The sequence below is a fragment of the Oryctolagus cuniculus genome, chromosome 2 (assembly GCF_964237555.1).
Source record: "Oryctolagus cuniculus chromosome 2, mOryCun1.1, whole genome shotgun sequence".
Taxonomy (NCBI): domain Eukaryota; kingdom Metazoa; phylum Chordata; class Mammalia; order Lagomorpha; family Leporidae; genus Oryctolagus; species Oryctolagus cuniculus.
In genome coordinates, this window is record NC_091433.1 from 22,012,565 (window position 1) to 22,084,653 (window position 72,089).

The following is a 72,089-nucleotide window of genomic DNA, read 5'->3' on the forward strand; positions in this document are numbered from 1 at the left end:
ATTTCTCTGCCTTTTAAATAAAAATAAACACATAAAAACTCTTGACAAAGGGTAGACTGTCGCTTAAAAAAAGTGGAGCTTAATTCCTCTGTCTTTAAGTGTGGGCCAACAAGTAGAACATGGCAGAAGTGATAGGGTGCCTTCATCTTGGGAGCCTCTCCCACTCTCTCTCGGATTGCTTGCTTTGGGGAAGTCAGCCACCATGTCTAAGGCGGCCCTGTGAAGAGCTGTATGGGAATGAACTTGGAAGCAGATCTTTCGAGACCTTCCAATAGATGTCAAAGCAGATTCTTCCACCCATTGGGCTGTCAGATGACTGCAGCCAGGCCAACAACAGATTGGCTGTAACCTGGTGAGAGACATGGAGCCAGAGACACCCACCAAATCATGCAGGCTTCCCAACCCAGAGACCCTGCGAGAAAACAAATGGCTGTTAAATGAGATGCTAAGTTTTGAGTAAGTTGTTATACACCAGTAGATAACTAATACAATTCATCAATACACAATGATGTTGGGTAAGTTTTCCTACTCTAAGTGGCAAATGATCTGATGGCTTATTGGTGGGAAGAGATAGGCAGAGATTATGCCACAAGCGTCAAGACAATGGCATCTCTGTCTTGGGATGGGGTTGATGGCAACTCCCAGTAAGTTTAGGGGATTGTCCTAAGTAGAGCAGACTTACACTCTGCTTCCAAGGTGCAGAAAAGTTCCTGAAGAAGAAAAGAGTATCTACTGTACTGAAGTAACATCAGGCATTGGGAATAGCTGGGCAGAGGTTGACAAACATTTTCTAAAGGCACAGTTAGTGGGTCATTCAGAACTTCTAATTACCCCACTGTGGACTGAAAGCAGCCATGGGGATAACATAAATGAGTGGTCAGTTTCAGTAAAACTTTATTTCTAAAAGGAAACAGTGAGCCGGATTGGGCCCCTGACCTTCTTTTGCCAACCTGTTCCATGATAGGAAGATGTAAGTCAAACCTCTGAGTCTCCAACATACCTACGTGAAATGTGAAGAGGTGAAGGCAGGCTACTGGGCTGTGATGGTGGGGTGCTGTTGGAAGGGAGGGCTTCTTGGGGGGCTTGAAAGGAATCTAAAAGGGTGGGGTGTATCCCTGTGCAGCGTGGAGCTTGGACATTCCATCTGCCTTCAAAAAGGAGGAGGATGGGGCCGGCGCCGTGGCTCACTAGGCTAATCCTCTGTCTTGGGGCGCCGGCACACCAGGTTCTAGTCCCGGTCGGGTCGCTGGATTCTGTCCCGGTTGCCCCTCTTCCAGGCCAGCTCTCTGCTATGGCCCGGGAGTGCAGTGGAGGATGGCCCAAGTCCTTGGGCCCTGCACCTGCATGGGAGACCAGGAAAAGCACCTGGCTCCTGGCTTTGGATCAGCGTGGTGCGCCGGCCGTGGCGGCCATTGGAGGGTGAACCAATGGCAAAAGGAAGACCTTTCTCTCTGTCTCTCTCTCTCACTGTCCACTCTGCCTGTCAAAAAATAAATAAATAAATAAATAAATAAATCAAGAATGTATTATACAAAAAAAAAAAAAAAAAAGGAGGAGGATGGATGACCAAAGTCTCACTGGGACCCTGCGTATCAGTGGATAATTGTAGCAGGCCAGGAATGAGTTCCAGATTTAAATCCCTCTCTGGGGAGTTGGCAGGGGGTTGAGGGGTGGGACAGTCTCCCAAATTGATTGAGTTCAGATCCCAAAGTCACTGATTTTCTTTGAACTGGCAGATATGTTTCCTTCACTGTCAGGGGTAGATAGAGTCTCAAGAACTATCAGTTATGGGGAAAGGAAGAAAGTGACATTTCTGCAGATCTGAGCAGTGTATGCAGTTCTGTGTTTTCTTTATGCACACAAAGAGCTATAAGGGGTTATATGAGGGAGATCCAGATTTTAGAGTTGGGGAAAAGCAAAAGTTTGAAGCATCTGAGTAAAAATAGCATGTCGTACAGCTCTGGGATGCAGAATTCACAGTAGCCAAGGCAAAGTGAAAATTCAGGTCTCCTTCTTCAAAAAGCAGGGGAAAAGGAGCTATTAAAGGTGGTCAGATGCACAACTTTTTCCTTTCTTCCATGGTCTTCTTTTCTATTTTTCATGGTTTTTTATATTCAGCTTTTTAATGCTCTAAAGAAATAATAAAATTTTCATTATTAATATGAATTTCACCATCATCTTTATGTTGTGCATTGCCACATTTCAATGCAAACAGAAGGCAGAATTACTGACGTTACACAACTTGTATTTCCTAGGTATATACATGTTTATTTTGTTCTTCCAGAACAAATAAACATGTTCCCAGAACAGTGGAAATGCTGCACAAAATTAACCCACCTGCTTTTATTTCACTTCTTGATGTTCACACATTCGCCCCACACTCTCTGCCTTTGACTTGCTGGTGAGGGAGGAAGGAAGGAGAGAAAGGATCCTCTGCCTTCATTTTCAGCATCAGGGGTTGACTGACACAGGGAAGTAACATGAGAAAGGAGGCTAAGACGGGTTTCAGGATTCACTTGGAAGGACTGCCATAGAGAAGTGTCCCAGACGTGGGGCTTAAGCAACCAAATGCAGCATCTCTCAATTCTGGAGGCTGCAAGTCCACAGTCAAGGTGTTGGCAGGTCTTGAAGTGTCTGAAGGGGTAGGGAAGGGTCTTCCTGTCCTGACCGTTGACTTTTGGGAGTTCCCTGGCTTGTGACAGCCTAATCCAATCTTCACATGGTGTTCTCTCTGTCTGTGTGAGGTGCCCCAATTTCCCCCATTCTATGAGGAGACCAGTAATAACTTTACCCTAATTTAACTTCTCCCAACTAATATCTGCAAAAATATTTCCAAACAGGGTCACATTCAGAGGGAGGACTTTGGCATGTGAATTTTGGTGGAGGGGGCATCATTGAAACCCTAACACGCTCCTTGGCTGCTCACAGTTCTGAGGATGCCACGCCTTCTTTCTGGCTTGTACAGAAAGTGTCACCTGTCAGGGCTGTCAGTGCCACATCACTCAGTCATGGATCTGAGCCTTGCTGAGGTCCCGCACACCTTGGGTCCGCTGGAATTTTGTGCTCACAGGGAGTCATGGATACAATGTGGTGGCAAGGAACAGAAGCAGGCTGCATATTGCATGCTTCACTGTACTCTTGGACTTCATTTACAAAACCAAGTTCAAAGACTACATTATTAATAATGTCAAAATGGCAACAGTTGAGCATAAAACCAAGCATGTGGTTTCTGAGCCTACACCCTCGTGTGTACAACTACACGGCTTGCACATTCACAAAGCCAGCTCTGTCCAGTACTCTGGCCCAAATCTCTCACCTGGACATCATGCTCTTTCCTATAGGTCCTTAGAAACTTGGTGATCAGTTCCAACCATCGAAGACCTCAGTTCAAGAAAAATTAAGTGCCTATCCTGAAATCCCAAAAAGAAAAGGCAGGCCTGGAGCCCAGAATCCCTGGCCCATTGTCACTCTCCCACATCCTCTTGCTCCTGCTTGGGTGGCTTCTCCATCTTCTAAGAGTTAGCTCAGTGCACATGCCCTGCTGGGCTGAGAATTCTCAGGATTTAATTATGCATTAGACATCCCAACACTCTTGGATGTGTGCATCGAGGGGACAGTCTTGCTTTGTTTTCTTAGCTGGAAACTGAAGCAAGTGGTGAGCGATATGACTGAGTTCAAGGCAATGGGACAATGAGAAAAACTACATGTTAGCACAATCCAAATTTTCTTACTTGCTACTCTTAGAAGAGCTTTCCACTTTTGGGGGAATTGGGGGTGGGAGAGCCAGAGGGTAGCCTTATCACACAGCAGGGGCTCAGTATTCAGATATGGCCCAAGGTGAAATGCTTCAATGATGGAATTGCGCTCAGACTTGCCCACATGTGGTTTTCATGTTTTTTTTTTTTTTGGTTGACAGGCAGAGTGGACAGTGAGAGAGAGAGAGAGAGAGAGAGAGAGAGAGAGAGAGAGAGAGAGAAAGGTCTTCCTTTTCCATTGATTCACCCCCAATGACTGCTGCGGCCGGTGCATTGCGCTGATCCAAAGCCAGGAGCCAGGTGCTTCCTCCTGGTCTCCCATGCGAGTGCAAGTGCAGGGCCCAAGCACTTGGGCCATTCATCCACTGAACTCCCAGGCCACAGCAGAGAGCTGGGCTGGAAGAGGAGCAACTGGGACAGAACTGGCACCCCAACCAGGACTAGAATTCAGGGTGCCGGCGCCGCAGGCGGAGGATTAGCCTATTGAGTCACGGCGCCGGCCAAGTTTCTTGGTCTCTTTCTTGATTAAGGGATCTTGCTGCAAGCCACTGCAAAATGTGATAGCTTAAAACAACAGCCACCCATTTAGCTAATGATTCTGCAGTAATTTTGATTGGGCTCAGCTGGTCTTGTCTATCTTGCTAAAGCATCTGTGGCCTCTGCTAGTGCTTACTGGCTTATGAAGGATTAAAGTGGTTTGGCCTTGGTGTCCCCGTGTAGTCTTACTTTTCCACAGGCTAGCCTGGGCTTGTTCCAAGGGTGAAAGCAGGGTTCAGGGACAGCAAACAGCGCAGCTGTCAGAACTGCTGAGGCGGGGGATAGACTCTTGCCTGATGCCCCTTCTGTTACCTTCTGTTGATAAAAGCAGGTCACAAGGACAGCTCAGCTTCAAGGGGTGAGCAAATAAATTCTACCTCTTTGTGGGAGGAGCTACAAAGTGAGGTGGTCATTTTGCAATCTCCCAGGTTGTCTTCAGACACCTCTCTTAGCACCTCATGCCTTTCACTCAGGCTCACTAATATTTGCCTGTCCTTGGTCCCACTTCATTCTCCTCTTTCCTTGTGATTCCAGGGCTCTTTGTTCAGGATGCATTATGGGAACGAACCAGCTTGCTTTGGAAATAATTTGTGGCAGGTGCCAGGTATTTGATTACTTTGTGCTGTCCTTATAGAAGAAATTCTGGCCTTTTTTCATGGCTGTCTTAAATCTCACAATCACAGGACTTACCTGGGGAGTTTGTTGAGAGCAGAGATGCCTGGATCCCATCACAGGTGTACTGATTCTGTATTTTCTGGAAGGAACCTTGGCGGCTGTAGATTTTCAAGTTTTCCCTATAGTTCTTTGGAATCACTAGGCTTTGTACACACACCATTATCGCCAGTGGGCAGAGGAAGTGTTTGACACTTACCACCCCTGGAGGGATACACTGTTTCCCTGCCCCTACAGTGCCTGGTGCCTACTGTGGTATGTGACAGGTGAATTTCTGATCCTGTTTAACTGACTTGATTAGGGCCATGGTTCTCATTGTGTGGCTGATGCACCTGACACACCAACTTTCCTGGGAGGCCAAAGGATGGAAACGCATCTTCTCAGGCCCACCCGAGTGAGAGATGTGGGCACAGGCTGCAGTAGGGGCCCTGGGCTGTGTGGCCTGAATCCAAGTGCACACGTAGCCCAGGCACCGCTGGCATGAGTGTGTTCCCTGCAGGCTAGCCCTACCTGCACTACCTGCTCTGTGGCAGCGTCTTTCCGGCTGCAGAGTTCTTAGAGGAAGCTCATCCCTCCGCCCTCCTCACCTGTGCTGACACACGCACAATGTGTGGCCATTCTTCCTTCTGAACTTGGACAGGGCATCTGCCCGCACTCATCAGGCGAGGCCTCGGCTCTCAGAGCGAAATGACGGCTCCTGCTGCGAGCATAGAGCTTTTAAGTCGGAATCAAGATTTCCTCGCCTTTCCCGAGGAGCTTTGAAAACTCCTTGCTTCAGGTAGAGGGCTGAGGGCTTCAGAATGAAAAGGGGAATTGGCCAGAGGGGTCACCACGCCCGCAGCGTTTCAGATGCACGCTGAATCAATCACGCGCGCACAAGCGTGTCCCGCCCCCCTCAGGCGGCGGATCGCTTTCCTGTTCCTTGAAGCCAAGTTCTGTCTCACGGTCCTGGAAAGCGCTTCGGCGCGGTGAGTCCTTGTCAGCCAAATTGGCCGCTGGAGTTTCAGTTCACGGGGCCAGGAGGTCAGTGAGGGAGGAGGGAGGCGTAGAAAGGGCTTTGGCCTGGGCGGGACGAGTCTCCCGCTCCAGCCCTGGGGAGGCCACAGATACTTGAGCATGTTGCTTCGTCTCCCTGCCGCTCAACCCCGTGTCTGGGAAATGGGACGTAGATTTGGATTAGCTCCTAAAGCATGTTTGAACAGGCTCATAATATGACTGTGCCCGACACAAGTTAGGGGCTGGCATGTACAGCCGTGGTGGGTTAAGCCTCTGCTTGAGGTGCCAGCATTCCATATGGGCCCTGGCTCCTGTCCTGGCTGCTCCTCCTCTGACCCGGCTCCCTGATAATGGCCTGGGAGAGCAGTGAAGTTGGCCGGAGCGCTTGAGCCCCTGCACTGGCGTGGGAGACCCGGGAGAAGCTCCTGGCTTCCGACTGGCCCAGTTGCAGCCATCTGGGGAGTGAACCAGCGAATGGAACACCTCTCTCTCTGCCTCTCTCTCTCTGTAACTCTACCTCTCAAATAACTAAATAAACGTTAAAACAAAATATGTGGCTGGCGCCGCGGCTCACTAGGCTAATCCTCGGCCTGCGGCGCCTGCACCCCGAATTCTGGTCCCGGTCGGGGCGCCGGATTCTGTCCCGGTTGCTCCTCTTCAAGTCTAGCTCTCTGCTGTGGCCCGGGAGTGCAGTGGAGGATGGCCCAAGTGCTTGGGCCCTGCACCCACACGGGAGACCAGGGGGAAGCACCTGGCTCCTGCCTTCGGATCGGCGCAGCGTGCTGGCCGTAGCAGCTACTTGAAGGGTGAACCAACAGAAAAAGACCTTTCTCTCTCTCTCTCACTGTCTAACTCTGCCTGTCAAAAAAAAAAAAAAAAAAAAAAAAAAAAAAAAAAAAAAAAAAAAGTGAGAAATTGGGAATTCCTGAGGACATGTGAACAGAGTGGCTGAAACCTAGAATGGAAAAATCTAGATATTAAATTAGATGCTGAGAGTTTGGACAGCTAGAGGAAGCCTGAGTGAGGTAGACTCAAATGTTCTTTCTTGCTGTGTTAGGCAGAAGGAGGAAGCGGTAGGAGTGAAAAATGAGGTGTAGGGAGGGTTTGGGGCAGCTCACGGGGATGGGGAAGCATAACGCCGTTACACTCCACCACTGCACCCTCGGCCCCTGTGGCTGTGCCCCTGATGCTGAGGTTTCCTAAGTCCCTGCACACTGTGGCCTCCCCCGCCTCGACTTGCAGGAGATGTGCTGCAGTCAAGTGGACCCCCCCCTCCCCAACCCACTTCCCCCTACTTAACTGACATGGTCAGGACACGTGTAATGGCTACACTGGCATTCAATCAGTGCATGCAATTGAAAAATCTGACTTAAAATCAAAAAAATTCTGTTCCACAGAAGATACCTTTAAGTGAATGAAAAGATAATTCCCAATAAGAAAGACAAAAAGAAATAATATTCAGAATACATAAAGAATTGTTTTAATTCAAAAAGAAGAAGACAATAAGGTTAGTCAAATGGGCAAAATGTTCAGGAGACAGTTTGCTGAAGTAGACACATCTACTGCTAATAAATGCATAAAACTAAGATTAGATGCTGTTTCACACCATCAGCTTGGCAAAAATCTAACAATCTGACAGTACCAATTTTTGGCTAAAATGTGGAGTAATGGCATGTCTTTATCCATTGCTGTTGTGATGAAAATTGGAGAAATACATTGGAGAAAAAATTTGGCAACTTCTGTCATGTTGAAGATATGTACACGCTGTTACTTAGAAGTATGCTTCTAGATATAGATCCTAGATGAATTCACATTTATGCACATACATATATATGTACATATACATGCATGTGTATCCACATATACACCTCCGCAGAGATACACACACATACATGTCAGCAGCCATGAAAAGTAGCAATCAGAGCAATTGTCTGTAATAGTAAAATATTGAAAACTTCCCAAAGTTCATCCAGAGGAAACATCAATTGTGCTGTCTATAATGGAATTTCATGTGGCAGAGAAAAGGAATGAACTCGACTACATGGATCAATGTGGATTAATTCCACAAACAAAATATTGATCAAAGAAAGCAATTTGCAAATGAATATTTGCAGTAAATCTATATGCAAAAATCCTAGGAACATTTCTCTCTCTCTGTCTCATAGTGAGAGAGGAGAGGAAAGAGGAAGTGAAGTAAATGATAAACCCCTGGAATAGGGACAGAGCTTCTCCTGGGAGACAGCAGTGGAGGAGGAATGCAGAGGGCCCTGTAGAGGAATTTAACTGTGTTGGCGACAGGTCAGTTTCTAGACTGGGTGGTAAGTACTGGAGTGTTTGCACTGTTATCCTTTATCCCGCTTTGTGTGTCTTAAGCATTAGAAAATCAATTCAACAGTTGCAGCACTACTGGCTGCCAACCCAGTCATGTGCCCTTCCTCAGAGACTAACCAGGACTGAACGAATCCTACTGTGCTAATACCACCTCCCTTTGCCAGAAACTCATTTCTCCTACTTCCCTTCTACATAAAGGGAGAAAAATGACCCAATTTCAGGCCTAAGGGGAAGTGTGTTGGGGTGAAGGGCATGGTTCTGGCAAGCTTTTATTTTCTGATAAAAAGAATTTCATTGGCTCCTGTCTCTTCCTTTCTTTTAGGGATGTTGCCAAGAACATGTGATACTTGCAACCGTGGCAGCCATTTTGCAATCATGATTGCAGGGGCAGAGCCAGTGCTTTGAGGATGGTGGAAGAAAAGGATGGTCAAAGCTTCCGTAGCTCATGACATAGTGGAGCCTGGAATGAGCCTTGGAACCAATTAGAGCCCCCAGATTGCTTGTAAGTAAGCAGTCATTGTCTTATTGGTTCCAGCTATTGGTGATGTGGCTTTTTGTTACTTGGGGTCAACAACCTTCCTGACACAAAATTCATTCTTTTTGATTTATTGTTGGGTTTGCAGGGCTATGAAAACACATATACCAGGCGCTTTCTTTCCTTCAATCTCCACCCTTCCCTCCCCATACAGGGCCCCTTCTCTCCCTGGTGAGAGAGAGGCTTTTTCCTTAAAATCTTTTTTGGAATGGGTTCTCTGATGCCTTCTTAGAGTTCCTAAGGTAACGCCTTCCTTCTGGCCCCCAAATGTCCTCTCCCTGGTTCCATCACAATGCTTCCTTGCTTATCATGTCCAGTACCGTGTTCCACTGTAAGTCCCTGTAAACCTGGTGCCATCTGTTTTCATTTCTGGGTTTCTAATGGTTGGTAAGGTGCGGGGCATGTCATGGGTACCTAATAGCAGCTTGTTAGGATGAGTGACGTCCGAACAGTCAAGTAGTGACGTGGGTGGTGAGGAGGAGAGGGATGGGGAAGGGGACCATCGAACGGTCTTTCCATAGATGAATGCTGCAAAAGGAACTCTTGTCTTAACAGCTCTTTAATGCAATACTACATCAGTCACATTTACTAATGATTTTATGTGTTCGATAGCATCGCGTTTAAGCTCACTAGCCTATTTAAATCCTGGTTTCCTTCCATTTTCCCATCCTAATAAGGTTTAAGTGACAATTGCTAAGGATCTATTTTGTAAGGAGATAAATGAATGCATAGGTGATCCTGCACTCTTACAAAGTGGTTGCTCTACTAGGACTTGAACTACGGGAGTGTGGGCTACATGTATTATTAGACAGATACTCTTGTGTGTTAGAAAAGACAGAGCAAGAGCAAATGCATTATTTAATTCAGATGAGTTAAACATTTGCTGCAGTGTTTCTATCAGTACATCATGAGAATAGAATAGCAATTTCATGAAATATTTTTTTTCTGTCTTTGGAAAGCCTTTTATTATTTTCTTTTTCTTTTGTTAGTAGCTATTGTGTGTGTGTGTGTGTGTGTGTGTGTAGGGGAGGATCATCAGAGATGAATGAGAGGCAAGGAGCATCAATATGCAGAATAACCTCTGGATAGCAATGCATTGGGAAGCCTGAATTAACTTTTTATGTAGCCACGGTGCTGGGACCATTAACTGGTAGACAGGTAGAGGAGGACAGGCTTTAGTTGAGAGAAGATTCTAGCTGTAGCAGAAATAGGCTGAGACAGAAAGCCCGTTTCTAGCAGACCTCCAGTCTGTAGAGGGTCAATTGAAAAACCTTACTTATGTAAATGTAGGTGAATGATAATCCTAGCAACATTTTATAGGATGCTCATTATTTACTGAGCGTGTGCAGACTCAGCGCTTGACATCAGTATTTCAGTTAAATTCACGAAAGTCTGAGGTGCTAGGTCCTACCTGCTATTATTTCCATTTTGTAGAAAAGAAAGCAGGCTCAGGAGACTTCTGCAGGGGTCACAGAGCCAGCAAGGAGAGGAGGTTCCCATTTTCCTGAGAACTGGGTGTAACTATTACGTTGTGGGTTTGGTGGATGTTGGCTCTCCTTTCTGTAGGTAGAGTTCTAGAAGGGAGAGGGCAGCTTGTAGGGGCCCTCAACCTCTGCTGGCCCAAAGTTGACACCAGGACAGGCTGATTTCAACCAAGTTCCAAGAGCAGTGGAGGGCAAATAGAGTCCTTGATAAATTTGTCATCAGTCTGGAGAGCTGGGCCCCATGGGTCAGCCAGGCACACGGTCAGAAAGGAAGAAGCTGGCATGGCGGTCTTGGGTCTGAGATGTTGTGGCTGCTGGAGTCTGGGCCTTGGAGTTTTATGACGCATAGTAGGATCTTCTGTCTTCCTGTGGCGGATGGGGAGGCAAGTGAGATGCATTTTTGCCTGTGTCACTTTTTGCCCATGAGCGGTCTTCCCAGGATGCCAGGGAATTCTGTGCTGCACAGTACAGAAAATTGCTGACCTCCAAACCCTCCCCCTGTCTCAGGGATGACTCTTGGCTTCACCTGCTCGGCCTGTCTTTTCCCACTGTCTTGTGAGCAAATCTCTTGTCACCGCTGCCCTCTACACTCTGGCCCTACTGCTTGCCATTTAAATGCATGTTCTTTGTCCTTTGTTTCTCTTTCCATTGACTACCATGGCTTTCAGTGTTAAGGACCTTCTTTAAGCCTCAGCTCTTTAAAAGAAAGCATGAAGAGAATGGGACCCAGGAATTTCTGATCAAGATTCTGATACAAGAAGAATGTTCCCTGAGCACCTCCAACGACTCTGGTGGCAACCACTTGTCCTGCCCCCAACTGCCCTGAGCATCTGCACAAGCAAGACACGCCTGAGCTGAGGATAGCTGCTGCTTGTCCTCTCCACATGTGCAGCCTTGACCCCCAAACAGGCAAAGTGCAGAGATGGTGTGAGGGCTGAGCCTGTGTCCTGTTCAGAATTTGCAGAGGGCTGATTAGCTGATGTTCTACTGAAAGCAATGCTTCCCTCAGGATGTTGTTCTGAAGAGAAGGGTGGGGGGAGGCTGGTTCAGGAGGCACAGGGACCTGTGTGCACCAAGTAGGCTAGGTGACTGGAGATGGCAGTTCCAACTTCTTCATTGGTGGAAAGGACATATTCTTTTCCAGTCCATATCTCCTCTTGGCCAGTGCAGGTCAGCCATGATTCCAAGTGGCAACAATCAGCTGCAAAACGCTGGGGATCTGTTTCTGTTTTATTCACTTAAAGTGGAGCCATCAACAGGCCTCCTTATGCTTCTCTGGGAAGATCCAGGAGGTGACTTGGGCACTTCCTCTAACAGCCCATGAGATCATGCATGCTGACAACCGGTGATCTTGGCAAAAGGATCATCAACTTTCCACAAATGATGTCTTCTTAAATCATTGTGGGTTCTAGAAATGTGTGGAGATTAGGATTAAAAATCTCCACTCCCACACCACCATCACGAATTTTCTCATTTTTGTCTTGATGCTCAAAAGAACATAGTTGTGTTGTGAAAGAAGCAATAAGAAATAACTTTATGGGGGTATTCTTGTCAATCGGCTGTGGCCCTTTCAAGAGTGACTTAGTTGTCTGTAAATGGTGAGCCTATTCTAGTACCAACATCACTAACTGATTAAATTCTGTTCACTGAACAGTGACTACATCCCAGGCTAGTTGTGGAGGGAATGACTATATTATTCTACTGCATTCTGGTTTGTGTATTTGCATTTTTGTTGGTTGGCATCCTTTCTGTCCCTTAGCCCTCTCTAGTTCTCCCCTCTCTTGGTTTTATTGACTGCTGCACCAACAGAGAGGGGCCACTATGGCACCACCTTGGCCCTGGGAGAGCTCACTTCTGCTCAGGGCTTTCTCTCCAAATGTGCATCAGACCAGGCACATCCTTTATGCTCTGGGGCTGCCCCATCTGTCAGGTGAGGCCCGTGAATTGGAGTCCTGTTAGTCTCCTTTCCAATTCTAACATTTCTGGCTCTCTGCAGTAGTTGAAGCTTTTTTATCTGCAGATTTTCTTTCAAGAAGACATTTGTTTGTTGTCATTTACAAAAGTAGCTTCATTATGTTAAGTGCCTCTAAGCAGTTTTTTTTTCTTACTGTGGGATTTTGTTTATAGTGGCTTCTCACCATGCTATCCTCATGTCTTCAAAAGCCCGAGTCTTTAGCCCTTAGTGCTTTGCAAACACTGAGGGCCTTTTACTTCTCAGAGAGGTGTCACCTCGCACACATTCTGTTTTGTTTCTATTGCGTGTACTCTCCTAATAGCTATAGGTGTCCTGTGCGTGAGGAAACCATCTTCCAGCAAGGGTTAGGGGTGCTGATCTCCACTTCCTCCTCAGACTGGCCCCACTCTGGGCATAGGTTTCTTGAGATGTCCAAGAAACATGGCCATGCTGCGGGTACAGTTGGGATTTGCAAGGAACTTAGAAAAGTGTTGGTGGATTAGGGTTGAATTCAAGTCAACTGTAGAAATCTACCCTGGTGTACTGACGGCCATATGCTCACAAGGCTGCTGGCCAAGAAGGATGAGGTGGCTCCAAGTACAGGACAAGTTCAGGGTATCTGGAAGAGCACTACTGGGTTACCTGTTCTTTCACATCTGCTTTAAGAACTGAAAAGGTAGGTGACTCCCTGCAGCCCTGTTTACTTCCTTACACTTGATTGACTGAAGGTGAATGCTTGACCCAGTTTCTTCCCTGAAAATTTAGAATTGGGGTACAGCAAGAGAGTCACACTTTGTGGGTGGCTGGACCATCCCAAAGGAGATGGGGGCTTGGTGAATTCTACCAGGTAGAGAAAACTTATACTGCAAGAGAGAAGCATAAATAAGCAGCTGTGATTGTGTGTGTATACAAGTGTTTGCAATACTGACACGAGAGATGGAGCAATGATATTGTTCCTAGTTCTTTTTGGGTCCTCTGAGACCTGTCTACATTTCTGTCCTCAAGGCACTGTTATGTAGTTTAGGTTAGATTCTGTTACTTGCAAACAAAAGAGCCCTTTCCGATAACTCTGTTAGTCTAGTTAGATAGATATAGGCTGTAGGCCTATATTGAAGATTAACATCTCTTCAATGTACTTTACCACTTGCCCAGTAATTCATTCAGCAAACGTATACTGAGCTCTACCTCCTCTGAGCACTGTGCTAGGTTCCTTGCAGAAGTTGTTGAGCAACCCAGACACAGTGCCTGACTTCACAGACCCCTTGGGCTGAGAAAGGAGACGGAGATGGTGCATTGGTTTACCAGGCTGCCAAGTAAGTTACTACAAACTTGGAAGCTTAAAACAACAGATATGAATTCTCTCTTGGTTCTGGAAGTCAAAAGTCTGAAATCCAAATGTTCGCAATGCCATGCCTACTCTGCAGGCTCAAGGGGAGAGGCCTTTCTTGCCTCCTCCAACTTCAGGTGACTCCGGTTGTTCCGCAGCACTGGTGGCGCCACTCCAACAAATGCTTCTGACTTCACACGGGCTCTTGGCCTTTCTGCACATCTGTTATGGGAACATTTCCTTTGGGCTCACCAGAATGACCAGGATGATTTCATTTCGTGTTCCCTAACTTAATTCTATTTACAAAGACCTTTTCTTCAAATAAGGTCACGTTTGCAGGCTCTGGAGTTTAGGACAGGAACGTATCTCTTGGGGAACCATCATTCAACCCCTACAGGTGGTGGAGAATTGTTACGAGTGTGAGTGTTAGAGGGGATTAGCAGGGTTCTCAGGAAATGGATGAAACAGCCTCTTCTTTGGAGGTCAGAGGAAGTGACATCAGGTTCTTGGTAGATGAGAGCCGGGGCAGATGATAGATGGGTGCAAAGACAGACAGAGGCTCCCCTTGGGAGGTAGAAATGGAAGTGAAACTTACACAGCGGAGTGGCCACAGGGAAGCAGAGCAGAGCCAGGCACTGGAGAGAGAGGTGGGCTCTGAGGGCACAGCCTAAGCTGCTTAGTGCTGAAGTTTGGACTCCAGCAGCTGTGGGGCTGACTTCAGCGCCTGTAAGGTGATCTGATTTGCATTTAAAAGGATTTCCTTGGCTACGCTTTTTGCCCCTCAGTGCCCTGCTCCCTAATTTACTAATGATGGCCAGCAACATGGTTGGTGGGAAGCCCCAACAGCACTGGGAGCCTCGGGTAGGGGAAGATGCATCCAAAGTATCTGATCGCACCTTGCCTCCACGCCATCCGCTTCTGCCTTAATTTTGCTTTTGGAGGTTATAAATCAGTAAAATATCACCTCAAGGCCTAAGATACCAAAGGCAATTTTCTATCGTGAAAAATAAGAGGCGTCTTTGCTGTTCTGACATTTATTATACCCAGGCGCCTTATTTTTCCTAATGAACGTTTCCTTCTCTCCTTATGCTTATCGGTTTTAACCCAGCCATTTACCACCTCCGACCTGCTGATTAGGGGGCTGGCAATGAGCTTCCATCACTGTCAGGGAAGGGGGAAAAAATTGCAAAGTAAATGGCAAGATGCTGCCGCGATAGTGAGCAGCGAGGTCTGCAGTACTCTAGAGATTGTGAGACCCAGTGAAATTCTCTCTCCCTGCAGGGAGGTGGTAGCTGCCATGTGACGGAGGCAGTCAAATGGGGCCCCTGATTAACTCGGTTTATATTGATGCAAATAATCCTGCCGGAGCCTGCAATGGCTAATGCATTTTGGAACTGTGGGTTCCCATTGATAGCACAAAATCGTGGAGAGGAAAGCCATTTTCATAATATTAATATTGGAATTACAGAATCGGGTCACTTAAAGGAACGGTGCTGACTCAGTGAACGCAGCGTGGCCTTGAATGTGGAGATTAGGACGGAGCAAAACGCAGCGCAGATCTTCCGCAGCTATCTCATGGTGTAAACACACGTCCCCTTACCCTTTTCTTTTTCAAAGAGAAAGAGCATTAACAATGACTCTAGCTAAATACAATTCTCAGGTGAATTCGTTACGAAGGACAGCACTGTTCAGTGTGCTGAGGACCTGCCAGTGTGATGTTTTCTTTTTTTCGTTGATTAAGCTTTGGGTTTTACCTTCCTTGCCCGTGCTGTGGCTTAATGTCCAAGCACTAGCACAATGTCTCCCAGTGCTCTCTAAATGAACGATTAAAATTGCAAACGAAGAACAATAAACGCCCCCTGAATGTACTTGCCCGTGAAGATCAAGAGTGAGGAATTCTGTGCAGATCTCTTAGGGCCTTCGGCTGGGTACAGCAGGTCGCAGTGAGCTCCTGTGATCCTTGTTGGGCAGGGATTCTGGAGGCAGGGAGGAGTGGGTGGGAGGGGATAGTTGGTGGGAGCCAAGGACACACTATCAGTTTCAGACACTTTTATCATCCACAAAGGAAACTTTGCCCATAGTCATTCCACACCCAGCTCTAGCAACCACTGAACAGCCTGTGTTTTTTGTCTTCTCTCTCCTCCTCCCCTTCCCCCTGCCCATTTTCCTATTAATGTCACTAGAACTCATTTAGTCACATGTGGTGGTAGAGAGCTTACCTGACTTATTCTGTGTGGGGAGGAGCAAAGGGACCATGGCTAGCTACCTTAGACCCCAGTTTTAATGCCCTCCCTCCGTTTTTGGGCAGCTGTGGGCTCCGTGGCTGTAGACAAGGATCGAGAGCCTAACAACCTTGTGTTAAGTCATACGTCACCTCTCCTATAAGCCTCAGTTTTCTTGTCTATAAAACAGAGACAGGAAAAAGCTCCTACCTTATGAGCTTGTGAGAACCAAATGACTTTTGACCGTTTCTTAGAACGGACATTGTCACAGAGTAAGTGCCTAACAAACATATAATAGAATAACGTGACCTTCAGTAGGTGCTTAGTTCCTCTGACATCAAGTTCATGGGCAATGAGATCTGAAGACCTGGTTGGCACACTTGCTGTGGGCATTGAATGAGACACAGTTTTAAGTTGGGCTTCCCACTGATTGTCACTGGTGTGTGAGTCTTTCCATGATAAAAGCAGGCCTGGGAGAAGTAGGTCTTCTCTCCCTTTTCCTGGCTTCCGGGAACAAGGCCAGGGCACTTCCATCGCGTACCATCCAGGTCATTGTTCTTTTCAAAGTAAGCAGCCCCAGGTGCTTGGACAGTTTCTCACATGACCTAATTTCTGAGACCACTCCTGACACTCCAGTAACCTCCCTTGATGATAGTCCGATTTGTCGCTCACTGTCCTTGTTAGATTTAGAGTTCAGAGCAGAGCCCAACAGTCCCCGTCCGGATGTTTCCATTCCTGGTTCCTTCTTCAAATTCATGTTTTGGTGACTCCAGTCTTCCTCCTTGTCAGCCAGCACAACCTCTACATGTGTTGGAAGCTTTTAGAACAAGGAGTGACAACATGCAGCTCACTGAAGACTCACTCGGTGCCAGAGCCTGAGTGTGGCAGCAGAGTTCTGGCCGAGGCGTTGAAGGCCTTGTGTGCCTGAGCCCTTGTCTGTCCCTGTTTTCTCAGCCCTTCCTTCTTGCCACTCACCCTGTCCACTGCCCTCTGCCCACCCTGCATACTTTGCTGTTCTCCAAATGTGCCCAGTTTTCTCCATGCCCTTGCTGGTCCTCCTCGTGGGAGGGTTTTTCCTGATATTGTCATGGCTGAATGCATTACATTCTGCCTAAATGCATCTTCGAAGATCACTCTACCTGTGTCTTCCTCCCCACTTTATTTTTCTTCACAGCACTTAGTTTACTCAACTTCTAGTCCCTGCTTATTTGTTTATTGTTACTTGTGTGTGCCTCCTGCTAGATGTAAGACTCTACAGGGAGGGAGCAGGTCAATCTCTGTTCTGTAATCCCAGTGCCTTCAACAGTGCCTGGCACAAGTGGGTCATCAGTAAATATTTATTGAATACATAAATCAGAAGTAATGAATAGTGTTGAGAAAAGAACACAGCTCCCAGAAGCCAGGAGCCGGTCTGGCACCCAGACAGGACCATGGTGTTTGCCTCCTAAACACAGCCAGTTTCAAAGAGCAGGGACAGCAAAGGCCGCGCTGTGACCCTGAGGGATGCCAGCCACAACAAGCAGATGAAACGAGGACGTTGCCTGGGCCACAAAAACGACCGACCCCCTGCCGACCCTGGCGCGTACTCAGGACTGCCGCTGCCTTCCCACACCGTGGTCTCCTGTAGTCCAGGTGGGCACTGATAGGCAGGCCAGTCACAGGACCGCCCTCCACTTCCTGACGCACTCCCTGGCCTCCAGCTCTGAGTGATGTGGGGGTACGGTGTCGGGAAGGGAGGTGTGCTATAAGCTTGTGAGTGGGTCTTGACTTCAGTGAGCCGCGACACTGGACACACACTTTCTCCAGACCACAGCCTCGCTTGCTCCAGCTCTTCCTTCCTCCTTCATGTCCCTATCGTGTGGCCCTAGTTTTGTGTTTGTCGAGGCACCTGTTGGGGGCTCTGTGTAGAATCTCCCCACTGGTGCTCCAGCTTCCTGGTGGCTTTGCTGTAACAAATCTAACCCCTTAAGGGGCAACAGCATCCTTGGGCAGAATACAGAAATCAGGGCACAGTGCGGTAAGCAAAGGGTGATAAATTTCCCTGTGTACTAAATGTTTCACAATAACAAAAAAGCAACCTCTGTCTTAAAATAGGCTTTTCTTTTCTTTTCAATGTGGTTTTTTTTCCCCCTGGAGCAGACAAATTGGCGAAGTCGGGGTGGGCAGCCATGGCTTTCCTCAGTATGGGATAGATTTCAGGGCGGTGGGCGCAGTGGGGCGTGCAGATGCGGTGGCTGCAGCCCAGGGCACTCATTCATCAGGGGGCAGGTGCGGAGAAAGGTGGCTGGCGAAAGCAGCCTTGGAGAAAGCTCTCACCTTGGAGAGTAAGTAATGCAGGCAGGGCTGTCTTGGGCTCCTGCGATTATACCTGAACTCTCACTGGCCCCGGGGACTTGGGCTGGGGCTTTCCTGGCCTAGTTTGTGGGGTCCACAGTGCTGGGGCCCGGGAGGGCTGGAGCTGTGGGGCGTACGCACGTTTGCTCAGGTGGGCTTTGTTCTCCTGTGCGGGACTCAGGAGCTTTGCCTGGCTGACATTTAAACAGAACCTTCTTCTGAGGGGAAGGCCAGATGTCCCACTGCCAGGGAAGCTGGCTGGGCCAGCGCATGTTCTGTGAATTGGTAAAGTTTCAGGTGTAAAAAAAATTGAGCAGAAAGTAGAATTTGCATCATATGCTTTGTCCTCCCCTCTTCTCCTCTTTCCCCTCTTAGATATATATATATATTATTTACTTGAAAGGCAGAACAACTTAAATATTTATTTATTTGAAAGGCAGAGCAACAGAGAGAGGGGAAGAACCAAAGAGATCTTCCATCTGCTGGTTCACTCCCTAAATGGCCACAACACGCAGGTCTGGGCCAGACTGGAACCAGGAGCTGGGAACTCTGTCCTGGGCTGCTGTGTGGGTGGCAGGGGCCCAGGCACTTGGGCCAGCCTTCACTGCCTTCCCAGGCGCATTATTTATTTATTTTTGACAGGCAGTTAATGAGAGAGAGAGAGAGAGAGAGAAAGGTCTTCCTTCCGTTGGTTCACCCCCCCCAAATGGCCACCATGGCTGGCACACTGCGCCGATCCGAAGCCAGGAACCAGGTGCTTCCTCCTGGTCTCCCATGTGGGTGCGGGGCCCAAGCACTTGGGCATTCTCCACTGCCTTCCTGGGCCACAGCAGAGAGCTGGATTGGAAGAGGAACAACCAGGACAGAACCAGCACCCCAACCGGGACTAGAACCCAGAGTACCAGCACCGCAGGCAGAGGATTAGCCTAGTGAGCCGCGGCACCGGCTCCCGGGTGCATTTTTAGTGAGCTGAATGGGAGGGGTGCAGCTGGGATATGAAGCTACATGTCAATGTGGGCTGCAGCTGTGATGAGCTGCAGATGAAGCTGCTGTATCCCAAGCCAGCCGCCAGTTTCCCTGTTAACATCTTGCTTTGGTGTGGTGCGTTTGCTGCAACTGATGAGCCGGTACTGGGACACTGTCACCAAGTCAGGTCCGTAGTTGGCGTTGGGCTGGCCCTTTGCAGTGCACGTGTTGTAGGTTTTGCCAGATGCGTGCTGTGCTATACTGCCACTACTCTGTCCTGTGGTAGCCAGAAGTGGGAGCCTCCCAGGAGCAGGGAGCAGGTTGTATGTGCCAAGCAGCTACCTGGGTGCAGCTGGCGCCCCGTCTCCTGGTGACAAGCTGTCTGTCAGCAATGATGCTTGTCCCTGTGGGGTGAGGCGATCAGAGCTGCTGACAGACACACAGAGGGGTGTCACCAACTCCTAAGGGAGGTCACTAGGGGAGGACTTGAATGTCCTCTGAAACAGGTGGGGCAGCTTGCTGTCCCCTCATCACCCACCTACATGTCTCTGCCCATCAGCCTTTTGAGTTCAAAGGGGTTTTGGGTTATTGAGGAGGGGACTTGCATTCATGTGGGGCAGTGGATGAAGCCCAGCAGTGCCACAATCTGTGGCAAAGGAGGCGTCCTGTCTCGTGCTGTCAAGCACCATAGGTCCTATGGAGGCCGTGCCCAACAGTGGTGGTGGGAGCTCAGCCTCCAGGTGGCCCATGTCAGGTCCCCACAGACACAGTGTTCCCTGGGCAGAGGCCTTTCCTTTTCCATGGGTGACATTCTCAGGACTGCCAGTGCTGCCAATGAGTGGGTCCCAGGGTTGCTGGTCCCCTACTCGAGCCCCTGGGGACTGAACCTACATCCTCCTTAGCTCTGCTTCGTGTGAGTAGCCTGAGTCTCCTTTTTTTTTTTTCTCAGTGGAGCACCCCAACAAGGGGCGAGGCTGATGGACTTTGGAATGGGAATAGCTGGGAGTCCTGTTTGAAATGATCATTTTTCTTTTCAAGATTTTATCCGAAAAGTAGAGTTATAAAGGGAGGGAGGGTGGGAGGGAGGGAGAGACAGAGAGGGAGAGGGAGAGGGAGATCACTAATCCACTGGTTTACTCCTCAAGTGGCTACAATGGCCTGGGCTGGGCCAGGCTGGAGCCAGGAGCCTGGAACACCTGGTCTCCCACATGGGTGACGAGGACCCTAGTACTTGGGCTACCATCTCCTGCTTTCCGAAGCTTGTTAACAGGGAGCTATATAGGAAGTGGAGCAGCTGGAACACAGGATGCTAGTGTCACAGGCAGTGTCTTAACCCAGGACACAACAAAACAGTCTTTTTAAAAATGAAACTTCTTGAGGTTTAACTCAGGCCTTCAGTCAAGAGTGGTGATCAAATGCTGCAGCCCGAGACAGGAGCCCTTGAAGGCAACATAGGACAAGGATCTGCTGGGACACAGTGAGATGAAGTGACAGGGCTTGAAGAAGTGGTTACAAGGAGACACAGAGGGGGAGCAGCAGCTGTGGGCTCGGAGTGTGAGTTCAAGCCAACAACAGCAGCTGGGACTGCTTTTTGCAGCATGAAATGCTTCTTGTGCGCCCTCAGAAAGATGAGAGGAGATACATGAAAGTCATAGCATGGGGCGCAGATTGTGGTGGGTGAGCATGGAAATGTTATCTGACATCTGGAGAACCTTATAGGCCCATTTTACTGACGGGAAAGCTGAGGGGGCACAGATGTTAAGAAAACAACCAAGGACATACACTGCGAAGGCCCGTGCTGATTTGAGACCGGATCCACTGGCTTCCATAGCTTCTGGTTTCCCTCTTGCATTTTGAAGGCATCTTGCAGTTGCTTGGGGGTGAATCTAAGAAGGTGAAATGCTTACTGAGCTTTTTTTTTAATTAATTAATTTATTTGAAAGGCAGAGTTAGAGGCAGAGGCAGAGAGACAAAAGAGAGAGGTCTTCCATCCTCTGATTTACTCCCCAGATGGCTGCAAGAGCTGGGGCTGCGCGGATCTGAAGCCAGGAGCTTCTTCTGGGTCTCCCACATGGGTGCAGGGGCCCAAGGACTTGGGCCATCTTCTATTGCTTTCCCAGGCCACAGCAGAGAGCTGGATCGGAAGTGGAGCAGCCGGAAATTGAACCAGCGCCAACATGGGATGCCGGCACTGCAGGTGGTGGCTTTACCCACTACACCACAGTGCCGGCCCTTTAAAAAAGGAGCAGAAATACTACAGAAAGTGACAGGGTGAAAAGAGCCAGCATTTGCTGAACACTGCTTGTCGCCAGAGTTGTTCCAAGAGCTTTCTCTCCAAGAATTAGCTCATTTAGTCCTCAAAAACAATGATATTGCTTATTGTCATGATGATAATTGCGCTCATTTTCAGATGAGAAGACAGAGCTTCTGAGAAGTTATTTGCTCAAATCAAGTGGGTCAGCTTCTACGGAGCCAGATCAGGGCTGCAGCCTGACAGTGCGAGTCACTGCTGATGGAGCCTCACTGCCCTTGGGCCGTGTGCCAGACGCCTGCCCACACCCTGGATTAGAGCCTCATCCCCAGTTTGGTGAGGGTGAATATGTATTTCACTGTACAAATAAAGAAACAGAATCTCGGAGAAGTCAAACAGTTTATCCCTGGCCACACGGCTCTTGGGAGAGAGAGCTGGAACTTGATCCCAGCTCTGTCTGAATGTAAAGCTTGGGCTGTTTCTCATGCGTTGGTGGCTGCCACACACATCTGAATTATCCAGGCAGCATTTATAAAACAGATTTCCGGGCCCCACCCCTGGAGGCTGATGTAGAAGCCTGGGGCATGCCTGGGGATCAGCATTTTTAGACATTTGCAGTAACAAGAGCCACTGTATCCTACCACAGTTCAATGAGGGTGGTGGTGTGAAGCCAGCCTACCCAGCCTCCTGAGAGATGGTGGGAGGTGCAACACACCACATCCCTGCCTCCTCTCCTATTGGTTTGCTGTGTGAACGCTAAGACAATCATACCATTTATTGCTTGGTTTCCATCCATATAAAACCAGCAGCTAATGCAGGTGTCTCCTCTGTTTCAGTTGGAATAGGGAGAGGATTAACCAAAACAAATGTCCATCTGCAGAATGTTTGGATGGCTTTGGACAGAATGTGCCCACTGGTGCACTGGTAGCACTGGCCCACAGACACGATGGAGGAAGTCCTGGCAGGTTAACTCCTTTCTCTGGCCCTCAGTTTCCATGTCTGTCATGTGAGTGTGTTGAGTGATCAGCATTTCTCTGAACATGATCTAGAACGTGCTGCACTGACAACACTTGCATTGCTTTTTAGAAATGCAGATCCACTAGAATGTAAGCTCATGACTGCAAGGGATGGTTTGTTCAGTGGCATGTCTCCAGACCCAGGACAGAGATTGGCACATAGCTGGAACTTTTAAATTTTTGCTGAATGAGTGAATGAATTTTTGGAACCAGTCCAGCCCTACTGCACTAGCATCTTGGGGGTGGGATTAGAATCTTCATCTATAAGAGCCCTAGGTGATTTTTATTTGTGTTTGATAACCACTGAATTGGGTAGTGCGGTGGTTTGTATTCGGTGTTGGTGGGTCCTCTGCAGGCGTGTGGGACAACTTGGTCCCCAGTGTGGTGATGCTGACAGGTGGTAGAACCTTTAAGAGGTGGGGCCCAGTGGGAGATGATGAAGATGGGGGCGGGCACAACACTATTTTAAAGAGCTTAATGCTTTTCTCCTGGAATTCAGTCTCATTCCATCTCAGGAAGTCTCTCAAGAACCAGCCTGCACCTCCCCCGAATCCCTCTGGCTTCCTGTGTCACTGTGTGACTTCTTCTGCATGGATCATTTCCTTTTCTGCTTCTCTGCCATGCTGACACAGCCAGGGGGCCTTACCAGAGCTGGTGTCATGCTGTTTGGACCTTCTAGTCCCCAGAATCAGGAGCCAAATAAGCCTCTTTTGTTTTTTAAAGATTTATTTATTTATTTGAAAGGCAGAGTTACATAGAGAGAGGGAGAGGGAGAGAGAGAGAAAAAGAGAGAGGGAGAAGGAGGTGACTTCCATCCGCTGGTTCACTCCCCAAGTGGCCGCAACAGTCAGAGCTGTGCTGATTCGAAGCCAGGAGCCAGGAGCTTCCTCCAGATCTCCCAGCAGGGGCCCAAGGACTTGGGCCATCTTCTGCTGCTTTCCCAGGCCACAGCAGAGAGCTGGATCAGAAGTGGAGCAGCTGAGACTTGAACCTGTGCCCATATGGGATGAGGGCACTGCAGGTGAAAGCTTTACCCACTGTGCCACAGTGCTGGACACAACTCAGGATTTTCTGCTGTAGCAACAACAACAACAACAACAAACAAAAAGACTGATCCAGGCAGCTTCCACCATCTTTTATTTATTTATTTATTTCTGCATTTCCTTGGACATTACCGTGACTGGTGAGAGCCACACTTTTTTCTTTCAAAAGGGGGATAAAGAACTGCCTAGAAGCTCCCGTTTTTATTTATTTCCTCCTTAATTGTGCAAAGGCCATGGGAGCAGTCAGGCTTTAAGACCTGTGGGACAGATGGAGCTGGGGGCATCTGGGACCAGAGGTGTGGCCGTGTGTTCTGCAGCAGTCCTTCAGCTTTTCTTGCAGCCTTGTCGGGAGTGCAAGGTGCATTCCCTGGGGGACATACTGCCCTCTCCACAGCATGATCCTCGTGTTGGGGGTGCAGGCCACATTGCCACACTGCTCTGCGGGCATTGCTGTTCACGGAGCTACCCTGATAATTCAAATGCACGTAGGGCTCTGGGTCATCTTGGGTGCCAGTCCATCAGAAGACTTCTTATTGACTCCCCACAAGGGTCCAGGGGACCAAGTGAGCTTGAAATCTGCACATCCATCCTTTCTGCATGGCCAGCTGCTCCTGTCTGTCTGCCTATGGGAAGGCCCCAAGGGAATCAAGTCACGTTCTAGAAGGTGCCTTGGTGAGATCCTGGAGTCTGATAGATGTTTCTCAACCCTGGTTGTGCAACAGGCTGCTCGAGAGAACTTTAGGTGGAAGACTAATGCCTGTTCCGTGGGAAACCTGTCCATGTGAGCCTCCAGGGTGGGGATAGGGAGAGCATGTATTAAAAGGGTTTTGAAGTGGTTCTTATGCATAGGCAGGGTTACAAATTGCCAATTAGATGGAGCTGATGTTGAGTTGGCTTTCAAGGCTGCTTCCTTGGGTTGTCTTTGCTCTGTCCATTATGTTTTTTTTTTTTTTTTAAATTCAGTAATATACTTTCTTTTTTAAGAGTAGTTTTAGGTTTATATAAAAATGGAGGACAAGTAGAAATGATTCCCAGGTACCTGCCACAGCCTCCCTTAGCCATGCCTTTCTCAATACAAATTTGCATGAGTGGCTGCGACCAGAGGATGACTGATTTCCTCACCTTAAAAGACGCTCCCTAACATTGCTCATGCACAAATCTAGATTCGGCACAAGTTCCATGGATGCTCCTCGAGTAAATTGGCGGAGTCCCTGGCTTCTTTGTGGCTGCAGTGTACATGGAGGGGCAGACTCATCCACTCGGCTTGCAAGTCAGCGTGCAGAACTGCTGGTGTACGCTTTTCGGGTAGAACCTTCCTGTCCCAGGCACACGTCTGCAAGGCGATGGCATGTGTGCGCATACAGGAGAGGGCTCAGGAAGAGATTTGAAAAGAATTGTGCTCAAACCCCTCTGCTGCGATCCTTCTTTCTCAAATTTTCCTCAGCTTCCTGAGAATCTTATTTTCAGCTTATTTCTCAACTTCTTAGATATGAAAACTTTTCACTAGGGGGCACTTCAAGACTGAGTAAGGAAAAAAAAAAACCTAACAACTTGGTGACAATAGATTCCCTTTCACCATTAACTAGGTAAACAGTCCTGCACAAAACAAAATATAAAAAATACATAAGGAATTAAATATGTATTTAGCTGAAACTATGATTCAATTTCTGTGCGTTGTTTTCTGTGGTGGTCTCGGACTTACTGGCAAGCAACTGGAGGATCTGCATGATAATAATGACAGTGATAAGAGTCTCTGCAGCTGGCTGAAGACAGGCATGTTGCTTACTGCAGTGTTGTGTGCAACTGTGTGTCTGAAGCTTTCATTCATTTGTTCATGCATTCACTTGCTCATTCTGCTTAAGAAACAAAGAGACATGGCGCTGGTCTGTCCCAGCGAACCAGTGGCTGACTCAGCTCCAAGAAGTCATTGTTGTATTTTTCGAGTGGTTGAATTGCAGAAACTAGAATTCAGAAGACTGTATTCCTGGGCACGGGCCAGAGTGTGGCTGCTCAGACAAAGTAGATCCCAGAAGCCCAGCTGTGAGTTCTCTGAAGTGAAGAACGGGTAATTTAGAAGCGCCTAGCTTCTTCCCTGAAGACACATGACCACACTGTTCTCAAGGCTGTGAACAGATGACTCAAAATCAGGCTCATTCCTGGAAAAATCTCTCAAATCCAGTGTTGTTCCCTCTTCCTGAGTTGATATTTTCCCTCTCTGCTCTGGCCTCATCTTACCTTTTCTCTCACTTACTCCAGCCAACCCGGTTCACTGAAACATTTACGTAGGACGTATCTTTGTCCTGAGGCTACAGAGAGGGGGTTCTAGCAGACCCCCATGGCATTGCAATGCTGTGGGACATGTGTGAGGTGACAAAGGGTGTGCAGGAAGGCACCAGGGCAAGTATCTAGGAGGGTTTTTAGAGCGGGAGTGATGAATAGTGTTTTAGAAGCTGCACAGGGGCCGCTTTCCAGGCTCAGGGAAAAGCATGTGCAAAGTCCTGGGGGCCTAAAACCACAAAGCAAGTGTGGGCACCTGGAAGTGGTTAGAAATAACTGGGCCTATGGTATGAAAGGAGGAGGAGAGAGGGAGAAGGCTGAAGGGTTGGTGTTTCAGAGCTACCCTAAAAGGTGACCGTTCGGCTCACTGTGCTTCCAGTAGCACTAGATTCCCCTTAGTTTCTGCAGGATCTTAGTGAATTCCCCTCTGCTCTCTGCTTTTATCACATCATGGCATCGCTTTATCCATTTTTAGTCCATCAACAAACATCCATGGAATGACCACTCTTTACTAGGCCCTCCTGTAGCCGCTGGGATGCGATGGTGAGCACCAATCATGATGGTAAGCCATTTTAGAAATAAGCCAGAGATTTTGCAGCAGACTGAGTTTTGGGGACAGTCAGGTGTCTCTCCTTGGAGCAGCCCCTGAGGTGATGTGGTTGCCTGGCCCACAGTGGGTCTGGCCTACTGCCTTGGTCCCAGTGTCTCTGGAGAGCCAACTCCCTCTTGTCTCAGTTCTTTGATGGTCTCAGTGAAGATCTGGTAGTTGCTTCTTTTTCTATTTTTCTTTTCAGCATGCACTGTCCATGTGTTCTAGCAAGACATCCTGCCCGGGTGGGGTTTTCTTGGTAACTTCAGTGTGTCCCAGATAGTAAGCCTCTTGGGGGCCAGCTAGGGAGATCTGTACATTGTAACCACATCTGAGCCCCCGATCTCAGATGTTTCTTTTTATTTCTGAGCTACTCCTAAGTGTCCCTGAGTGTGGTGTTTCCTAGATCTTTGGTAACAAGTCGGTGCACACTGTGCGCCTTAGATACCAGAAGCACTTTGTCTACAGGGCCATGGTTTCTCTGAAGCCTCCCTGTAGGGAAGCATCCTTTCATATCTTCCTGTGGTTGCAGGCAATCCTGGCAATCCATGTTTCTCACTGTGTGACAGCATCACTCCTGTCTCTGCCTCCATCATCCCATGACCTTTCTCTAGGTGTGTGTTTCCAGTCTCTGTCTCCTTAGTAGGAAACCAGCCCTTGAGGGGCTGACCCTACCTTAACTTGATTATATCCGCAAAGACGTTATTTCCGAATAAGATTACATCACAAGGCTTCAACATATCTTTCTGGGGAACACAGTTGAATCCACAGTTCTGGATGAGAGACGCAAAGATTTCTTATGATGACTCTTAAACCAGTTTCTTTCCCTCATATAAGAAGCAGAGTTCAGGGGTCTCCCAGCAGCCCTCATGCCATGAAGCCTTGTTCTCTCTTGGGAAGTGTGGCTCATTATTTCAGGGACTCTATCAATGGGTGCTGAGGGCCAGACAGTAAAGAAAATGGCACTGCTGAGTTCTAGGGCACGGAGAGAGAGACAAAGAGACTCTGCTGCTTGCTGTCATCTTTCTTTTTTTTTTTTTTTTTTTTTTTTTTTTTTTGCTGATCCCTGCTACAGTTTGCTCCTCAGCTGGCGAGCAGGCTGGGTGCCTGGTGCTAGGTTGACGTATATATATCCCATTCTACAATGTCCGCCTCTGTTTTCCATACCTGGCCTTCCTCATTTTCCCACTTACATCCTGGCAATGCCTCAGGGGAGAAAGGCGATGCAGTATGTCTTGGTGGGCAGGGCCAAGGGCTGGCGGGATGTTTCCTGACTGCCCATCAGTTTAGGAGAAGCAAAGCTTTCTCTGCACTGGGTTGGGACAAAAAACAAACATCAGAGATACCAAGTGCAGCTTTCTCACTGTGCAGCGGACTGCCGGCATGCATGGGAAGCTGGTGATTCTCATTGATTGGTGTCAACATTCTAGAAACGTCTAGGAGACAGCAAGGTTATGTAATTGGTCCAGAGTGGGGCGGAGCGGGGCAGGTACTTTGGCTTCTCTGAAGGGAGATATTTATGAATCTTGTCTGTAAAACAAACTGATTGTTTTGGTGCACTTATCTTTTTGAGTGTCTATGTTTAAACAGGCTTCTAGCCATTGTGTGTGCAGCTTTGAATACATCAGCTCCTCTCACCGTCTCGTCTGTGCAGGGTGAAGTGGGTGGGAAGGTGGGTGGCATCTGGCTCTCGTGCGTCCTCCTAGCACAGCACCTTTTCAGTGGGTTCCTCTGGGCACTGCCTAGATCTCCTTCTCTTCCCACCTGGGCTGGCGCGTTCTCCAGCAGAGCACTTAGGAGACCTGCTGAGATGTGAAGTGGGCAGGGTGTGGGGCGGTTTTTGCTGCTGTGCTTGGCAATGCCGACTGCTTTTTACAAACACATTAAACATTCATATCTACAGAATGGGCAGTTTTATAGTGCACAAGCACGCCTTTCTTGGACATGGATTAATTTATTTTTTATTAATGTAACCTTAGCATGCCACATATTTCTCATGGAGCTCTAGATCTGAAAGGCCTTGGCTGGACCCAATGAATACTTTATGATTGCATTTAAGACAAAGGGAACCAATAAACTCACCCCAATTTACATTTCAGTAGAGTCTCATAAGTAATGCATGCATGCATGCTGCTCGCCTCGCCACTGTCTCCCGGATTGCCTTTAATACCTCATCACAGGCGCGACCTTTCCAGGAGGCACAGAACACAGAAGTGTTCTCCTCAAATTGTTTTCCTTTTCTTCCCTCAACTACTTGAAACTTCTTTCTGAGGCCGTGAATAGATAACCACAAAGAGCTGCTCACTGCAAACCCTGTGCCTGCTCTCTCCCTCACTGATCCTTGCATGCCCACGATTTCAGCTTCCACCTCTATGCAATGCATGTGGGAGGGTGCCTCAAAAGCTCATGAAAAAATGGAAAGGAATGATAAATTTATTTTGGTGCCAAAAAACTTGGAAACCCACATATGCAGGACTCTTTAAAAAGTTTATGGGGAATGTATATTATGAAGACATTTAGCATGAATCTCAAATTTTTTTTGCACCAAAAATAAATTTATCTTTTCGTTCCATATGCATTTGTGTATCATTTTTATCTCTGTCCATCTATCATCAATCTCTATATCTATCCATCCATCCATTCATCTATCCATCTCTATCTCCATCCAGCTTCATCATCAGTATCCATCTATATTCTATCATCCATCTATGATGTTCTTAGGATGTTACTCTTGGAACATGCCCACCTGTTGTGAGGCAGCCAGTGCAACAGGGAGAAGCCACATGCTGCTCTTCCAGCCAACATCCCCAGCCAAAATGCTAACCAGCCGTCAGTATTAATTCCAGATATGTGAGAAGAGACGGCTCTCGCTGGTTGCAGCCTCCCACTATTGAGCTGCCTCAGTGATGCTGAGTGGAGCAGAGATGAGCTGCCCTGCTGAGCCCTGTCCAAACTGCAGAAACATAAGCAGCCCAAACTATTATTATTTAAAGCCACAGTTTGTTGAGTGACTGTTGTATAGCAATAGGTGAGTGGAACACTGTCCTCTCACACTTTTAGTTTTTTTAAAAAATTATCTATCACTATGAGGATTTACTTTTACTTGTTTATTATTTGTCTCCTCCATTAAATATAAGTTGCATGAGGGAAGAAACTTTTTCTGTCTTCTCTATTATTTCACCCCAGTGCCTATAAGAGAGCTTGGCACATAGTGGGGACTTGGTAGATATTTCTTGAATGAATAACAATCTTGAATCCACTGAACTGTATTCCATCTTTTCCATCTTTCCTCTCCTCTCTGGCTCCTGTAACTCGATCTTTCTCTTTCTTTCATCTTCCTCTGTTCTTTCTTTCATATTCTCTCTATTATTATTTTTCCTTTAAAGTTTAAAAAATGTTTTTTTAGACACTCAGGTATTACGTAAACACATCTTCCTTATAAAGAGTTCAGGTTAAGCTAGATTCTCCTTTGTTCACAACCCACCCCCAAACCTGGCCCTCCTTCCCTCACATCCCCCCACCCCTTTGTCTCCTTGGCTCTGGTCGTGTAGAGCAATGAGGGTCATCTTCCCTCTCTCACCAAGGATGCCGCTTCCTAGCCTGCTCCCCTGCCTTCACAGTCCCCTTTTCTAACACATCCTTCACATGCCAGATGAATTGTTCCCACACTCCACTCTGAGGACCTTGCCCCTAAAGCTTCCCGAGGCACCTGGTTGCCTAGAAGTCAGTGTGGAAACTCTAAAGCCTGGAGCTCAGATGTGCACAGCCCGAGCCCTTGCTAAGCTTTTGGTTCCTGCCTTCTTCGTCTGTGAATCGTCTGCTCCAGTTATGGTGGTTTCTTCCCGGCCTCTGAAGGTCCTCTGACTTCCCACTTCTGCTTTGTGGCAGAGACGTGATTTTCATGTCTTCAATGCCTTCTTAATTCTGTCCTCCTATCCATAGACATCTGTTTTCTAAGTCCTTGGAAGGGAGTCATCCCTGTCCCTTCTTTGAAGAGACTGCTCTCCTGTGGGCTTTAACCACATACTGTCTTCTCTCTGCTGCTGTTGGGTGGCAGCCAATCTTCTCAGCTAGAGTGCACAGGCACCATGTTGTGTCTGTCCCATGGGTTCATAGAGCCAGAACAACTGAAAGGCTTCTAGAAGGTTCTGTTGCTACTTGTATGTTCATCTAATGGCACCAGGGAGAGGACCTAGTAGATGCCTCTGGGCCCATATACTTTCTGGATGTGGTGACATTGGCTGGGTGGGTGATGGAGGTATGACGTTTCGGAGGTTTCTCCTCCCAGCCTCACTTGCCTTGGTTGGGATCTTTGAACTCTAGGGGGAGGTGTTCTTCTGTTTGGAACCCCCCACAGGGTGCACCATACTTGCTGATGGCAGAGCCGTGACTGCAGGTTCTACCTGTCTTTGACAGGGAGCAGCAGGAGGACGTGGGGCAGAAGAGGGGAACAGGTCTACCTGGGATGATGGGGCTGTGTGTGGTCTTCCCAGAACCTCATTAATTCCATCATTTATTCAACACATTCATCAAATATGTATTGAACTCTGTATTTATTGGCCAGGAGTATTCATTGGGCTAGGCATAGGATGGGGAACACATCGGACACTTGGCCCTTGTTCTGACAGTTTATAGTCTATGTAAGGCATGGGCTGATGAGTGTCGGGTAAACAATGATAAGCCAGCATGGTCACGGGGTGCTGGACATCAGCTGGGAAATCATGACCACATAAAGGGATGTGGGCCTAGCTTTGGGGAGTTAGGGGAAGGGCCCCTAGGAAAAGGAACCCTGAGGCCAGATTGGAAGAATTTTCCAGGTGATTTCGGGAGAAAGAGGAACCAGACTAAGGAAGATGAGAGAGAGGGAGAGGGGGAGGGGGAGGGGGAGGGGGAGGGAGGGAGGGAAGAAGGGGGAGGGAGGGAAGAAGGGGGAGGGAGGGAGAGGGAAGGAGGGAGGGATGGAAAGAGAGAGAGAGGGTGAATGAGAATATGGGATGGGAGGGGAGAAGGACGAAGGGGAGAGGAAGAGAGGACCAACCATCTCAAGTCAGGAAACCTGCAAAGAACAAGAACTTGGCATCTGTTTACAGGGGTTAGACATAACAGACAGAATTGTTGTTAGAGCTTCAGCTTGTTCCTGTAAAGAACAGGAGGGCAGTGCAGCGTCTTTATCTCAGACTCTTTGTGATGGTACCTGCCTGGGCCCCCAGCAGGTACAGACTACGGTACAGCACTGCGGTCATTTTCATGTCTGTGCATTGAGAACCCAAGCCAGATGTTGCCCTCTTTACCTACAGGTCAGACTTTGACCTTGACACAAATTCCATTTCTTCTTAGGCTTCTCCAAAAAGGCCCCACTGAGCAGCTGGGTTTTGCTGTTGCTTTGCTGAGGATGCGTGGGGGCTCGGGGAGGGCTCGTGCAGCAGAGCCAGGACCTCTCACTCACCACACGTGGGTCTCTTTTCTTTCCCAGACTCCTTGGATGTGCCCTGCACTTGGACTCTCATCTCTCCTCTCCTCCCTCCTCTCCCGCATCTCAGAAGCAGAGCAGCCACTTCCAGCTCAAGTGGACCTGCCCCTCCTGCTTCTCTAATCCCAGGCCTGGCTGACCCAGCCCCTGCGTGAGTTTATCAAAGCATTCACCTGACAAAAGTGGGTCTCTCCCTGGGGGAAGGATTCTCATGCTCGCTTCTAAAAGAAAAAAAATAGTACTGTGCAGGGGAAAGATAAAATAAGCTTGGAAACGCTGGCAGCTGGCGAGGCTTGTCGTGTGGTCAGGGGGTCTGTGCCAGCTGACAGTGAGTTGAGGGAGAACCTTCCTCACATCTGTACACCTGTGAGCAACTCTCCCTGGGGCTCACAAAAGCATTTCTGCAGGTGGTGAGCTCACCTGCAGGGGAGAGACATTTCTTTGAACTTGTATCATGCATGGTCCAGCCCTGGCTTTTGTCTGCTTTGCTTACTGCCTTTTCTTCTACTTCTCGTGTTTTACCCTTGACATTCAGTATTTACTGAAGGCCTGTTCTGTGCTAACAATGCAAGCAGGCATTCAGTAAGGAGAGAAATACTTTCTAATGGGTGTAGGGGGCTTTACGTGGGCTGCGGCACCTCGTCCCCTTTTTCTAGCTGGAGCTCACTTCTCATCACTATGGTGACGCTTGGCAGTGTTGTGTCTGTCATGCACCCTCACAGCCAGCATCTGACCAGGCCAGGTCCATGGGGCTTCTTTCTGGGATTTTGTGTCTTGACATAACAGATATTACTTAGTCCCTCTTGTGCAGGAGCTGAAAAATGTCAAGCTCAAGTGCTTTGGAGAGGGCCATGGTTCCCCTACCCCACTGCTGGGCATGAAGACAAGCAGTGAGCATTTCGAGAAAAAGGAAGTAACACCCAGGGGGGTAAAAAAAAGAGAGAAGTTTCGGGAGGAGAATCCTGGTGAACTTTGATCTCCAGGCTGTAGCTGTCAGAAAACTGGACTGTCTCCCTGTCCTTTTCACGGTCTGCTTTCTTCATTTTTCTTTGGATTTGAGTAAAAAAAAATCTTCATTTTTGTCAGACTGCTTTCAATTGAGATTCTGTCACTCGCAACCAAACTAATAGAAAGAGCAATTAAATTGGGGTATGTAAGGTATTTTGCAGCAAATGGGCTTCTCCAAAAAAAAAAAAAAAAAGAAAATGAAAGGAAAAAACCCAGATGATTTCACATCCTTGTGACCTAGATTACGGGACAGGGTCCGTGCAGTGCCTGGCATAGACTTGAACCTAGCAGACCTCCTCACTGCTAATTGCTGCCCTCTCTCCCATCCCCTTATCTTTTCTTCCAGGAAGCCTATTTCGAGTTAGATACTGGAAAGCTAAAGCCATTTTAAAAGAGGTTTTGTGTGCCCTTGTAGATTACTAATCTTCTAAGTGGTATGAAGTGGCCTGAGTGATCGAATGCTTCTCTCATGTCCTACTTTTCGAAGGACTCAAGATGAATATGAACTTAATATATATTCAGAATTATATTGGGACAATCTGACTCACACAAGCTTATGAATGGGAAACTCTGTTACTGGAAAATCATACCTTTTAAGAGAAGAGATTTTTGGAGCAGGCAGTTGGCATAGCAGTTAAGATTTTTGCATCCCACTTCAGGATACCTGAGTTTGATGTCTGGCTCTGGCCTCCTAAGATCCCAGCTTCCTGCCAGTGCAAATACTGGGAGGCAGCAGTGATGGCTTGAGTAATTGGGTTCCTGCCACCCAAGCGAGAGGCTTGGGTTGAGTTCCCAGCTCCCAGATTTGGCCCAGCCCAACCCAGGCCATTTCAAGCATATGGGGAATGAACCAGTGATGGAAGCGCACACATACACACTCTCTCTCTCTCTCTCTCTCTCTCTCTCTCATAAATAAAAAAGGAATGGCATTTATTCAAGGGAGCAGTTGAGTAATTTTTTAAAAAATGGGACACATTTTATATAGCATATGAGTCCTGGGATATATAGAGTCTTCATCTACTTGCTCACTGTCATCAGAGGCTAATGGGTTTAATATGCATGAACTTCATAGGTAATTGCTATTGTCTAAATGTGTCCTCCCAAAATTCATGTGTTGAAATCCTGACTTACATGTGACGGGATCAGGAGGAAGGGTCTGTGGTGGGTGATTAGGAAGGGTCTGGTGTCCTTATAAGAGAGACCCTCATTTTTCACACCATTTGAGAACACAGCCCTAAGGTGCCATCTGTAGGTCAGAAGGTGGATTCTTACCAGACTAAGCTGGCTGCCACCTTGACCTTGGACTCCTTAGCTGGTAGAACTGTAGAAAATAAATTTCTGTTGTTTACAAGCCACTCAGTTAATGAGATTTTATTATAGCAACAGAATAGCACAATCACTTTGTCCAAAATGATTCTCTGTTCAGTTTCTAGAATATTCCAACCCCCCAATCTTTTAAAATGTTTCCTTCCTATGTTGCTTGCAATTTGTTGAGTCCTGACATCTATTAATGCTACATGTTTTGAATAAATCACTACACATGACCGAGGTTTGTCTATAAACTAGGTCTCCATCTTGCAGGATAGTTGCTAAGTTACAGGCTGCATAGAGTAACTGTTTACATTTGGAAAATAAAAACTGATAACAGAATGGCTAATCTGTAAAGGAATCGAGAATACTTTGGTATGATAAAAGCTAATTTGAGAGAGAGAGAGAGAAGTAAAATATCAGATGCTTGCCACCAGTTCTGAGTGGCAGCTGTCTTCAGAAATTGAGGGACTCTGATGTCTGCTTGAAATCTCAACAAGTGTCATGGTTAAAGCGGTGCAGCGGTTCTCATTCCTATGCAAGGCTTGCACATAACATAAATAGTTGTAACCTTTCTGCAAAGCACCAAGTCAGGAAATGTTAATCCATAGGGAAGCCATCCCCGGGCCACAGAACCAATCCGATCGACAATTCCTTTTCTTCCTCTCGATTTTTTTTAAAGGACAGAGATTCTTCTGTCTACAGTGGCCCAGCTTCTATTATGCTGTGTGTGCATTAGTAAAATTGATCTCCAGAAGAGTTCTTCAAAATGAATTGCTTAATGGCATCACTTAGGGCTGCTGCAGAGGGAGAGAAGTCAGCAGGGCCAGCACCAAAGAGAACTGGTGACACTGTCTTGTTGAAGTATACACACCTTGTGGATCATGTCTGGCCACTGCCAGGTGGAAGCCTGCTGCACCTGCTGTAGCCTCCTCCTGGGGAACAGGCTCTGCAAACACAGGCTCTTGGCAGAAACTGCATTAAGACTACTCATGTGCTGGTGATGCGAATTCTATGTATTCATTTCAATTCACTCTTCTAGCTCCTCTGGGTAATGACACAATTTAGGTTGGTTTTCTAGCAGACAGCTCTCAGCCTTCTAACTATAAAATTTTTTTTAATGTATTTTATGAAATTCATCATAGGATAGATAAAACAGAAAGAAAAAAAGAAAAGACAAGTGAAGCGAAGTCAGATATCACCACACCCAGGAGTTCTGTTTGGCGTCTTTGGACCCCATGGGGCCCTTGACAGGGACAAGTGGGTCCCAGGAAGGAGGCTAGGACTTGCAAGGCTGCTTATGGTGGCTGTGGGGAACTGGAACATCAGGGAAAGGTTTTGGGAGGGGGTGGGGGTCCACCCTAGGTCGGACCTCCACCAGGATAGGTGAGTGAAGAATCTTCCCCAAGGGCCAATTTTAAGGAGGTACTACAACCTCAGAAATCAAAGTATATAATATGTTAATGCAATACTCAAAAATAAAAATGAAAAAATCAAAGGACAAAGAAAATACCCAAATTTTAAACAAACTTGGGATCTGACCCCTGCGCTGTCATGATTCACATCCCCTCCTGACCTTGGCCCTGCCCTGCCCACAGTGCACACTCATTAACTGGGCTTCTGCCAGCACTGCCACACTCACCTCCCAGAGCACCTTGGCTGGGTGATGAGAGCAGGTCAAAGCTGATGACCTCTGTGCTGTTTCCCCCCTTTTACTCTAATGTCATTGTTCACGATTGTACTAGGGGTCGTCAGAGAGTTCATGGGAAATATGTATTGTGCAAAAACTGTGCACAGATTTCAAAATCCTTTTGCATCAAAGTTGATTTTAAAATCCATTTTCCTTGAACCTTTTGAAGTCACCTCATATATTGTGAACTCGTGTGCACTGCAGACACTGCTGGTCTGGTGTAGAACACCAGCAATTCCTTTTACTCCAGCAGGTGGGGTGGACTGTGGAGTCCACAGGCATAGAACTGGAGGCTCAGAGACCTTCAATCACTTGCTGTCAGGCAGGTTAAGAGCCAGGGTTCCAACCTAGGCTGTGTCCTCCTTCACGGCATCATAGTCCAATTCAGAGTGAGCCCAGGGTGCTTCATGCACACAGAGGATCAGGAACACCTCAAGGAGCACCAAGAGTTTAAGGAGCAGTCCCCATTTGTCCTTTTTTTTTTAAGATTTATTTATTTATTTGAAGGTCAGAGTTATACAGAGAGAGAAGGAGAGGCAGAGAGAGAGAGAGGTCCTCCATCCGATGGTTCGCTCCCCAATTGGCCGCAACAGCTGGAGCTGCGCCGATCTGAAGCCAGGAGCTAGGAGCTTCTTCTGGGTCTCCCACACGGGTGCAGGGGCCCAGAGACCTGGACCACCTTCTGCTTTTCCAGGCCATAGCAGAGAGCTGGATTGGAAGTGGAGCAGCTGGGTCTTGAACCTGTGCCCTTATGGGATGCTGGTGCTTCAGTCCAGGGTGTTAACCCACTGCACCACAGGACTAGCCCCCTACATTTGTCCTTTTGTTGACACAGGGTCAGTCCTTCCTCCCTCCCTCCTACTCTCCCTCCCTCCTTCCCTCTCCCCCAACCCTAATATTTATTTGACTGGTAGAATGACAGAGGGGATGGGGGGTATGGTAAGAGTGTTCTTCCAACTGTTGGTTCTCTCCTAAAATGACCACAAAAGCCAAGAGCCTTATGCCAGGAGCCCAGAACTCCATCTGGGTCTCCCATAAGGGTGGCTGGGGCCCAAGCACTTGGGCCATCCTCTGATGCCTTCCCAGGCATGTTAGCAGGGAGCTGGATCAGACATGGGGCAGCTGGGACTCGAAGTGCTCTCCCATATGAGGTGCTAGTATTGTAAGCCGTGGCTTAACCTGCTGAATCACATTGCTAGTCCAACAAAAGGATTTTTACACATTGCTTGCCCCTTTATGGCAATGGGGTAGTTCTTATTTTCTAGAGAAACTTTCTGTTTTTGGGCCATTCATGCTTTATTGAACCAAATCTGTCATCCCATCATATCCACGTATTGTAGTTTTCTATTGGAGTAACTGTTCCTGGGCTGGTAATACCATTCCTTGCCATTGTCTGCCATCTTCACTCTTAATCATCCTTCAAAACTTGTGTCAAACCTCCAATGTCCCTATCTTTCTCAAATTCTCCAGATCAGTTGTTAGGCGATTCTGACATTGTGGCAGTTTATAAGTGTTTATGCTCCTACTCTTACTACATTGCTTGGTGTAATTATTTTCTGGTACATTTACTTCTCCAATGGACTAAAGTTGTCAGGGATACGAACTGTGTCTTGTTCATCCTTGGACCCCAAATATCTAGTTCATTATCAGGCACCCATTAGAAAAGCTTTTGTGGAATTCGGCAGAGCTCACGGGTCATCTGGGAGCTCTCCGTATGGATGCCTTTCCTCTGCTGGGAGCTACCTGTGATTCTGTCTGATTCTGTCACAAAGGAAAGAAGATGGATTTTGGGGTCCAACAGGCCTGGGTTTGAATCCAATTTCTCTCTCTTTTACCTACTAGATGAATGATCATGGGCTAATCATTTAAATCCTCATTTTGTTCCCCCTTTTCTTCTCCTTCCCTGTCTTTCCTCTCTACTCCCCATAGTCTCATTCTCTGTTTTTCCAATGTTTTTCTTTTCTGTCCATGGGTGGCCTGTAGCAGGGCAACCATGAGGCCCAGCGCTTGGCCCGGACCTGCAGACAGCTCTCCCAGTTGCACTCCAGGCTATTTCTAGTGCCTGAAGGTGACTCTATAAACAGGAAACATTTACATTATCAGGTACTACACTCAGTCCATTACAGGCATCTAATTGACACTGAAAATGCATGCCTAATGCACAGTGTTTATCTGTGAGTTTAGTGGTGCAAAAAGCATAAGACAGAAATCCTTGAATGGGGAAAGTGTCTTCATCAATGGTGAGGGGTGAAGCCAGTGACAATCCCTGGTGCCTGGAACTTTGGGGGACAGGTTCTTTTGGTGCTGCCATTCACCGGTGAGCACATCCTAAAAGCAGAACTGTTCCTGGGCACCAGGACTGCCGACAGCGGATGAGATCCGTCCCAGTAGCAGGCCCTTTGCCCTCTTATACCAGAGGAAGGTGGACTGTAAAATTTTCCCTCTCTTCCTCCCCACCCACAAGTGTCTATTACATAAAGAAAAACTCTTTAAGTCCTGGCCACATTTAAAGATTTTGATAGCTAATGCTTGATTATGCCTGTGATATGAAGCCTGGGGCGGAACACAGAATCAGAAGTTTAAGAAGCACAGAGATGCATTGACTCTCTGGAATGTGTGTGCCCACATCCGCAGGCTTTACCTCTGCCAGAAAAGCAGGCACCTCAGTCTGTGGGGAAAACTGAGAGCCACCCAAATCCTCCTGAGGATTCTGAGCTTGAATCTTGTCATTTCCAGCGTAAGCAGTTCAGGAATTCTGCATTTTCGAAACTTGCAGCTCAGGTGACTGAGGGCATGAAATTCAAATGTCTTGTTCTTCCATCTCCTGCTGCTTCAGAACTCAGTGAGAATTTCAGAACACGGCCCTTTTTATGCCTCCAGTTTATTCTGCACCACGACCCGAGGCGGTAGCCACATGTAAAGGGCGATTCTACAGATTGCAGCCACCGTGCTGTTTCCATGTTTGACAAGCAAAGGCGAGGGAGAAGCTGTGGCCATGGCACCAGGAAGAAAGAGAAACCCGGACTCCAAAGGGACCAGGAGTGGGTGATGGGAAACAAGACTCCCTTTCCTGTACATCAGTACACACAGTGGAGGAAAATACAGATGTTTCGAGTTTATGATGTGTGGAAGTGATCCGGATTCACTTCAAATTTTGGTCTTTCCTGGACTCCTGGTAAAGAACTGCTTTTCCATTTTTCCTCTCAATGCAGTATTTAATGAATTCTAAGAGATAGTCCAGTCTTCATTATAAAATGTGCTTTGTGTTAGATGATTTTGCCCTACTGCAGGCTAAAATGAGTCTTCTGAGCTAGACTGAGCTATGAAGTTTGGTGGGTAAGGAGGAACCAATACATTTTTGACTGTTGATGTTTTCAACTTACTATGAGCATGCTGGGACATTCCCCATCAGAAGTTGAGTTGCTTGGTGTTTTGAGTTGCTGTGTGTTGCTTGGTTTTGTTCAGTGTCACTCAGGTGAATGGCTCCTTCTTCTCTATTGTGTGAGGTTCTCACATGCTTATGCTCAGGTCACTGCCTTTGCCACTTCGGAGCCACTCCCTTCCCTTCTCCGTACTCTCTTCCTGGAAGTCTGATTCTTAGGAATGTTATCTCCCAGGTTCCCCTGCTTTGCCTTCTGGTGAGATGCACTGACAGGCCCAGGTCTGGGAGTGAGGCATTCCCTAACCTCCCTCCCCCAGGGCTGCTGCAGGTTGGCCTCATTCCTCACTGAAGCTCCTGCCTCCCATAGGTGCCCTCAGTTGCCTCAAGTCCCAAGAACTATTTGCTTTGTGCCTTTTACACCCAGAGAGCACAGCTTCTGGCTTTTCCCAGGTCTAGAGTCCTTCACTATCTCTTGTAAATGTCCTCTATTCCTGACCACACCTCTGGGGACAGCCCTTTTCTTAAACTCTCTTCAGCTGTTCCATTGCAGGTCTGCCTGTTGCTTACTGTCAACTTGACTGATGCACTGGACATCCCACTCCTCCTCAGTATCACTGCAGAATCAAAACCAAACACTGTGGGTGGGCACACGACCCAGGCTGGCTCCTTTGCTCCTTCTGGGATATTCCTTGAGTATCTCCTATCGGCCAGTACAGGGCATTAGGAATTGAGGGAAGAAAGGGCAGGCAGAAGGTTTGCCCTTATGGGGGAGACCAGAAAGAGACAAGTCGATCACCACAGATATTAATTAATTCATGCTACGAAGAAAAGAGAAGGCAGGAACATTGCAGAGCTGGGTGGGTGTAGTGGGGTGGGGAGTTTGTGACCGCAAGCTGTGTGGTTAAGAGTTTCTGGGAAAATGGCAGCTAGGAGGGGGCCCTGAATGGCAAGAACAATGGGGAGAAGCCCTATTTTACAAAGGGCAAGCGTGTAGGAGCAGGAAAGAGCTAGGTATAGTTGAAGAGGAAGGAAGTCAGTGTCTCTGAACAGCAGTAAGCTGGGGGAGATGCTGAGGCCAGAGGGCGTGGGCCTGATTATATGGGTTAAGCTGGAAAAGGACTTGGTAGATCTTATTCTCGGTGTTTGTGTGTGTGTGTGGGGGGGGGGGGGGGTTGTTGTGAGTTTTTAAAACTTATTTTCTTATTTTTTATTTTTCCCCACTACCTCATTTTGTGGGCTAACCTGGAAACCTCACTGGGGGCTTTCCATTGTTTCCAACAAGCTGCCTCCTTTGGGATCCCATCCAGTCTGGCCTCATACCAATTTTCCGGAGGCTGAGCATGAAGGTCCACATACCTGGAAACTTTGGAGTCTCGGGAAAACAGGGAAAACTGGTCATTCTATTTCCAGGTAAGCTTGGGAGCCAGTCGTGTCTACCACTCAACCAAGTGGATTTCAAAGCCTGTTAAACCACCTGAGCCTGTACCACCACAGGCCACTTGGCACGGGTCACTAGGCACTGGCCTTGGCATACCCCAGACCCCACTGGAGCTGAGCGAAAGCTGTGTTTCCTTTGTCCATCTCTCAGGATCTCCTCTCTTGGGCTCTGGGCTGCCCCACACCTTCATTTCCTTCCTTGCTTGCAGTCTGGACCGGATGATCCCCCTGACACCGGATCAGGTTGTGAGAGGGGATGTAATAAAATGCCACAAACTGGGCTGCTCAAACAGCAGAAATGCACTGTCTTTTGGAGTCCAGCAGTCTGAAATCAAGGTGTCAGCAAGACCACGGTCCTCTGAAGTCTGCAGGGGGCTCCCTTCATTGTCTCTTCCTTGCTTCTGGTGGTTTCCTGGCATTCTCTTGGGTTTCTTGGCTGGAAATGCTTCCTTCAGATCTCTACCTACAGCCTCCCAAGGCCTGTTGTGGGATTTTAAGAGTAGAACAGAGCAATCTTTTCTCTCTTGTAAGAATCTGTCTGGCTGCCACATCATATGGGCCCTCTGGCTGTACAACATCTTGCCTCCACTATGTACATCACTGTCTCTCCCCCTTCTAGTCTAGGTCTCCTGGCTTAGAGATTGGCATCTCCTCTACCACACGATCAGGTAGAAACCTGGGCATCCTCCTTGACCGCAGGCCTCCTTTAATGTCCTCATCCACCCGGGTGCTACACCTATTGCTGCCTCTTTTGTAACCTCCCCGTCAGCTCTCGCCAACTCTGCCCTTATTTAGGTTGGGGACCTTGTCATTTCTCTTCTCAACTCCTGCTCCAGCTTCTCTGCTTCCATCTTCTGTCCATCTGCTACATTTTCACTCCAATGCAAGGGTGATTTTACTGAAATGTACTCCCCAGCTTCCTGTTTCTGCACAAATCCTAATTGTATCCATGACCAGCCAAGGTGGGGCCTCTGCCCACCTCCCGGTCTCCCTGCCTAATACTCTCACAAATGCCCTGTGATCTCCTTTATATCCTTGCTAACTGGTCGGAGCCTGCCCTTCACTTCTGGTCTTGCTGTTGAGGCCCTTTCTGCCCGAGATGCTGGTTCTCTGCTTGTCCCAGCCATGCCTGGTGTCAGGAATCAACTCTTCGGCAAACAGGGCAGGATGCCCATCCATGAGGCAGAGTTGGAATTCAGGCCCAGGTGGGCTGGGCCCAAATCTGCTCAAACATCAGCCAACTTCAGGCAAAGGAGAGCCTCTGACCCCAGTTGCTTCTGGAGCAGCTCTGTTGGCCACTGCTACTGCTGCCTCTCCTGTTTCATAGAGTGATTTGGAGCTTGGAGAGATTAAAACCTCAGGAAGGCATTTGTGTTTGTGCATGGCATCATGTTTAGCTATATTTTTTCTTGAGAGGCAGACACACATATACACACACAGAGGAAGATAGATGATAGCTAGATAGCTAGATGGATAGATAGACGAAAGGAAGAAGGGAAGAAAGGAAGAAAGAAAGAAAGAAATTCCCACCACTGGCTCACTCCCCAAATCCCCGCAGTGGCTGGGGTGGGGCATGAGCTGGAAGCCTGGATTGCAATCCACGTTGCCCATGGAGAAGGCAGGAACTCGACTACTGGAGCCATCACTTGCTGCCTCTGAGGGTCTGTGTTAGCAGGATAGGAGTCATGACTGGAGCCAGGAATTGAACTTGGACACTCAGCTATTAGACATGGGTGTCTTAACCACTGGTCTAAATACTTGCCCTGAGGGTTTTTTTTTTTTTTTTTAAGTGAGATCTTTTAAAGTCAGTACAGGTAAAACATCAGTTAAACCTCCTGAGTGCACTACCTCCCAATCCATGATTCATAATTCTGTGTTCATAATACAAGTCTGATTAAAAAAATCTGAAAATATCTAGTTTATATTTTTTAATACATAGCTTAAATACTGCTTCCTCAGGGAAGCCTTTCTTAGCCTTAGGTGAGATTAGTCCTCCTTGAGAAACATTTCCCTAGTGTGTGCTGCAAATGCACACATACACATGTGCCCACACAGATCTATACACATAGGTAACTTCAGCTGCCTATGGGAATTTTTTTTAAAGATTTATTTATTTATTTGAAAGTCAGAGTTACACCGAGAGAGAAGGAGAGGCAGAGAGAGAGGGAGAGGGAGAGGGAGGGAGGGAGGGAGGGAGGGAGAGAGAGAGAGAGAGAGAGAGAGAGAGAGAGAGGTGTCTTCCATCTACTGGTTTACTCCCCAGATGGCCTCAACAGCCAGAGCTGCGCTGATCTGAAGCCAGGAGCCAGGAGCTTCTTCTGGGTCTCCCACGTGGGTACAGGGGCCCAAGGACCTGGGCCATCTTCCTTTGCTTTTCCAGGTCATAGCAGAGAGCTGGATGGGAAGTGGAGTAGCCAGGTCTCAATCTGGCACACCCACATGGGATGCTGATGCTTCAGCTGGCAGCTCTACCCACTACACCACAGCGCCGGCTCCTGCCTATGGGAATTTTTTAATCTATCCTGTGTCTTGGACCTTCTCCCTGTTATTTATTCCAGTGTCATCTATCTCTTTATGCTTTAACTTTTGCTTTCCAACTCATGAATGGAAAACACTTTCCTATATGCTTTAGAAAAATTTGAAAACTGGCCTTTACCTTTGGTTCTTATCAACTGGATGTACTCACCTGCAAAGTCCATCTGTTGTACTTTAAGTCTTTTCATGCTCTAACTGACCAGGGGAGGTGCATTTAATAGGAGCTGCAGTTGAGACTCCGGATCTCCAAGCAGCCCTGAGTAAGAATATGGTTGTGGCTACTGGACAGTAACTCCAGGGCAGATTGATATAACACTTTGTAAGTCTTTAGTTCTTGAACTGCCACCCTCTAACCAAAATAAAAAAAAAAAATCATGATGCATAACAACTCTGTGTTCACAATATAAGTTTGATTAAAAAATTTGAGAACCTCTGGTTTACATTTTTAATACATTATATCAGAAACTCCCAGCATTCCTGCAATCTTTCCTTATCTACAACATGACAGAGTTTGATGATTTTTCTCCTGAGTTACTTTTTCTGGCATGCTCAGACCTGTCTGGGGTCTCTGCTGACAGAGCAGCACACAGATCTATGCCAATAAGAGGGATGAAGGGGAATCTGTTTTGCTCTTAGAAGCACATTTACACGTGTCTCCTGGGAACCCAGTCAAGCCTTCCGCCTGGAATCCCAGAGCCAAGTCCACGGACGTCAGCACACTGTGCAGATATGGAGGGAGGTGGCAGGTGAGGCCTCTCTGCCTCCCCCAGTGGACTTCCTGGCAGCTGTCAGGGTGGACTCAGAGCTGTTGTGGGCTAGGCTGGAGGTGTTGGGGGGCTTAGGACCAGCTCTGATGATGGACTCCTTCCTGGGACCTGGTCCCAGATGCACCCTTTCCACCACAAACGGAGGTAGCAGCAGTTGCCATAAGAAGAGGAATGAAGCTGTTGAGAGAGGAAATGCTTCTGGGGACACTGAGGTTTGATTCTGAGCTCCAAGCTTTCTCTGCTGGATGCCCTGTCTCTGTCTGGAGCCCAGGGCTCAGCTTATTCACATAAAGCCTGGGTGCAGCCCAAACAAGCCTGGAGGGCCAGTGGAACAGACTAGGGCACGCCCTTCACAGTCCCACACACTGACAGCGCGGAGGGCAAGTGCACTCCAGCTTTTCTGTCGCCTCCAGGTCCAGTCTCCTCTCCTACTCATTCCTTGCCCTGTCCACATGTAAGAGCGTTCCTGTGGCTGTCAATATCTGAGCTGCTGGTCCAGGTTACGTTTTGGGAAAGCATGAGCGCGTAGTTTTGCAGCCAATCTGGAGCAATTTTCAGCAGGCCAGGCCCTTTCTGCACTTTTACTTTCTTTCAAATGAAAATAGCTTTATTGTTTTCCCTGACCATAAAGGTAAGCAACCTGTCTGGCTTTACTGCCTTAGAATTCAAACTGAGGTCAGATCTCCTTTTCCATTTAAATAACATGGCCTGGGCACCAGCTGACTAGTGCAGGAATGTGTTGACCTCCCTGGGGTCTGTTTTTCCTTGCTGTGTCCAAGGACTTTATTCGGACTGAGCAGTCAGTCCTGGTTACGACTGCCTTGCCTGGGAGAGGTGAGCAGCCTACGTGTTGGTGTATGGCATCCCCACTGACTGAGGCTGTAGACAACCCCGTCACAGCTGCAGTGAGGGTGGCTGGGTGGGGCTCCTAAGGGGACCAGGGGAAGTCACTTGTTTTGGGACACTCCTCAGCAATTTCTAGAGCTTCTGCATAGGCAAGCTGCCTATTACTGGAATAATTATTCCCCTTTTATCTGAGGGAGATATGGCCCAAGACCCCTGGTGGATAATGAAAACATGGATAGAACTAAGCCCTGTCTATATTGTTTTTTTTTATATGCCTTGCAACATTTCCACATAGTGCCAGAGTTCATCTATCCTTCCATGTTTCATTCCTTGATACCTCCTTTCACCACTCTTATTTTTTATGTAAAGTATTTATTTATTTATTCATTTGAGAGAGAGAGAGAGAGAGAGAGAAACCATCCATCCACAGGTTCAATCCTCAAATGCCCACAAGATCCAGGCTTGGGTGCTGAAGTCAAGAGCCTCAAGCTCAATCTGGGTCTCCCATGTGTGTGGCAAGGATCTAAGTACTTAGGACGTCACTCACTCATTGCCTCCCAGGTCGCACATGAGCAAGAAGCCGGAATCAGGAGTGGAGCTGGGGCTCAAGTCTTGTCACTCCAATATGGAATGCATCCCAGGCAGCATCTTAATGGTAGTGCCAAACCCCCACCCAGGCACTACGCCTGTGCTGTGCGGCTGTTACTAAGCAAAATAAAGGTAACGTGAACACAATCACAGGGATACCACAACAGTCAGTCTGTTGACTGGGCCTGCTGCTAGCTGACATCAGGCAGGTCTCCTACACTCTGTGGATGTGCTGCATAAAGGAGCTGGGGCATTCATCGTGCTACTCAGAATGGGCACAATTTAAAATGTACGGATTATTTATTTCTGGAATATTCCACGTAATATTTTCAGACTGTGGTTGATTGCTAGTGGCTGAAATCACAGGAAGTAAAGCAGTGAATAAGGGAGGCCTATTGTATCCTCTGTGACTAGAAAATCTGCTCACTCATCTGATGCCGACTTCAAAATATGAGCACACGTGTGTGCACACATACACACACATGGATGTATGACCTCCCCCAGCTTCCCAGCAATCCCTGTGGAGCACATTTCCTGTTCTGTTTTCCACCTGCTCGTTAAAGTGTGGTCATGTGTCTTGAGGTTATTAGAAATGCAGACTCTCAAATTCCCTCCAAATCTGCCAGAATCTGGATTTTAGCAAGATCCCTGGTGAGCCTATGCCATGGCCCCCCCGCTGGGAAGCCTCTGTTGCATCTATCTGGCCCTCTTGGATGCTGCCTGCTTTGTGTCAGAACCAAAGCTCAGGGCCTGTAGTGTTCTGATTTAGCCTGATAGTCAATCTCCTCTGTGGTTCCTGGCCTCATCTCTGAGTCCCTCTGGACCTGGGAGGGTGAGTCTTGTCTACACTCCAGTCTAGCTTCTGACTCACAGCCGTTCATGGAGGTGGTTTGTTGTTAGTTGACTGATCCAGTGCTCAGATTTGGAGGCCTCTCTGGATGCTCCCGCAAAGCAGTGTTCAAGGGAGGGAGTTCAGGCACCCAGAATGAGCCCCACTGGTGCGCTGTCAGTGGGTTTTGGCTCAGGCTTCTGCTAGTGCTTCTGCCTACACGGAGCTGGTGGGTTCTGAGCAGTTACACACAGGAATCAAGGCTTTGTATTATCGAAAACTCTGACATGTGACACACCTGTCTTCAGAATCGGCTTCTCTCTTTGTTTTGGAAGCATACACTTGCCAGCAGCTTCTATGGCTGTAGGTGAATTAATTCCCCGAGCTCCTTGCTTTGGTAAGGAAATGTGTTCAGCTGCTTTTAATAGAAATCCAACTATTGTGGCTTAATAACATACAGGCTTATTTTTCAGAGCTAACAAAGAGTTCAGAGGCAGACTATCTGGGTATGCTGCCGGATCTTAAAGATGCCATCAGGAGTTAGGCCCCTTTTAGCTTCCTGCTGCACCATTCTTAGCAGGTGGCTGTCCTGCCTCCAGACACAATGTCTGGACCACAGGCAAAAACTGTACCAAGATCTGTGCCAGGTCAGTCGTTATTTATATTAGAAAAGCAATGATGTTCTGGGATGCCCCACCATGGAGACCCCCATGTACTTTTCATTCACGCAGATTGGGTCACAAGGAAACTCAGAGAAGGAGGAGGGATGTCTAGGATTCAGCACACATTTATCCTTGAGTCCAGATCTGTAATTTAGTATATTTTACCAGGTAGTGATGATTAGAGTTAGCTTGGTGTGGGAGTGACTGGGGAGGAAGGATAAAAAATTTAGAGGCCATTGTAATAGATTGGGCAAGAAGTGAGGAGGCCTGTACTGTGTGGGTGAAGGCGGCAGAGGTGAACAGCAGGTGGCTCCACAGTCCCCATGGTTAACCCTTTCCATGGCCATCACCTGCTGTCCTTTGGACCCCTGGTTGGCCTCTCTGTTGCTACTCATGCCTTCCCTACAGCTGCCATTGTGATCATTAAACAAATGGATTTATCCAAATCAGAACAAATTACTCCCTTGCTGTAATATTTGAATGCCTTCTTATTTCATTTATGAACCCCTCAAAATCCTCACCGTAACCATTAGGGGTCATGGGGGTCTAGACTATCTCATGCCTGAAGACCATCTCGGATCTCATCTCTTGGCAGTCTCTCCTTTACCTTCTGCTGCTGCCATGCACCCTCCCTCTGCCTTTTGAATACAGCTTGACCTTGCCACGGAGCTTTTGAACTGTTCTCTCCCACCCTTGACTCTCTTTACACATCTCTGCATGGCTGGCTCTTTTTGTTTCAAGTGTCATCTACTCTGAGAGGTCTCCTATCTGTCTTAGGCTGTCTGGACATCCCACCAAATACCTCTCTCCTAGCGACATTTCCTCTGTTTACAGGCCATCTGTGTGCCTGGTGCTCAGAACTGTGTGTGACACCTGGTAGGAGCATTATACATGTTTATTACATGCAGGAAACTAAGAATAAGCATCCAGCATGCCTCCCTCAACATGAGCCATCATGGGACTTAACACTGAGTGTCAATGTCAAAAATGCACCAGTGGGGAAGTCCAGGGTCATGGACTGTAGCCATCAGAGTCTGACAAGTCTTGGAAAACAGACAAGGCAATGGAGACAGGTGCACACTCTAATGGGAAACTTCATTCCAGGGGACTGGTATGGTGTGGTTCTGGCCTCTTCATGGGTGGGAAAGTCCTGTGTGCCAGTTAAGGACCATCCTTAGAGCCCAGCCTCTGCCTCTGAAGCTTCCTTAGTGACTGATTAGACTGTGAGGGACCAGGGACATGCAAGGAGGACACCTATGCTCCCAGCAAGATGACTGAAGAGGGTCACAGAGGACATATCCAGTTGACCCTCCGGCCTACATGCTCTAGCAGATGCAACCAACTGTGAACCAACAATATATGAGAAAAAAATGCATCTGCATTGAACTTGTAGAATTTTTCTCTTGTCATTATTCTCTAAACAATATAGTCTAACAACTATTCACACAGTACTAGCTATTGCAAGTACCGTGGAGTTGATTTAAAGTATGCACAGGATGTGTGTAGATTATGCCACCTTATATGTATAAGGAATATGAGCATCCACGGATTTCGGCATCTGTCAGGTTTGCAACAAACTCTCCATGGAAGCTGGGGAATGAGTACATGCACTCATGAGATGAGCTGCTTGGGTTTTTATGGGCGCCTCTTCTAGGTCTCCTGTTCCTGGGGATGAGCGTGTGGTGAAAAGTCGTCGTCTGCCTTTGCTGGGCGTCCTACTTTCTTTCCCCTTCTTTTGCAGTGTGGCCTAGTTGCTCTTTCTTTTCATGCTGTTTCTGGTAGCACTTCTCCCATGCTGTGCTCTTTCTGCCTGGTGACGCGTCACCTGGCCCCTTCTGGCGTCCTCTGTGATAGATCCACGGGCCATATGTTTCTGGATTACACGGAAGTAAAATCAGGAATTTTTTTTTCTCCTTCCAGTTGTGAATTCTGGTGTGATGGAATTGCTTCTGCAGCAAAAAATAAAGAGCGCTGATGTAGAAATGAAGCCAGCCCTCCGCCAGCTGCTGAAGGCTTAATCTCATCTTTACAGAAAGCCTTTCTTGGAAGAATTCACAGGGTTTTACAGGCTACACATACTTAGAGGAGTCTGAAAAACAAGGGGAAGGGAAGCCTCTTGGTCCTATATAACAGTTGGAGAAACCAAGGTAGTGCTTATTGTTAAGAAAAATTCAATGAAGCAAAGCAGTGTTCCCAGCTCATATCCTGAGCTATTAATCAGAAAGGAGAACACACCCTCAAAAGGTGCAGGGCAATTTGCTGCAAATTTCACCTCACATCAGGACCCTCAGGGCAGTCCAGCATGTGGAAATGGTAAAAGCCTTGAGTGTGGTACCTGGCTGGGCCACTGTTTTATAGGAGCCAGTGAACACAAAGGACTGCTCTTGGTAAAATGACTGCACAGAAAGACAGCCCAAATTGAGCAAAGATGACTCTGCTGCATTCCTGGGACAGAAGTTGGTGACATAGACCAAAACTGTTGAGAGCCCAGATTTCTCTCACCATGCGGAGCTCCAGCGTGAATCATTCCATTTGCCTGGTTTCATGTTTTGCCTGCAACTGCCATTGGCTAGGATGCTTTTTCTCCTTCTTGATCTGTGGCTCATTCAGTCTTCATTCAACTTGCATTTCATCTTCTCCATGAAGTCTACAAGCTTTGGTTTAAATAGTTGTCTTGTGCCTCCTTTGTTTAAGTCTCAGCTCCCATGGCATCTCCTCTAGAGGCACCTGACATCATCTTGTTTCTTGTAGGACTACACTGGTATTCCTCTGGCTTCATTTTTCTTCAGGGTCACTAATGTCATCTATCTATCTGTCTGTCTATTTTAATCATCATCATCATCACCATCAATCTCATTGTCTATTTTTTTAAAGATTTATTTATTTATTTGAAAGTCAGAGTTACACAGAGAGTGGAGAGGCAGAGAGAGAGAGAGAGAGAGAGAGAGAGAGAGAGAGAGAGGTCTTCCATCCAATGGTTCACTCCCCAATTGGCCTCAACAGCCGGAGCTGCGCTGATCCAAAGCCAGGAGCCAGGAGCTTCTTCCGGGTCTTCCATGTGGGTGCAGGGGCCCATTGGGCCATCTTCTATTGCTTTCCCAGGCCACAGCAGAGAGTTGGATCAGAAGTGGAACAGCCAGGCCTCAAACTGGTGCCCATATGGGATGCTGGCACTTCAGACCAGGGCACCAGCCCACTGCGCCACAGCACCAGCCCCCAATCTCATTGTCTATTACAAATGCAGTACTTTTGCCTGTCTTTTCCATGAAAGTAGGAACCCAAGTGTAGAGGGGCCTTAGTGGTCTTGCTTACAATGGTCACCATCACCTATGGAGCTTTATGTGGTTAGAAATATGAGGCCACTGAACACTTCGGTTTGTGCCACCAGCTTCCTATCTATGAATCTGCAGGTATATCTTTGCTCAATTTCTGCCAGCTTTCTATGCAGGCATTTCTGGTATACAGTTTGTTCAATATTTATTCAATGAGGGAATTAATGAATGTCTATTATACACCCATGGTCCCTTCTTTTGACCTCTGTAATTTCACTTTTGTGCACTGGAGTTTTGCCGTCTGTCTTCAGCTTGACATTGTAAGCACCTCTGGACCAGGGAATGCTCCATTCCTTCCTTTAATATGATTGCTAGTGTCCTAGCTCAGGATTAAACACAAGTGTCTGAAAATATGTTGGACTGGAAACAACTGATTGGCTGCATGTCCCAAGGAGAGACAAGGAAGGGCCAAGGTCATGGTTGGAAAAATGGAGAGGAGAGGCCAGATTATGGGGAAGAATCTTCACCAATTGGTAAGAGCTCTCATAGAAGTAGGAGGGCTTGTACGTGACCCTGACAGCTCAGCCAGAGGGGAGGTGATGAAGTTAACTGAGCTATCAAACCCAGGAGGATGTACAAGTTGTTAGAGCAAAACTGGAGATAACTAGTCCTAAGTTATTTGCAGCCTATAACCTCAAATAAGTCATAATATTTCTTTGCTCTTTTTTCCCTACTTGTGAAATAAAAATTATTTCCTTCCTACCTATCACATTGAAAAAACTAGATAAACAACTTTGTGAAGCAAGCATTGAGTGTCTATGATGTACTTACTTTCTGCAAAGACAGTTGCTAGCAAACACACTCTGTCCTTCGCATGATGTCCCTGTTTGGGTTTCAGTTCCGGAGTCTTTGCGTCTCTTTTTTTTGAAGTGCAGGTATCACAAGGTACCACTGAGGCATGTTGTCTTGATCAGTAACTAGTCTGGAGGGTTCTTAAAACCCCTATGGGACTGGCAGGGCTTTGGGCTGAGGGAGTCTGACTCAGTAGATACTGCTGCTGTTGTCTTAACTGGGCTGCTGTGGAGCTGAGCTAAAAAGAACATAGAACTCTTGCCTTCTTCTCAACAGGGGTTTCCCAAGAGAAAATGTGCTTGGTTCCTCCAACCGATGCCTCTGCAGCAATGGTAAAATTTCCCTTGGGTATCCTATTAGATACACAATCTTTTATTTTTCTGGGTGTAGTTTATAGCATGGGGTATATTCAGATTTAGAGGCCAAATGAGCGGCTGAGATCAAATGCCATTAATGAGTTTTAGTCAGTGTCCCTGTTGCTCAGGTTTCCTCTGACAGTGAAATGTTCCACACAAAGTTTTCTTGGGGAAAGTCTACCATTGAAAATGCAAAGAAGATGCTGTTTAGCTTGGTGCTAGCATAACTTGGAAAATGTGTTACTCTTTGTTTATCCTCTCATCTTTACTTTATTTCCTTCCTATTTTTTTTTTCAAAAAGGAAACAGAGGTAGAGTTTAAATGGAAGAGCATGAAACGGATGTGAATGTGAACATCTGATTTGCCCTGGGACTTCCTGGTCACCAGGGCAAAAAGTGAGAAAGAGCAAACCCAGACCTTTCATTGTCATTTTTACAGAAAAGTCTCCCATTGCCACACAGAAGCATCTCAGTCTACTAGAGGAGATTTAATTTTTCCTGGAACACAATTTTTAGAGTAAAATAAATCTTGGGAGGGATTTTAGATATACAGTAAGAATTTTGTGATGAATTCCAAAATTGTTTCTAATAGCTTTCTCACAAATCACTATCAAGATGTCGCATAAAAAAGCAACTCAATAGAATGCTTGTACCAGAGAGGGAACAATATGAGGTGACCATTCAGACTTGGGTTGTACTAACTGGCCCCAGGAGTGGAATTTTGAAGTTCCTGGGACAGTCTGCCATCCAAGATGGGGTCCAAGGACCATCTGCATTTGAATGATAGGGAGATGCTCATTAACATGCAAATCCCACGGTCTCATTCCAAAGCTCTAATTTAGTTGAGAACCTGGACAATCAGCCTATGACAAGAGTTGAGTGAGTGATGTAGAGGTGGTGAAGAAAACTCTGGTGAGGGATAGGGAAGGACAGGGAAGACCAGGGAGACCATACTAGATGTGTTCCCAAGCTTCCTACCCTGGAGAAACAGCACTCCTGAAAGGCCAGAGCTCTGTGGTATTTGTGCAATGACTTTCATCACAACTTAGTTGAAGGTGGCTTCTGGGGCATTAGTATCCCAAGGCAAACTTTAGCAGCCAAGGAAAACTCCCAGATAAGGGCTTTGCTGTGGTGGGAAAGGGGAATGTATTAGTTGGCTAGGGCTGCAGAAACAGTACCACAAACTGGGTGGACTACACCCGGGTTTATTGTTTCACATTTCTAGAAACTGCAAGTCTAAGATCAAGGCCTTGACTGGGTTGGTTCCTTCTGAGGCCTCTTAAGAATTTCTTATATGCCTGTCCCCTAGCTTCTGGTGATCCTTGGCAATCTTTGGTGTTCCTTGGCTTTTGTTACCTCACTAGATCTCTCTGCCTTTATCTTCACATGGCATTTTCGATGGGGGCTGCCGCATCCACATTTCCGTTTTTGTAAGCTGTGCAGCCTGCATTGTATACCATCCGGATGTGAAGCCCATACCCCTGGTCCCTTAACATGTGACTCTAGTTGGAGATAGGGCCTTTAGAGAGATTAGCTAGAATTAGGTCATTAAAGTGGGTGCCAGTCCTCTCTGACCATGGGAGACACCAGGGATGGATGCACCCTGAGGAAGGCCACGTGAGGACACAGAAGGAGTCCATCTGCCAACTAAGGGGAGAAGCCTTAGATGAAGCTAAAACTGCTGACATCTTCAACTTGGACTTTCAGCCTACAGATCTCTGAGAAAAGAAATGTTGTTTATGCTGCTCAGTCAGTGGTGCTGCCTGTGGCAACCAAAGCAGAGTCAAGTGTGAGGGTAATGTTCACAGCGAATTAAGAGCCCAGGTGTATTCTTAACTCTCCTTCGCTAATTATATCTGCAGCAACCCTAGTTGCAGAAACGATAACATATTGAGACAGTGGAGGTTGGAATTTTTGGGAAGGGAGAACAGAGTCCTTGACTGGGAGAGTTTACAGTTGAAGCTCACACAGCCTGGGCTGCACCAGCTGAATTTAAACATCTGAGACAGGTCCGTCCGAGGTTTTTGCAAAGCATTGCTTATAGTTGTTTTTGTGTCATTATGTTGTGCACAGAAATTTGAGGATCAGTGACCTAGAAGAGGGCTTTACTTCTTCTTATCCAAATGTCTATTTTATCCTCTGTGCTTTTGGTAGGGGAGATATGACAGACAATCTGAGGCTCTCCATGGATATGAAAAACCTGTTTACTGTTAAACACCAAAAATTGCCTTATAGTTGGGTACTCACATGACCATTCCCCTCCATGGGTCTGGATGCTCTTTTCAGATTAGAGGCTGGATTAAATTCATCTTTGTATCCCTCGAACATTTCAAGCGCTTGTATATGATTGTAGTACTGAATCTGTCAATATTAGACTGCCATTGAATGTTAAATGAGTAAAAGAATTTTTACTTGAACAATAATTGCCTGTTGAGGGAAGGAATAGATACTGAGAATGACATTGAATCTCTGCCTCTTAACCTTTTAAACCAAATGATATTGTAAGGTACAATATCCCCAAATATTCTTGTATCAGCATTGTCAACTCTAACAGGGGAACCCAGATTTCTACCACTGGAATTTATTTTACCAGCTCTCTCTAGGGAAAAAAATTGAAGAGTGACTAGAATTTATTACACTACTAGATAGTATTTCTCCTCTGTGGTTTACTTGTTAAGAGGCTTCTGAAACCTGATGTATATACCTCATCTAATTGTTAAATTAACAATGATAAAGATACAGAATGATATTGCTTTTGGATGGAAGCTTTAAGAACTGGTGGGAGATTCCCTGCCCAAGTAACGCCAGTCGTGAGATCATCTGTTGAAATGAAGCTTCTGTCAGCCTGGATCTTTGTGTGATGGCCAGGGGCTCCAAGTGTACTCCATTACTCAATATGTAGTGTGAAAGAGATAAAAATTTGGGCATCAAGACATTAATTTTTATGAATTTTTGATAATAGAACCTCTCTTATTGATTGGTGAATTGCATTTACTCATATTTGAGAATCACAGGAGTAATATGTTTCAGTTATCTGTGGAATATAGTATTAGCACATCAGTAAAAACTCAAAATTAGAAATGTGGAAGTAAATACTGACAGTCATGAACTGTATTTATCATTGTGGCATCTTGAAATATGATTGTTATTACTTTTTTAAAAAAAGATTTTATTTATTTATTTGAGAGGTAGAGTTACACACAATGAGAGGGAGAGACAGAGAGAAAGGTCTTCCCTCTGCTGGCTCACTCCCCAAATGACTACAATGGCTGGAGCTGAGCTGATCTGAAGGCAGGAGCCATGGAGCTTCTTCTGGGTTTTCCCAGGTGGGTGCAGAGGCCTAAGCGCTTGGGCCATCTTCTGCTTTCCCAGGCCATTGCAAAGAGCTAGACTGGAAGAGGAACAGCCAGGACCAGCACTGGCGCCCACATGGGATGCCGGTGCCGCAGGTGGAGGATTAACCTACTGTGCCACAGTGCCGACCCCATTTTGTTATTACTTTTGTGATTAATTATATATATTATTTGTTTGTACAATTTTATTTTCTAGTTAAAATGAACTTGCTACAATAACCATCTATTAGCTCTAACTTTCTGAATGGCAAAGTAAAGGACTCTAAAAACCTTCTTTTTCATAAAAGCAGTGAGAACAGTGGAAAAACTGACAAAAGCAACTTTTTCAGAACCTGGAAGTTAACTGAAAGCTTGCAACAACCTAAGTATGTTCAAGAAAAACAGCTAAATCTTGGTAAATACTGCAAACCTTTGTTGTCTTTTAATTTGCCCTAATTCCACCCCCTCTCCTGGGCTTTGTGGTAGCTTTGAAATCTAACAACCTTGCAAGGATAATAGCTGTGAAAACCAATAGATTAGTAGTTACTAGAAAAGGTAAAAGATTTGGAACCCCCCTGCCCCTCAAGTCCCATTCCTAGAGATCCACACCAGTAAAGCCCCTCTGGCAGCTTGCTGACAGACTCCATTCTTAGGGCATCATTTGACTTAACTCAGCACTCACTCTGAGCCAGCAGCCTTATCTGCAAGGCATTTGTTGAGAACAATCAGTGACAGGTGTTTAACACCACAGCTGTCTGAGATGGCATTACCAGGGTAACGAGGCTGACCCCAAAACTTAGAAAGAAAAACTGGGGAATGGAAAGCCCATGGGGATTTTGAAAAGCTCTGATGTACTCCTGGACTCTACAAGAAATGCTCATGAAAGATCTAGGAGAACTCTAAGCTGCTTCCCTTTCTGACTGATCTTGAGACCCTGTAGAGTAGGAGATAAAGGCTGAGAAGGAGTTGTAAGCTATCTGCAGGAACATTGAGTCTCTCTCTCTCTCTCTCTCTCTCTCTCTCTCTCTCTCTCACACACACACACACACACACACACACACACAGCTCTTAGACAAAAACTGGGAGACTTACTGATTCAAAGAAGCTAAGGAAATTAATGTCCAGTAATTAGCTGATGGACCCAATAATGTGGAGACTTCAGTGACTGCACAGGACAAAGAATATAGACTTTACAGAATTAGTTGAGAAACTAACAGACCCCAAAAGCAAGCAAATAGCATCAGCCAGAGCAACAATAACAGCAAGAACAATAAATCCCAGAGGAATTTGAAATTTGAGGAATCTGAAAATAGAATTGAAACATTGTATTGTTTAAAATGTCTGATTTTTATAAAAAATACTATGAGTTTCACAAAGAAGTTGAAAAGTCCATCCCATACTGGTAAAAACCAGTATGTAGAAGTAAAAACTGTCCCTGGGTGTTCATCTCACTAGTCAAAGACTTTAAATCACCTGGCAAGAAACAAGGATATCAAGTCTAAAGAACTAAAGTATGAAAACGTTACTTCCCCAAATAGAGGATATCAACAAAGTGATGAAAGTTGCAACGAGGAACTGAATGAAATTCTGGAGTTGAGAAGTACAATCTCTGAAATCAAACATTTGTTCAAGGGATTAGTTTAAGCTAGATGAAGAAAAAAAGTGAATGAGTTTGAAGCTGGTATGGTGGTACAGTGGGTCAAGCCTGCGAAGCTGGCATCTCAGGTGAATGCCAGTTTGTGTCCCAGCTGCTCCACTGCTGCTCCAGCTCCCTGATCATGTGCCTGGGAAAGCAGCAGAAGATGGCTTAAGTACGTGGGCCCCTGCCGCTTACTTGGGAGACCTGAATGGAGTGCTAGTCTCTGGGCGTTAGCCTGGCCCAGCCCCAGCAGTTTTGACCTTTTGAGGAGTGACCTGGTAGATGGAAGATCTCTCTCTCTCTCTTTCACTCTCTCCCTCTGTCTTCATAACTGAGCCTTTGAAATAAATAAATAAATAAATAAAAAATAAATAAACTTATTTAAAAATACTTATTAAAAATATTAAACTTATTAAAAATAAATAAACTTTTAAAAAGAGAGACAGATGGGGCTGGCGCTGTGGCGCAGTGGGTTAAGGCCTTGGCGTGAAGCACCGGCATCCCATATGGGCACCGGTTCTAGTCCCGGCTGCTCCTCTTCCAATCCAGCTCTCTGCTATGGCCTGGGAAAGCAGTGGAAGGTGGCCCAAGTCCTTGGGTCTCTGCATCCACATGGGAGACCCAAAAGAAGCACCTGGCTCCTGGCTTCTGATCAGCACAGCTCCGGCCATTGCGGTCATCTGGGGAGTGAACCAGCAGATGGAAGACCTCTCTCTCTGTCTCTACCTCTCTCTGTGAATCTGTCTTTAAAATAAATAAATCTTTAAAAATAAATAAATAAAAAGAGTGAACTTGAAGACAGGTTGGGAGCATTCAATCTGAGGAACAGTTGAAAAATGAGAAAGAGAAAAGTGAATAGATCTTTAGGAACTGGTGGGAACACTAAGTGCATTAACACATGTATCATACTTGGTGTTCCCAAAGAAGAGGAGAGGGAGAAAGGGGAAAAAAAGAGTACTTGAATAAATAATATCAAAAACATCCAAAATTTGATAAAAACATTAATTCGTTCATCTAAGAAATATAGTGAATTCCAGGAGGATAACCTCAAAGAGACCCATATTCAATAATGTAGGGTCAAATGTCTAAAGACAAAGAATCTTGAAATCATCCAGGGATGACAAGTAACTCATCATGTACAAAGGAGCCTCAATAAGGTTAACAATTGACCTCTCACCTTGGAGGTAGAAGTCATTGGAACGACATATTCAAACTACTGAAAGAAGAAAAAAACTCTGTGAATGAAGAATTCTGAAGAATTCTGTATCCAGGAAAATATCCTTCACAAATAAAGGAGAGTGTAATCAAAAAAATGGAGAAAATGTGTCACTAGCAGACTTGTCTTATACTAAATAGTCAAGGAAGGCCTTTGAGCCAATATGAAAGGACTTCATAGATAGGTTTAATCCATATGAAATAGTACTGAGTACCTGTAGAGGTAAGTATATAGGTAAATGTAAAAAACAGTTTAACTGTATTTTTGCCTTGTAATTTAACTGTATTTTGCTTTCTTCTCGTCCATGATTTCAAAGAAAATTATGTAAAATAATTGTAAAATTGTATTGCTTGGCTTATGCGCATAAAGATGTAATTTGGATGACATTAGTACAAAACAGGGTATAGGAAATGGAATTATGTTGGAGCAAAGCTTTATATATCTTTGAAGTTCATTCATATTAATGTGATTGGATTGTTTTAAGATATTGTCATCTTCATGCAACTAGTGAGGAAATAACTCATAAGATGAAACAAGAAATAAGTGAATTAGAATGGTACACAGAAAAGTCTTTATCACAACTGAAGGCAGTAATAGAGGAATAGAAGGATGAAAAATGCATGATACATAAAACTCCACTTGCAACCAAATGGAAGCCACAATTCTACCTTACATTAAATATGCATAGATTAAACTCCCCAATTAAAAGGAAGACATTGGTAGAATGGACTCTAAAAAATCTATGATCAGGCTGGCACTGGGGCTCACTTGGCTAATCCTCTGCCTAAGGTGCCGGCACCCCGAGTTCTAGTCCCGGTTGGGGTGTCTGATTCTGTCCCAGTTGCTCCTCTTCCAGTCCAGCTCTCTGCTGTGGCCCGGGAAGGCAGTGGAGGATGGCCCAGATGCTTGGGCCCTGCACCCTCATGGGAGACCAGGAGAAGCACCTGGCTCCTGGCTTCAGATCGGCGCAGCACGCCAGCTGTGGCAGCCATTGGGGAGTGAACCAATGGAAAAGGAAGACCTTTCTCTCTGTCTCTCTCTCTCACTATCCACTCTGCCTGTCAAAAAAAAAAAAAAAAAAAAAAAAACCTATAATCAAGGTATATGCTGCCCATGAGAGACAAATTTTAGACTCAATGACACAAGTTGACAGTAAAAGGATGCAAAATATATACCATACACAGTCCTTTAAAAAGAGCTAAAGTGAATATATTATCAGACAAAATAGACTGTAAGACAAAAACTGTTATTGGAGACAAAAACTGTTATTGGAGACAAAAACTGATATTTTAAAATGATAAAAGGGCAAATAGACGTAAAAATTAAAAACATATATGCTCTTAAGATCTGTGTCCCTCAAATGAATCCAAACTGATAGAATTTAAGGGAGAAGTAAATTATCCACCAATAATATAGTTGGAGGCTTTCATAACTCGCTCTCTTGGGGCCGGCACTGTGGCATAGCAGGTAAAGCCGCTGCCTGCCGTCCCAAAAACCCATATGGGCGCTGGTTCGAGTCCCAGCTGCTCCACTTCCAATCCAGCTCTCTGCTCTGGCCTTGGAAAGCAATAGAAGATGGCCCAAGTCCTTGGACTCCTGAACCTGTGTAGGAGACCTGGAAGGAACTCCTGGCTTCAGGTTGGTGCATCTCTGTATGTTGCAGCCAATTGGGGAATAAACCAGCTGATGGAAGACTCTCTCTCTCTCTGAGTCTCCTTCTCTCTGTGTAACTCTAACTTTCAAATAAAATAATAAATCTTAAAAAAAACTTGCTCTCAACAGTGTATAAAAAAACTAGAATTAAGATCAACAAAGAAACAGGAGACTTGAACAATACTATAAACTATTATAGACCCAGCAGACACAGAGCACTGCACTCCACAATAGTACAGTGGGATAATACATTTTTTCAAGTGCACATGGAACTGTCTCCAGAAGACATTGTGTGTTATGCCAAAAATAAAACTCAACAAATATAAAAGATTTGCAATTATACAGACTATGATTTCTGGTCACAGTTAGAATGGAATTAGAAATCAGTAACAGAACAAAATTTGAGAGGTTTATAAATATGTGGAAATTAAATAGCACATTACTAAATAGCCAAGGGGTCAAAGAAGAAATCATGAGGGAAATGGGAAAATACTTTCAGATGAATGAAGCACACACACACACACACACACACACCCCTACACACACTGGATGTAGCTTAATCAATGCTTACAAAGAAATCTATAGCTTTTACCAACTGTATTTCAAATGAGGAAAGATCTGAAATCAATATCCTAAACTTCTACATTAAAAAAAGAGAAAGGGGCCAGTACTGTGGTGTAGTGGGTGAAGTCACTGCCTGTGGCACTATCATTGCATATGGGCTCTGGTTTGTGTCCTGGCTGCTCCTCTTCTGATCCAGTCCACTGCTAATGCACCTGGGAAAGAGCAGAGGATGGTCCAAGTGCTTGGGCCTCTGCACCCACATGGGAGACCTGGAAGAAACTCCTGACTCCTGGCTTTGGCCTGGCCCAGCCCTGGTCATTTAGGGAGTGAACCAGTGGATGAAAGATCTTCTCTTTCTCCACTGTCTCTCTCTGTAACTCTGCCTTTCAAATAAAATAAATACATCTTTTAAAAAAAAACATAAAAAAGCTGGAGGCATCACAATACCAGATTTCAGGACATACTACAGGGCGGTTGTAATCAAAACAGCATGGTACTGGTACAGAAACAGATGGATAGACCAATGGAACAGAATTGAAACACCAGAAATCAACCCAAACATCTACAGTCAACTTATATTTGATCAAGGATCTAAAACCAATTCCTGGAGCAAGGACAGTCTATTCAATAAATGGTGCTGGGAAAATTGGATTTCCACGAGCAGAATCATGAAGCAAGACCCCTACCTTACACCTTACACAAAAATCCACTCAACATGGATTAAAGACCTAAATCTACGACCTGACACCATCAAGTTATTAGAGAACATTGGAGAAACCCTTCAAGATATTGGCACAGGCAAAGAATTTCTGGAAAAGACCCAGGAGGCACAGGCAGTCAAAGCCAAAATCAACTATTGGGATTGCATCAAATTGAGAAGTTTCTGTACTGCAAAAGAAACAGTCAGGAGAGTGAAGAGACAACCGACAGAATGGGAAAAAATATTTGCAAACTATGCAACAGATAAAGGGTTAATAACCAGAATCTACAAAGAGATCAAGAAACTCCACAAAAACAAAACCAACAACCCACTTAAGAGATGGGCCAAGGACCTCAATAGACATTTTTCAAAAGAGGAAATCCAAATGGCCAACAGGCACATGAAAAAATGTTCAAGGTCATTAGCAATCGGGGAAATGCAAATCAAAACCACAACAAGGTTTCACCTCACCCTGGTTAGAATGGCTCACATTCAGAAATCTACCAACAACAGATGCTGGCAAGGATATGGGGAAAAGGGACACTAACCCACTGTTGGTGGGAATGCAAACTGGTCAAGCCACTATGGAAGTCAGTCTGGAGATTCCTCAGAAACATGAAGATAGCCCTACCGTTTGACCCAGCCATCCCACTCCTTGGAATTTACCCAAAGGAATTTAAATTGGCAAACAAAAAAGCAGTCTGCAGCCTAATGTTTATTGCAGCACAATTCACAATAGCCAAGACCTGGAACCAACCTAAATGCCCATCAACGGTAGACTGGATAAAGAAATTATGGGATATGTACTCTTTAAAATACTATACCGCAGTAAGAAACAACGAAATCCAGTCATTTGCAACAAAATGGAGGAATCTGGAACACATCATGCTGAATGAAATAAGCCAGTCCCAAAGGGACAAATACCATATGTTCTCCCTGATCGGTGACAACTGACTGAACACCAAAAAGGAAACCTGTTGAAGTGAAATGGACACTATGAGAAACGGTGACTTGATCAGCATAGCCCTGACTGTTAATGAACAACTTAATACATTATCCCTCTTAGTAGATTTTTTTTGTCTGCTGTACTTAATATGACTGGTTTAATTCTGTAATTAATCCACAGTTATTCTTAAGTGTTGAAATTTAACTGAAATGTGATCCCTGTTAAACATAAGAGTGGGAATAAGAGAGGGAAGAGATGTACAATTTGGGACATGCTCAAGCTGACTTGCCTCAAATGGTAGAGTTAGAAACATACCAGGGGACTCCAATTTAATCCCATCAAGGTGGCATGTACCAATGCCATCTCACTAGTCCAAGTGATCAATTTCAGTTCACAATTGATCATAATGAAAGTTCTAAGAGTCAAAGGGAGCACATAAATAAGTCTAGTACCAGCTAATACTAACCGACAGAATAAATAAAGGGGAGAGTGATCCAACATGGGAAGGGAGATACACAGCAGACTCATAGAATGGCGGATGTCCTAAACAGCACTCTGGCCTCAGAATCAGCCCTAAAGGCATTCCGATCTGGCTGAAAAGCCCATGAGAGTATTTCAGGCATGGAAAGTCAAGACACTCAGGCAAAAAAAAAAAAAAAAAAAACAAAACAAAAAACAAAAAACAAAAACAAAAACAAAACAAAACAAAAGAAAAAACAAAAACCTAAATGAAAGATCTCTGTGAGTGAGATCCCAGTGGGGGAAAAAAAAAAAAAACACAGGTCTTCAAAGAAGGAGGTACCTTTCTCTGAAGGGAGGAGAGAACCTCCACTTTGACTATGACCTTGTCTAAACAAGATAAGAGTCGGAGAACTCAAGGGGCTTCCATAGCCTTGGAAACTCATGACTGGAGCATAGGGAGATTACTGATGCCATAAACAGGAGTGTCAATTTGTAAAGTCAACAACAGGAGTCACTGTGCACTTACTCCTCATGTAGGATCTCTGTCCTTAATGTGCTGTACATTGAGACTTAATGCTATAACGAGTACTCAAACAGTATATTTCACTTTGTGTTTCTATGGGGGTGCAAACTGTTGAAATCTTCACTTAATGCATACTAAACTGATCTTCTGTAAAAAAAAAAAAAGAAGAAATAATCAATTCCCAACTTGACTCTCACTGGGATTAAACATGACAATAGGTCTGATCTGATTTCATCATCATTTAAAAAATCATTATTATTTTTCACTTTATGTTTCTGTGTGGGAGCAAACTGTTGAAATCTTTACTTCATGTATGCTAAACTGATCTGTATATAAAAGAGAATCGAAAATGAATCTTGATGTGAATGGAAGGGGAGAGGGAGTAGGAAAGGGGAGGGTTGTGGGTGGGAGGGACGTTATGGGGGGGGAGCCATTGTAATCCATAAGCCGTACTTTGGAAATTTATATTTATTAAATAAAAGTTAAAAAAAAAGAAAAAAAAAACAAATGAAAAAAACATAAAAAAGAGAAAATAGATCACACTGAACCAAAACAAGCAGAAGGATGTATAATAAAGACTAGCACAGAAATAAGTAAAATTAAAATATATGAAAATGAGAGAAAAAGTCAATGAAACACAAAGTTGACTATTTGACAAGAGCAACCAAGTTGACAATTTTACTGACCAATAATAGGGAAGATTTAAATGATTAGAGAGAGGAAGAACCGAGGGGAAGTCATTACTCATTCACAGAAATAAAGATTAGAATGGAATACTATGAATAATTGCATGACAACAAATGAGATACAGTAAATCAATGGATTGAACCAATAAGCAAAACTCTTTATAGTTTTCCTTGAGCCACTTTCAGAAGTTTGTAAATGTGCTATGAACAACTGTATAGTAAAAGGATGAACTTTAATTGCATGTGAATTTTATCTCAATAAAGCTGTTATTTATAAAGGTCTGATTGCTTGCTTTCTTAGATGCCAAAAAGACTGAGTAGCAGTTTGAACATTTATCAGGATGCATGCTACTCTCCCTTCTGTAGCTGTGTTATGGGCCATTTTAACCTCTTTATTGGTGGGAGGATGGAAGGATGATTTAATGGGGCAAAAATGGCGGTGTTAGTCTTTACCTATGCTTCACATTTGTTTATCACTTGTAGGTATCTCTTAGGATACTCTGTCTTTGCTTAGGTCATTTGCTATGTCAAACTTTAGAGAGTAATACTTGTATTAACTATTTGAAATTTTTTTTCTGAAATGCAACATCAAAACTGTAAATACTTTTCAAAGTATTTTATAGTTTCCATCTTAATATATTAGTTTATATACCAATTTTCTAAATATATAGATCATGGAGAAAAGTAATGGATCCATGAAAAGATTTGGGCTTTTAACCTAAAGATTCATTTCTATGTGATTTACAAAAATATGTACAGGGCATTATTCCTCTGAGGAATGATCATAAAATTTCTATTTCCATTCCTACATTAATCATAACATATTAGAAACACAGACCTTAGCTTCCCAATTTTCTCACTCTGCACAGAACAAATTGTTTCTCAGACTTTCTAGTTTCAGTTTGAAATATTATTTTCATAAACCTCCGAGAAGCACAATTTCTTTGTAACTTCCTTCGTCTCATCACTGCTGCTGTGTATAATTTATAGAGCATCTCTGACATTTTTTGTGCTTTGTATAGCTGAGATTCCAGTGTCAGGTCTTTACTCTGAAGAGCTTAAAATTCAGAATCCAAAGCCTTAGGCACTCTGAACAATAAAGCAAGACATGATGGTGGTGGGTGGAGGTTCCATGCTCTCTAAATCTACTCTAATAAGACTCTCAAATCATTGTTGTAATGGGTCCTTTTTTTATACTCAGTAGCCAGAGTTAAAAACAGGACCTTGGGTAACCCTACTTCTTTGTTCCATGGAACCAAAAGAACTTATCAGGTTCTATTTTTCCAAAAACCTATCAGAGTGGCAGGTTGTTGAATTCATACCAATGAATATTCATTCCTGGGTGCCCTGACATGTATTATTTTAGCTATGTACTTTTCTTGTGGGGGATAGTGTGTGTTTTGTATTTTAAAATTACTTTCATAGCCTTAGCTACCTACTTATGTAATCTTTATCATTATTTCAATATGGAGTAACCACAACCTCTCTCTACCTCACATCTTTATACCATCTCACACAAAAAGGGACTTCATTGACGTGAGTAACTGAAAGGCTTTGAGGATCTCCCCTTTGGGTGTGGCTGGATTCAGGCTCAAATGATGTCACAAGCGACTATCAGGCCCTGTTGTCTCTTCAGTTCTAATTCCTGTGGTTTGACTCCCTCATTACTCAGCTTAGGCTTCTCATGGTGGCAGTGTGGCTCTGACTAACCCAGGCCAGAAGATGAGACAATCAGAGAGCGTCTTGAAGTTTCTCTCTGGTCTTCCTCCATTCCCCCCTCCCCTCTCTAATCTATGTTTCCAGCAAAAGTTATTGGTTTTAGTTGGATGTTGATGCTTGCCCAATGCCATGGCTGAAGGATGTTAGATTCTTCTTAGCCAGGCCAGGTAGGGGATAACTAATACCTATGCATCACCAAGTGAGAGTGAAGGGAGGAGTCTTCCATGGGACAAAATTGGGATATTGTTTCTATAAAAGAATGAAGGATGTTGGAGAGTCAGTAGATAGGTGAGAATCACTTATGGATCAGTCTAGATCATTTGAATTTGGATTGGTCACACCCTCAGCAGGGCCTGCTGAGAGACAGATATCTCATTTACCTTCATTAAGTCAATGTTGACTCAGAGTGCCTGTCAAAATACATCTGTTGAGAACCCTTAGTAGAAACAGCCTTGTGTTCAGGTCTAACCATTCCATAACAAGGCTGCTCTTAGATCCACGCAGCACTCATGTTAATCTTTAATCAGTTGTCTGAAAAATTAGCCCTCTATAGCAGTCTTTTGGAGGAGAATCTGGTTTTCTCTGCTTTGTGAAACAGCATTTGAGACCTTGGTCATGTTGGTATCCCATAAGGCTGTAATTGGATAACAGCAGAGGGCAAGGCTGGTGACAGAGTATGACATTTCTTCTAATAAGTGCTACCCATTTGAATGATTTGCTGTAAGTTAAAAGAGCTCCCTTTTAAGTTTCCTTTAGGCCAGTTCCTTTGCAAGGAGTCATCCCAGAGAAGTGGGAGTACTTCTGGGAGGGACCTAGTTTTCCCTCTTTTGTGCAGCCTCTGAGGTCCCAATTCCCCATTCACCAGTTAAATCCCAACTCCAGGTTAACCATGCCTATTAATTTGTAGGCAAAAATAAGTAACAGGAAGCGAGCAAGCCCTTAAGGGAATACCCTAATGCTATGCCTGAGTCTCACCAAGACCACCTGCAGCAATTTAAAAACAGTTTTTACCAGCACAGGAAGAATTTTCTGCAAACGTTTGTGTTTGCAAAGCTTGTTTACCTCAGCTGGAAATTGCAGCAGATCGCAATTTGAAGAGTGTTTAATTCTCTTCCCCAGAATCATACTTAGTGTAATTATTGGGATTCAGATTTTGTTGTTTAAAAATGGTAGGAAGCAAACTTGGATTTGAATCAGGCTCTGGAGATCTGGAGGAAACAAGATAGGTGTTGATTCCAGATAATTTCTGGAAAAAGAATGGATCTGGAAGAATTCCCTGGTTTGAGTCCCTCGAGGTGAATGAAGTCTTTTGCTATGGGAAGGGCTATTCCTGCTCTGAGTACAGTGTCTTGTGGAGAATGAGAACTCTCAGGTGCTACGTGATTCTGAAAATCTAAGATTCTCTTATGTTTATTTGACTCCACTGAGTAAATCATACTGGTCTATAGACCTTTGAGAAGAATTTGTAGAAGGTTTGACAGAAAAATTTTTCTTTCTTGGTCTTGGTCCTGCAATTGACAACAATTTCAGTGTCCTAGGATACCTTCTTTCCTAGGAATCCTGAGCAATTAAAATTTGTTAGTCCTTGGAAAGAGGGGGGGAAGTGAGACGGCTGGCACAGACACAAGTGATGCCAGAGCAGGTGTATTGAATTACAGCCATCGTTGCTAGATTTGGTATAGCTCTTGAAGAGCTTCTTCAGGATTTTTGTACCTTAGAAATTAAAAGTAAGTTCTATGTTTTTTTTGGACAGTTGCTAAAGTAGTCGCATGGTATGTGAACTAGAAAAAGTCACCCAGAACACCCCTGGAGAGCATAAAAGGCATTTGCTCCAGTTCAAAGACTAAACTTCGGTCCTCTAAGATCAGTAGTCACCATTTCTGAATCATTTTTTATCCATGTGGATTTACAAGTGTGTCAGTAAAAGTAATGGTTACAAAATATTTTATTTATTGCCATATATTTTCCATTGCTCCTGCAGTAAGGCTAGTGGGTATGACTAGATTTGCTGGTGGTTTCTGCACAGAAGTTGTATGTATGTAAAATGTCTAAAATGTGCTATCTTTTGCTGCTATGCATTCCGCATGGTCCAGCTACAACATGATGGATTTTAAATCCTGGAGTGACTATGTTGAACACAAGCCTCTACTGACCTCTGGGCATGTAGCATATTAAAACATTTAAATCCGGGTCTCTCAATGTAATTTTCAAATAACCTAACCTATTGTGTCTAATAGGCCAATATATGAAATTGCTGCACGGAAACAATGCTAATTTTGTACAATGGTACACATAATTAAAGGCTGGACACTTGAGTCCTTAGGTCAGTCCCATCTTTTCCTTCAACTGTAGCATCGTTGGTGTTCTGTGGCTGCTGAAACAAATTACCACACGTTTGATGGTTTTAAGCAATAGACATTGCTTCTTTATAGTTCTGGATGTCAGGAGTCCAAATGTAAGGTTGGCAGGACCACAGTCCTGCTACACTAGGAGAGGTCCTCCTTTGTCTTTTCCAATGTCTTCTTGGTTCATGGCAGCATAACTCCAAACTCTGTCACCGTCTTTACATGGCCCTCTTTTCTGTCTCTGTGTCCATCTCAATTTTTCCTCCCTTTTCTATTATAAGGACACAGTCTTTGGAGTTAGGAATCTTCATAAATCTAGGATGATCTCTTCTTGAGGTCTGTACTTATGTAAACAAAGACTGTCTTCCAAGTAATATTGCATGCATGGGTACCAGGTGTTAGGACTTGGACTCATCTTTTTGAGAGGCACACTTCATTCTACTGCAGACCACATGGGAAACAACATCACAATAAAAAAGGTTGCTTGTTCAATGTGGAATCTGAATTAGAGGGAGAGTGACATGAACTATTTTATTTCCTTAAGATGACTTTGTCTATCTCTTCTCTGATTCTCTTTTATTGGTCTTAAAATTCTAACTCTAATCTTATTTTTCTTATTTCTAAATTCTTTGGTCATGCTCTCCAGAAACCCAGACACTAATATCAAGAATTTGCCTCAATAATGAAGCAAATGTCTATGACCTTTTACCTACTTCCCCCTCATCTTCTGTTGTGTAGACTTAATGAGAATTTTTTTTTCATATTATGAAATCCTTGAGAATCTCAACACAGTGTTAACCAAGTATTGATGAGTGCTAGAACTAACAGAGAAGATATCCCTTCTTTCTTCATATTGTCATATCCTCTGTTGCTACCTGAGAGTTTTAACAATATGTCAGCTATCTTTTTACCTTTTGCTCTCTACTGCTAATTTTCACCTTATTTTTTACAGTCTGTCTGGTAGGTTGCCTCTGGCATAAAAACATCATAAAATTGTCATTTTTCCTTATACAAGGTGGGAATCAAACTTAGGAGCAGAAACCTGGTCTAGATATAAGACTCTTGGCTTTTATTTTACATTCACTGTGACAATATTTGCATTTAAATCCTAAATATTTATTGATAGACTGAAGTCACTGTTTTTAATCTATAAAATGGTGATTAATTTGGATCTTAGACACATAACCAGGAAAAGATTAACTTGTGATAGGTCCCATTTGGTTTTGCAACCCAATTACCTTTTTTTGGTTGTACTCAGAATCTGCAGGGCTATGTGGCCCAGGAAGATGCCTGGTATCAGCAATTTCAACCTGATTACATTGAAGAAAGTTGTCACTACAGCATTTGCAACATATCCATGCAACAAAGAGGAATGTTTGCTTAAAGAGGATCTCATTTTTTTGGCAGAAAGTAAAATAGGGTTGATGGAAGAGGCCTAGAGCCAGTTAGGAAAGTAGATAATCATTTGTCTAGAAACTTGGTATTATGTTCCTCTGTGGTTGTTGTAACTATTTTCTTATGTGAACGAAATGGTTGCTTCTTGGCCCAACCAACCAGGAAAGAATGACCCTTGCCTATTTACTAACTCTGTGTTGGTATTATGGTTATGATGAAGTTAAAGTTGTGGTTGCTAGGTACGTTTGTGGATAATGCCAATGGATTTCCTATGCCCATGGCAGATGCTATTAATTGATTATTGTATTCTTTCCCACTGAGCCCAGGCCAGCGTCAGGCTCTTCAGATCAGAGCTTCACTTGGTGAATGACTAAGAATATATTAAAATTCTGGTGGAAGGGCTTTTATAAGGCAATTTTCATGTGTGAACATGTGGGAAGATGAGGAAACAACTCAAAAAAATTGGCCTTTACAGAGTTTGTGAAATCGGGTGAAGGCATGTGTAGTAGTGCTTATTAGATCTTTGTAGCAGTTACCCTGCTATGAATCATTTTTGGGACCTGGGTGTATGGTTGAGAGCTGAATCTAGGAGAGAGATGCTAGGTGGGAAGTGGGGGCTAACTCTGAGGGCAGGAAGACAAGAGAGGGAAGGGAAAGGAGCCAGGCAAAGGGCCTGTTAACTTGAAAGCAGAGAACTGGGCAGCAGTTACCTGGAGATGAGGGTTTGGGGGATATTCATTGTTTTTAGTAGTAATTTACTGGAATGCTTAGGATTTCAAACTTGTGCTTTAGAAACCAAACTATTTTTATACCATCTGCATTTTTGCAATTATTTCTTCTTTCTCAGATTTTAATCAAGCTCTTTATGAAAATGTCAAGCTGTCTTAGGAAGGATGTGTTTGTTCATTCTCAGGTCATACTTTTTAAAAGGGAGCACCATAGAGGCCTCTTCTGTGGGAGTGGAGTCAAAGTGAGAAAGCTTCAAGGGAAAAATGAAACAAAAATACTCCTGTCTTGGGGTGGGGGGTGGGGGCGGCGTTGTGGCGTAGCAGGTAAAGCTGCAGCCTGAGATGCTGGCATCCTGTGTGGGCGCCAGTTCCCGTCCCAGGGGCTGCACTGCTGATCCAGCTCCCTGCTAGTAGCCTGGGAAAGAACAGGTGTTTGGGTCCCTGCTACCCATGTAGGGGACATGGAAGAAACTCCTGGCTCCTGGCTTTGGCTTGGCCCAGCCCCAGTCGTTGTGGCCATCTGAGGAGTGAATCAGTGGATGGAATATCTCTCTCTGTCACTCCCCTTCTCTCTGTAATCTGACTTCAACATAAATAAACAAATAAGGGGGCTGGCGCTGTGGCGTAGTTGGTGAGGCCACTGCCTGCAGTGCGGGTATCCCATATGGGCACCGGTGCAAGTCCCGGCTGCCCCTCTTCCTATCTAGTTCTCTGCTGAGGCCTGGGAAAGCAGTGGAGGATGGCCCAAGTTCTTGGGCACCTGCACCCACATGGGAGACCTGGAGGAGTCTGGGGAGTAACCAGTGGATGGAAGACCTCCCTCTCCCCCACTCCCCCTCCCCACTCTGCCTCTCCTTTTCATTCTCTGTATAATTCTGACTTTCAAATAAATAATAAATCTTTAAAAAAATTAAATAATCTCCTCACTGGGCTAATCCTCCGCCTAGCGGCGCCGGCACACCAAGTTCTAGTCCCGGTCGGGGTGCCGGATTCTGTCCCGGTTGCCCCTCTTCCAGGCCAGCTCTCTGCTGTGGCCAGGGAGTGCAGTAGGAGGATGGCCCAAGTGCTTGGGCCCTGCACCCCATGGGAGACCAGGAGAAGCACCTGGTTCCTGCCTTCGGATCAGCGCGGTGTGCCGGCCGCAGCGCGCCAGCCGTGGCGGCCACTGGAGGGTGAACCAACAGCAAAAGGAAGACCTTTCTCTCTGTCTCTCTCTCACCGTCCACTCTGCCTGTCAAAAAAATAAATAAATAAATAAATAAATAAAATAAAAAAAAATCTCTTAAAAAAGAATCTTGTCTTGAATATTGAGACTGTTGTTTCTGTAATTCCACCTTGTATTGTTTACTTTTAGGAATTATTACTCTAAACAGACATCTGGGAAGATTGGATTCTATGTCATTCAAGTATTTTTTTTTTAAGAATTATTTTATTTATTTGAAAGTCAGAGTTACACAGAGAAAGAAGGAGAGGCAGAGAGGTCTTCCATTCTGCTGGTTCACTCCCCAAATAACCGAAACAACCAGAGCTGAGCTGATCCGAACCCAGGAGCCAGGAGCTTCTTCCAGGTCTCCCACATGGGTACAGGGGCCCAAGGACTTGGGCCATCTTCTGCTGCTTTCATAGGCCATAGCAGAGAGCTGGATCAGAGGTGGAGCAGCCAGGACTCGAACCGGCACCCATATGGGATACCGGCGCTGCAGGCTGGGGCTTTAACTTGCTACGCCACAGCGCTGGTCCCCATTCAAGTGTTCTTTCTGGGAGATGAAAGGCAACATAAAGGTTTGCTTCCCTTATTGGGGAACAATAGGAGCACAAGGGCTGACAAACCAAGTATCTGAGGTCCCGTGGTCTCTTGTTGAGTCCTCATCTTTGCAGGATACTTGGTAGGCAGGGACAGCAATCTCCCCTTATCTGAGTAGCATCCTAACCTGAAATACCAGATGGGGATGGAACACTCCTGGAAAACATCATGCTATAGCCATATTCCATGGTCTGGGAAGACATTGCTAGAGTCCTAGTACTTTCTTATTAACCTTAAACAAAACTTTGTAATTCTCAACATTGCATTTAGCACAGTTACCCTCAATCAATAAGACTTTACATGGAGGTAAATGTGATTCTGTTGTTGAAATGGATTGCTTCTTTCTTAGTTTCCAGAAGGGCAGTGACCAAGCCTTGCTCTTAGCTTAGCTCAATGCTTGCCTCGGAATGATACTCAGTGACTTGCTGTGGATAACGCTGAGGTGGGAGAGTATGGAGGAGAACCTATCAGCTGGGTAGTCCAGCCAGCCACAGTCAGCTCACAGAGGGTGAGGTGCCCCTCCAGATCCTGATAGATTCTTTGGAAAGAAGGACTTCACTGTTGCTTATTGAAATTACCATAAAGTTCATTATTAAAGATGAACTATGAGATAAATTTCTTTTGAAAAAATACTATTTGATAATATTGACACTTTATTATTCCTAGCAAATACTTTCCTGTCGCTCCCCGTCTTCGTGGGGGAACGACACAGGACCCTGCGCTGTTCTCTCATCTGCTCGGCCCTCCCCGGGTTTTCTGCTGGTTCTTCCCGGGTTGGCTACTATCCCTTCCACCTCCGTGGAAGGGCAGTTCCCCCTGGCCGCATTCCCCACTTCCGCAGGGGAGTGGCACACCGCCGGCCGGCTCTTCTCGGGGGCTGCACGGGTGTTCCTTCAGCTAGATGTTCCCCTTAGATGTTCCTCATAGATGTTCCTGGTGCATGCCGTCTCTCTCCTCCTTTATAGTCCTCCTCCGCCAATCCTAACTCGGCTGCCCACACGCCGAGTACGCTGCTCTCCTCCAATCAGGAGCACGTCCTGCTGTTTATTGGTTGAACTGGAGGCAGCTGTGCGGAAGCTGTTTACTT